The 71,397-nt window shown below is 42.1% G+C and overlaps 3 protein-coding genes and 1 long non-coding RNA gene across 11 annotated transcripts; 1 reads left to right on the top strand and 3 right to left on the bottom strand.

Annotated features, from left to right (window-relative positions):
* Nucleotides 1–4,495: 4,495 nt before the first annotated feature.
* On the bottom strand, nucleotides 4,496–5,364 carry LOC140550191 (uncharacterized). The gene is made up of 3 exons (XR_011979061.1): nucleotides 5,281–5,364; nucleotides 5,107–5,181; nucleotides 4,496–4,721 (listed from the first exon to the last, which is right to left on the bottom strand). It is a non-coding gene; the product is annotated as an uncharacterized lncRNA (long non-coding RNA).
* A 13,511-nt stretch (nucleotides 5,365–18,875) lies between these two features.
* LOC140550189 (uncharacterized) lies at nucleotides 18,876–23,951 on the bottom strand. Of its 4 annotated transcripts, none has more exons than XM_072674033.1 (7): nucleotides 23,669–23,951; nucleotides 22,932–23,201; nucleotides 22,193–22,240; nucleotides 20,665–20,790; nucleotides 20,506–20,577; nucleotides 19,462–19,521; nucleotides 18,876–18,896 (listed from the first exon to the last, which is right to left on the bottom strand). In XM_072674033.1, the coding sequence occupies exons 1-6, from the start codon at nucleotides 23,730–23,732 to the stop codon at nucleotides 19,496–19,498; spliced, it is 606 nt and encodes a 201-aa protein (XP_072530134.1). In that variant the 5' UTR covers nucleotides 23,733–23,951; the 3' UTR covers nucleotides 18,876–18,896; nucleotides 19,462–19,495. The 4 variants fall into 4 exon arrangements, 3 of the variants coding, with proteins under 3 accessions (XP_072530134.1, XP_072530133.1, XP_072530132.1); XM_072674032.1 differs by lacking the exon at nucleotides 18,876–18,896 and adding an exon at nucleotides 18,917–19,350; XM_072674031.1 differs by lacking the exon at nucleotides 18,876–18,896 and having other exon boundaries at nucleotides 18,917–19,521.
* Nucleotides 23,952–26,311: 2,360 nt separating this feature from the next.
* Nucleotides 26,312–34,392, bottom strand: LOC140549553 (uncharacterized). 4 transcript variants are annotated; one of them, XM_072673286.1, is made up of 9 exons: nucleotides 34,265–34,392; nucleotides 32,345–32,614; nucleotides 31,488–31,535; nucleotides 29,212–29,253; nucleotides 28,474–28,557; nucleotides 28,315–28,386; nucleotides 28,124–28,195; nucleotides 27,963–28,025; nucleotides 26,312–26,469 (listed from the first exon to the last, which is right to left on the bottom strand). In XM_072673286.1, exons 1-9 carry the CDS (start codon nucleotides 34,326–34,328, stop codon nucleotides 26,372–26,374), a joined length of 813 nt encoding a protein of 270 aa, XP_072529387.1. In that variant the 5' UTR covers nucleotides 34,329–34,392; the 3' UTR covers nucleotides 26,312–26,371. The 4 variants fall into 4 exon arrangements, with proteins under 4 accessions (XP_072529387.1, XP_072529389.1, XP_072529390.1 ...); XM_072673288.1 differs by having other exon boundaries at nucleotides 28,315–28,383; XM_072673289.1 differs by lacking the exon at nucleotides 31,488–31,535.
* A 5,876-nt stretch (nucleotides 34,393–40,268) lies between these two features.
* On the top strand, nucleotides 40,269–63,003 carry atf6b (activating transcription factor 6 beta). 2 transcript variants are annotated; one of them, XM_072673285.1, is made up of 17 exons: nucleotides 40,269–40,637; nucleotides 45,824–45,903; nucleotides 46,734–46,815; nucleotides 48,462–48,521; nucleotides 48,629–48,711; nucleotides 49,555–49,696; nucleotides 49,937–50,116; nucleotides 50,357–50,523; nucleotides 51,855–52,034; nucleotides 52,909–52,991; nucleotides 53,226–53,441; nucleotides 54,346–54,453; nucleotides 55,358–55,463; nucleotides 56,350–56,417; nucleotides 56,508–56,607; nucleotides 57,088–57,172; nucleotides 58,861–63,003. In XM_072673285.1, exons 1-17 carry the CDS (start codon nucleotides 40,565–40,567, stop codon nucleotides 59,127–59,129), a joined length of 2,082 nt encoding a protein of 693 aa, XP_072529386.1. In that variant the 5' UTR covers nucleotides 40,269–40,564; the 3' UTR covers nucleotides 59,130–63,003. The 2 variants fall into 2 exon arrangements, with proteins under 2 accessions (XP_072529386.1, XP_072529385.1); XM_072673284.1 differs by having other exon boundaries at nucleotides 56,347–56,417.
* Nucleotides 63,004–71,397: the final 8,394 nt, after the last annotated feature.

Below are 71,397 nucleotides of genomic sequence, written 5' to 3'. Positions count from 1 at the left end.
ATAAGCTAAAGTGTGCCTGGCAACCACTTTGCAACACCATAACAACCATCAGTAGCCACTCTTTAGCACTAAAGGAAGGCAATGATAATACAGGTATGAATTTGTTGGTAATGGTAATGTGTTTATTGTCAAAACTGCAGTAATGTTCTCCACTACTCTGTACAAATCAATGTGTTCCAACAGACTGTGGTGACCCTTAACTGGAGCCAGGATTCACTCACACTTAAACTAAATGCCACTCAGATATCTTTTGCTCACTGTGAGTCTGCACTGCATCATCAAAACCACATCCTGTTTCATCACAAAAAGATAAAGTAAATAGATCTTTGGTCCAAGATTCAGATTCAGAAATATGTTGTTACTGAGTAATCCACCCTTGCATGTAAATAAGGGTTAAAGATTTACAGAGACTGAAATACAGACACTAATGAACTGTAAAATCAGAAAACTTTGTGTGGTTACAAGCAAAAGAACAGTGTGTTCTTTCAAATACTCTGAATTCAATAACGGTTCGTTCCAATTGTCTGTTTGAGCTGAATAAACCCAGTTCAACTGCTCGTTACCACTTGAAGTCGTGGACGGATGGACAGACAAACCACTTGTGGATTATTCCACAGTGTGGAATAACATGGACAACATTGCACTGCACTTATTACAAAATACTTCTTACATCTTTAGGCTTTAAAATGTTATAAACTCTGAATGTATTTAAATTATTGTTATTTTAAATTCAGGTTCTAGTTTTGGGGGCCAGGTTTTCTACATTGTCATCATTTATCCAACAAGCAATTGAACGTTTTATTGCAGATGTCTCTTACCAGAGAAAAGCCCCACTAGTTTTTACAGACGTTCCTGTGTTTACTGAGTAATGCACTTTCAAGCCTTAATGAGTGTTAAGTGGTTAACTGAGGTAAATACTTTGAATATCTGAGCTGAATAAACCCAGTTTAAATGCCTGTTACCTCATGTAGTCTTTTTTTTTTAACAGGTGAAGTATTTATTACGGCGCAGGATAAGCACATTAACTAAACCTGATAAATAATGTCTGCATGACCTCTTGTTTTAGTATTTTCTTGTGTTCTGACCTCTTGTCTGACCTCTCAGACTCTTGTTTTTGTGCTTTGCCCCTTTAACTATGCTCGAGTCTGAAGTGAGATACACACTAAAGGTGGAGAGATACGGTGGAGTGTGCGGTGGTCCTGTATATCTGTATCAGTGAGAGTGTAAAGTACTCACCACTGCTGACCAGAAGAAAACATGCCCACAGCAGGAGACGGAGAACCCCGGCACACTCCATCACACTCTCGCAGTGTGTGTGTGTGACAGAGAGGAGACAGTGGAGGTTTAAATATAACGGAAGACTGAAACAGAAGCTGACCACAGAGTGAGAAAAACACATTTCCTCCTGTTTCAGCATGTACATGTGTAGAGCTTCCCACACCTCTTCTCTGAAAGAGGACGCAATACCCATTAATCAGCACCAAAAACAACTGCTGTTGGGAAGCGCCTATGTTTGCCTTTTTGACACCGTCTACAGCTGGTCAACGAACGCGTCTCCAGTATCGGGATCAGGTCACATTCCACCTCCCAGTACAACCAAAACCCTTCCCAGTTTAACAGAAACGCTTCCCAGTTTAACCTAATCACATCCCATTATAACCAAAATCCATCCCAGTTTAACCAAAACCCTTCCCAGTTTAACCAAAACATCTCCCAGTTTAACCAAAACCCTTCCCAGTTTAACCAAAACATCTCCCAGTATAACCAAAACCCTTCCCAGTTAAACCAAATCACCTTCCAGTTTAACAAAACCCTTTCCCAGTTTAACCTAATCACCTCCCAGTACAACCAAAACCCTTACCAGTTTAACAGAAACGTTTCCCAGTTTGACCTAATCACATCCCATTATAACCAAAACCCTTCCCAGTTTAACCAAAACATCTCCCAGTATAACCAAAACCCTTCCCAGTTAAACCAAATCACCTCCCAGTTTAACCAAAACCCTTCCCAGTTAAACCAAATCACCTCCCAGTTTAACAAAACCCTTTCCCAGTTTAACCTAATCACATCCCATTATAATCAAAACCCTTCCCAGTTTTACCTAATCACATCCCAGTACAACCAAAACCCTCCCTAGTTTAACCAAAACACCTCCCAGCACAACCAAAACCCTTCCCAGTTTAACCAAAACCCTTCCCAGGTTAACAAAAACGTTTCCCAGTTTGACCTAATCACATCCCAACTTCCAAAACAATCATTCAGCCTTTTATTTAGATGGGTTTTTGACAGTGTGCCATAATAACATTAGGACTAGGCTATCTTCTTCTAGCCTTCCTAGCACACAGCTACCTATGTGAAAACACTGAGAGTCAACCCTGATCACGCACCAATCAGAACCTTCAATAGATTGATAAAAGGGCCCGAGACCGTGGACCCAGAGAGACCTGAAGGAAGAGGTCAAGGATACCAGAGGAGGTGGAAGAGGAGGAAGAGTAGAAGGTGGTGGAGGAGGAGTAGGTGGAGGATGAGGACGAGAATAAGGAGGGAGAGGCGGACAAGGTGAAGGAAGAGGAACAGAAGATTGTGGAGAAGGAGAAAGAGGTGGAAGAGGAGGAGGTGGAGGAAAAAGAGGTGGAGGAGGGGGTAGGCAAATTTGTGACACTCTAGTTGACCATGTCATACACAAATCCATAACCTTTGATCTCTTAGATCTTTAAAGAACCCAAGGAGAGGCAAAGTGTTATAGGGTCAATGTTTGTATTTGGTTTTCTCTAGGCTCTTTTTGGGGGAATTATGGATTTAGAGCTTCAGGAAATGGATGCATCACTTCATAAAAAGTCTTCAAGCAATCAAGAGTACAGTAGAGGTCAGAGAGCTCTGCAGCTGCTTACAGGAGCCTACATAGCTGCAGGGTTGAGGAGGTGGAATGTCCTCACGATGACTGTGATAATTAAGCTAATTAAGGTCTGAGCTCTATGTAAAAGTCATCTGAGAGCTCAATTCTTGGGGGACTTAAACTTGTTCATGGTGCCCCTTTTTGCCTTTAGGAGATCAGTTCCAGTTTAGTACCCACATGGTGCTATTCACATGGACAAAAGCTCTGAGCAGGGGTACCCAACCTTTTGCAGGTACATGTTGTTCAGCTGTTCTCTTTAGTTTTCTAAAACTTCTCTGAACGGTGATGACATCACCATTCAGTGAACAGATGTTTTAGCTGCAGTGAGGCATCATGGGATGGGTTATTCTGAGCGGACTGGAGCAGAAGTGTGTGAGAGCAGTCATGAATTAGGAAGTGTGTTTGTTTGTGTGTGAGTAAGAGACAGAGAAAGAGGAAGAGTGGGGGATCACTTTATTTAGTTTGTTATTTCAGTACAGAGGTCCACACCACTAAAATAAGGTCATCTGAAATCCTGAAATAATATTAATATTTATTTATATCATAATATTTCTCAATCTGGGAGAATTATACACCATCATATTTAAACATTTCTACTTGTATTTCTACTTTTGTACCTAGAAAAAGTACAAAACCCCATTTCTGGAAAAGTTGGGACATTTTGTAAAATGCGAAAAATAAAACAAGAAAAAAGAAACAGTTATCACTTTTAATTCTCTTTAGAAAAATGAGTTAACTGACTCACATTTAGCAAAAATATTTGTATTAATTTAACTAAACAACTTAATCATATTTCATAAACATAAACAATTTAAAAATATGAAGCTGCAGCTTCATAAAAAATGGGAGGCATGTTTACCTCACCTATACATCACCCATATACTGCACCACCACTCCAGAGTGCACTAAACCTTCCTGGAGGTCTTTTGCAGCTAAACAGGTGTTTATGGTTTGCCATTCTAGCAATCCTATGATCAGCTGCATTGAGGGTGTGCTCCCTTCAGGAACCCGTCTGTGACATGTGTTGATAAAGCTTTACAGGTGTGTGGCTGGACATCACATCACACATCATATTGATGAACTGACCATAGAGACCAGCACTTATTGCCCTACTTATAGGGGAGAAGGATCCCTTAGTAAGAAGTGAGTTATTTTGTTTTTACAGATGTGAGTAGAACTGTAGCACCAGTCCAGTTTTCCCCACCCTCTTTCCTGACGGGCTGTCTCAAGTAAAGTTACATGTAATGATCCAGCTAAAGCAGTAGGGCCCACATAGTCCTTAGAATAATCATCAAAAAAAGTAAAAAATTATTGCTGTGAAGTAAGTAAGTTCACTCAAATTACAATTTTAGTATAATCTTTAAATAAGTAATGTTGACTACACATGTTGACTACATCTAACATTTATAAATTGGTTTCATTAATATTGCAGTGGAGTGTTTGAAGTAGTACATCATCCACTTTAATGAAGACATAATACAATATAATATAATATAAATTAATTGTATTTAATTTAATATTAATTAATATTATGTGTCATATCATATCATATAACATAATTAAATCATATAAAAATATTAAAATGTGCAGGACCAGCGAACCTGTGGTGTATGGCAGTGCATCCTACTATAGCCTTTTCCAACTAATCAGATAATAAACAGGGGTAAGAGCAGAGAAGACACTAGGCTGTGCACTTCAGAGGTACTCCAGGAACTATTCTAGGCCTTTGGTGAAGCTGCAGCTCCACTGTTGACCGTATTGCTTGAGGTGAAGGAATCTCCAGTCTTCCATGTCTTCCATGAGTCTGTTTCTTCAGGATATTTCACTGTTGGCACCATAAAAGTACACAAGATAAAATGTGTTGGCACAATACTGAAGTGCCATTCAATGCAATGCCACCCTATCAACATCAGACACAACAACCTACACATAAACACCTAAAATAACAGCAGACTACACTGATCAGAACATCCACACCCAGTATCTCAGCCCAACACATTTAGCCAGAACTCTATTTAGACTTGGATGCCTATGGACCTCACCCAAGTAAAGGTAACACTAAAACGTTAGAACTAAAAGGTTCTTCTATGCATTTCAGTGAGTAGGGTTAAGTAAAAGAAAGCCACAGAGAGAAAGTGTGTATCTGCTTAGTGCTACACTTTATCTCCTCACAGTGAAGATCTTTTCCAGTGTTGTGAAAATCTCAGTACCTGTTCATGCTTTATTAAAGGAGACATATTCAATGGAAGTGTAGACGTCTTCAGACAATAGCTCATCCTCTTCTGCTACATCAGACAGAAAGAAGGCAGAGTTAGTGCACATCACTCATTCAGTCAACAGGGGGAGCTAAATTGCTGTGAAGGTACAGAACAGGAGATTCTCACCGCCCTTCTTTAAAAAACACTGTCTTGTGAGAAGAGAAGCCAGTGCTAGCAGCAGAAGACCACCACCACTCCCCACGACTATGAGGACTGTCCAGATGCCTGCAATAGAACATATGCATTTGCACTGCAAGGAACGACATTCCAGTTCAGCAGTTTTAGACTATTTTGGACCATTAATTAATAAAGTTCCAACACACACTGTTAAAATCACTACATTTAGTTGTGTTCAGAGGTTTGAATGCTCTCCTCAGGGACTGAGTGGCAGGGTTAGCGTTCAGTGTGAATGCTGCTAACATAAAAACATCAAAAATGTTGTGCGATTGACTGTTCAAAAAGATTCAGCAAAAATGTGGAGCTCTCCTTTTTCAAAAAGGACACTTCCCCCCTTATTTGTACACGGTAAAGTGGTAAAAAGCCAAGCTTAAGGTAGAGTAGGCAAACCTGGATGATCCAGTCTACCAAATGAGCCTCAAATGAAAGTTATGACCTGGGCAGTACACCAGGTTAACACCTGGCTACGGGAGCAGTGTGGCTCAAAATTGTGCAGTGCACCTAAACATTGGTCAGATCAAGGTCAGCTCATGTTCTCAACACGAACCGCTCCAGAGTACGGTTGGGACCAGGTCCACATAGAAAAGGCCTGCATTTACAGCACTCACTGGATTGACCAACACACAGTACAGGGTGGACCATTTATATGGATACACCTAAATAAAATGGCAATGGTTGGTGATATTAACTTCCTGTTTGTGGCACATTGGGAGGGGGAAAACTTTTCAAGATGGGTGGTGACCATGGTGGCCATTTTGGATCCAACTTTAGTTTTTTCAATGGGAAGAGGGTCATGTGACACATCAAACTTATTGAGAATTTCACAAGAAAAACAATGGTTCAAGAACAAGAAAAACTGGAAGCACAGGCTTCCAGTATCCGTAGTTTCAGGTGCTGCACATCTCGTATCTTTTCTTGTGAAATTCTTAATAAGTTTGATGTGTCACATGACCCTCTTCCCAAAAAAGTTGGATTCAAAATGGCTGACTTCAAAATGGCCGCCTCAATACCTCAGTGAGTCATAATTACATGTACAGTTTCATCAAATCCTCAAACCCAATTAGACAGAAGGCTTTAGTGCTTAAATATGTGATAGAAACAGAGGAGCAGTTCATAGCTATACTAGACAAGCCTTCAGTTGAAGTGCTGGTTGAAGCTTCTGTTGGTTTAGTAGATGTTGGATCAGATGTTGGATCAGATGTGGATGTGGTTAAATGTTGTAAACCTAGAACACAGAGAAAAACATATATTTATTTAGCTCAAAATTGTATAATGTTTGTTTTTACTTATTAAAAGCAAAATTATAAAATAAAAGAGATGAAAATTCCACTTTATAGATATATAGAGTTGGATCAGTGATGTCAGTGTGAGGTTACTAAATAGATAATGAAATAAAACCATAATGAAAAATGATAGATGCTTTTTCATTCATGAGGTTCAGCAGACACTCTTATCTACACTATCAACACTCTTATCTACAGCAAGCTAGACAGCGTTAATATAGTAGATTCAAGACTTCTGCTGCAAGACTTCAAAAACACACTGTGAGAGAGCAGATTGTTACCTTCTAGAAAAATTTAACATGATCCAACTCATCCTGTAAATAATGGTTCATCCTGGCTGTCAAAACAAACTATAATTAAAGATTTAGGCGTGTGATACATCGGCAGCATCTAATTTAAATAGTGTATTGTTGTATTGTCTCCCCATCTTCTAAAAATCTACTCCTGTTAGAATCTACTCCCATTTTCCCTGCAGGATCAAGTGATATATTTCTAAAAGCATTTTAAATTATGCGAGAATTGACATTTCTCTCTCCTGGGCTCCCCCTACAGATGGAAAGTGGAGTAAGTGCTTTGAGCCACCCCTGAAAGACACGCTATACACATTTCTGGACAAGCTGAGAGATGCAGAAGCAGCATCTGAAGGTAGAGAAACATGTGGACTGAGTGCAGGAGAGAGGTCTCATGAAGCTCCACCAACGATCCATATTGCAGTAGCAGTGTAAAATTACAGAGACGCCGTTCACCCTGCAGCTGATTTAAGGTAAGAATGCTACATACTGCTGCTTTAAAGCTTTTCCTAACGAAGAATGTCAATCATTCTGGAAGCATCTATAGGTTTCAGTTCCTGAGAGATGGAGCTTATTTGTACTGAGAGATTTTCACACTTACAGGTTCCTGTTATGGTCAGCTCCACTGTAGTTCCATTACAGTAGTATCTTCCAGCGTCTGACTGTAAGGCTTTGAAGATAATCAGCACTATATCAGCTCCTGAACTGTAACGTCTCTCTGAATCAGTGATGTGTTTGGTCAGCTCTCCATTGTGAGTGGTCAGAATGTCCACTCTCTCTCCATTAATGTCTCTGCTCCAGGTCACTTTCCCTTTAGTTAGTTTTCCACAGGGAAGAGTTGCATAACTGTTCTCCTTCACCCTCACACACAGAGATTCTGTTATGAAGAAATAAATACAGTGAGGTATTGTGTATTATAGTGTGAGGAATTGTGTGGTATTGTGTATTATAGTGAGAGGTATTGTGTATTATAGTGTGAGGTATTGTGAGGTATTGTGTATTATAGTGTGAGGTATTGTGTGGTATTGTGTATTATAGTGTGAGGTATTGTGTATTATAGTGTGAGGTATTGTGTGGTATTGTGTATTATAGTGTGAGGTATTGTGTATTATAGTGTGAGGTATTGTGTGGTATTGTGTATTATACTGTGAGGTATTGTGTATTATACTGAGAGATATTGTGTATTATAGTGTGAGGTATTGTGTATTATAGCGTGAGGTATTGTGTGGTATTGTGTATTATAGTGTGAGGTATTGTGTATTATAGTGTGAGGTATTGTGTATTATAGTGTGAGGTATTGTGAGGTATTGTGTATTATAGTGTGAGGTATTGTGTATTATAGTGTGAGGTATTGTGAGGTATTGTGTATTATAGTGTGAGGTATTGTGTATTATAGTGTGAGGTATTGTGAGGTATTGTGTATTATAGTGTGAGGTATTGTGTATTATAGTGTGAGGTATTGTGTGGTATTGTGTATTATAGTGTAAGGTATTGTGTATTATAGTGTGAGGTATTGTGTATTATAGTGTGAGGTATTGTGTGGTATTGTGTATTATAGTGTGAGGTATTGTGTATTATAGTGTGAGGTATTGTGTGGTATTGTGTATTATAGTGTGAGGTATTGTGTATTATAGTGTGAGGTATTGTGTATTATAGCGTGAGGTATTGTGTGGTATTGTGTATTATAGTGTGAGGTGTTGTGTATTATAGTGTGAGGTATTGTGTGGTATTGTGTATTATAGTGTGAGGTATTGTGTATTATAGTGTGAGGTATTGTGTATTTACTGATCTGAGGTAAAGCCCATTCACAATTCTGTATTCACAAGATTATATTTTTATTTATATATTTTTAGATTCCTAATGCCAAGCTCAAACCATATGATGTTTTTGTCTTTCATAGATATCCCACCTCTCCTGCAACTAGGTGGCATTTCCCAAATATTGAAATACAATATTACACACAATATCCCAGAAATGAAGCATCTGTTTTTGCTCAGTAGACTTTTCAGTGTTTTCTGTGGGCGGGGTTTACAGTTGACCGCTCTTATTGCATCAGTTCAGTTCTGTGTCCTGCAGCTCCATGGCAGAGTGTTCAGAACGGGACATACCACACTACCACTATATATGAACAAAAGTATTGGGACACCTGCTTATTCATTGTTTTTGACATGCTTAGTCATGGTTTTAAAAGAGTTTCTCCTGCTTCTGTGGGAGTAACTGTCTCTACTGTCCAGAGAAGAAGACTTTCTACTAGATTCTGGAGGAGCGACTTTGATCAGCAACAAGAGCATTGGTGAGGTCAGGATGTTGAACGATCACCACACCACCTCATCATTCCCAACTCCTCAGCTCATCCCAAAAGTACTAGTAGATAGATAGTCCTATTCTATTGGCAGTACTTCTTCTCTACAGGGACTAGACAAGCTGTATGTGTGCATTTGCACATCTGTGTCAGCAATGGGTGCAGCTTAAAGTAGCTGAATGCATTCATTAGAAGGGGTGTCCACAAACTTTTTAAATGTTGCTCTGCAGCAGATATCCATCCCCTGATATAAACTCCACCATCATCATGGGTTGCTTGGGGGGCTTCATGCCCCTCTAGCCCATGCCTGGCATTAGGCAGCATGGTGCTAATAAGTTCATGATGTTTATCTGCTCCAGAGAATCCTATTCTATTCTTCTTGTTCATGGGTCATATTCATAGACAGCTCTTATCAACTCCTTTTCTAAATTTACCTTTCACACCACTCCTGTGTGAAGTATTACCAGTTCCTCCGTATCTAACTACTTAGTGGTCTTATGTTGTGGGCTGTTCTGACTTCCTGAACTCTTGATTTTAATATTTGTCTCCTTTAGTTCTGCAGTTCATACTTTTACACTGATCTTCTGCAGTTCACCTCTTTCTTTAATCTGTTAAGATGTTTTAGAATTGCCCAAAGAAGCCTGCAAATGAATCCTGCTTGAGGATCCTCTTAAACGGAACTTCTTCAGTTTGCTTGTCAAGCAGACCTTCTTCTTGAATAAGACTCAGAAATACACAATAAAAGCATAGGGTCATGAGGTGGCAATGCCGTAGAAGAACCAATTTCATAAAGAACCTGATTTTGTAAAAGAGATGTGACCTATAAATTGATTGATTTGTAAAGATTCTTCTCACTCAAACATCTCGAAGACGAACATGGTTCCTTATGGAGCCAAAAGTGGTTCTTCTATGGGAACACTCAAAGAACCCTTTGTAGCACCTGTATTTATAAGAGTGTAGTTCTATTTATATGTATCAGTGTGAGGAGAGTGTAAAGTACTCACCACTGCTGACCAGGAGAACCCGTCCACACAGCAGGAGAAAGAGGAACCCAACACACTCCATCATGCTCACACAGGGTGTGATAGACCAGATGGTGGAAGTATAAATATGGCAGAAAGTAAAGACAGAAACTGACCACAGTGTGAGAAACCCATTTCCTCCAGTTCTCTGACCTCACTCAGCTGTTCTACCAGGGTGTGGATGTGTATGACAAACAGCCTCCCAAAATGATGTAGAGCCTATATATATATATATATATATATATATATATATATATATATATATATATATATATATATATATATATATATATGTGTGTGTGTGTGTGTGTGTGTGTCCAAATGTTTGTGGACACCCCTTGTAATGAATGCATTCAGCTACTTTAAGTTGCACCCATTTCTGACACAGTTGTGCAAATGCACACACAGCTTGTCTCTGTCCCTGTAGAGAAGTACTGCCAATAGAATAGGACTCTCTGGAGCAGATCAACATCATTAACTTATTAGCACCATGCTGCCTAATGCCAGGAGTGGGCTAGAGGGGTATAAAGCCCCTCACTGATGATGATGGTGGAGTTTATATCAGGGGATGGTATGACTATTCTGGATGAGTGTGTCCCCTCACAGATCATCTCAAACTGGAGGAGTAGTAAAAATGGAGACATTTGAAAATGTCTGCTCTGGCACTATCAGACGTATCCGTTCGTATCGGACAGGCAAAATCGGGTGCACCAGGCTTTCCATTCCTGTTTGGGGGATTTTCACTTGTTCTTCCAGCAAAAGGCTTCCAGAGAATCTTCTAGTTGTCTGGCTGCTCTGCTCTTTTGTGGTCTATCCACAGACGTTTGAAGATATTCAGGTCAGGAAACTGTGAGGGCCATGGCTAAACCTTGAGCTTTAGGATCATCAGGATTAGGATCCTGCCAGAGAAGCTCATCCTTTCATCTTCAGGTTTGTTTTTACAGATGTTTGATGTTTGCATCCAGAATTTGTTGATATTTAATTGCATTTATTCTTCCCAGTGAAATGTTCCCTGTGCCACTGGCTGTAACACAAGCCCAAAGCATGATGGACCCACCCTTTCACTTAACAGTTGGAGAGGTGTTCTTTTCTTTAAACTCCTTTTTCTCCAAACATATTTTTGCTCATTTTGACCTAAAACCCATCAAATAATAAATGTTCAGAAGTCTTTATAAAGTTTTTATAAAGCTTGAAATTTGCATTTCAATCCTGACCATTCCTAGCAATGACTGTGGACAAGCTATAGCGCTAACAACTTAATAAAGATCTCAACCCTTGGTGAAAGTTATCTGAGAGGTCAGATCTCTTAGGGTGCCCAAACTTTTGCATGCCTGAAATGCAAAAGTGCCTAAAAGTAAAGACTAATGGGTAACTATAAAAGTTAATAGCTACCCATTAGTGCTTTTTTCAAACAGCAGTGGCAGTGCAGGGCAGTGGTGGCTCAGCGGTTAGAGCGCCGGGATATCGATAACAGGGTTGTGGGTTCGATTCCCGGGCTCGGCAAGCTGCCACTGTTGGGCCCTTGAGCAAGGCCCTTTACCCTCTCTGCTCCCCGGGCGCTGGAGTTGGCTGCCCACCGCTCTGGGTGTGTGTGTGTACTCACTGCCCCTAACACGTGTGTGTGTGTGAGTGTGTTCACTACCAGATGGGTTAAATGCGGAGGACACATTTCGCTGTACAGTCCACACTGTACAGTGACGAATACGTGCACCTTTATCACCTTTATCACCTTTTACCTTTATCAAACATGTAATTCATCACAATTACATCACCTTACTGCCCAGACCAGTAGATCATATACCAGTCAACAAATCACAGAATTTATTACATTTTTATTTATAGTTTAGTTTTTGTTTTCTTTTTTATTTTGCTCTTACTGGGATTTTACTTTGGGAGTTCCTGATTTTTCCATCTGTGGTTCTGTTAAAATGTAACTACACAGTTAAACAAGTCATTCAATAGTTAAAAATGATATAACATTAAAATTTTGTTTAAATTGTGCACTCCAGGCTGTTGTTGGTCTTAATTCTGAAAAGTCATTTTTCTCTTTTTTTGATATAAAAATGAGAAACACATGACAAACAGGTAGACTGAAAGTTTATAATCTGCACTTTCTCACAATCTCAGTGAAACTAGTCACTAGTCAAACGAGTCAAAAATAATTCATATAAAAAATATACAGCATTTTTAGTTCTCACTGGTGATAACTGAGAGATCCACGAGTTTTAAGAAATTATCTTTATATTAACATTCATTAATCAAATTAAAAAATATTAAAGAGTAAGTATAATGTTAACAGATGATTCTGAAATGTGGGTAAAATGTAGTCTCAAAGAAAATTTAATAGAATAGAAAAAAAATTGTATGTGTGATTTATTTCTTGGGTTTCTGGACCTTGGCGTAAAGCTGCTCAATTTTATCCTCCGCTAGAAACAAGAAAAAACAGTTGAGAATTAGATCATTGATCATCAGTGTAATTTTTACAGAGATGGTTCTGATACATCCATACACTGCACTAAATATCTGCAGAAGAAATGTATGAGGTCCCAGAGCTGAGACTGAGAACCACCATTCTACACTGTGTAGAACACATGTACACCTGTCTGGACAGTCCACTCTGGATGATCTTTAAAAGGTGCTGAAGAAAGAAAGTACTGCAAGCTCCAGTGTGGACTGCAGACCCATGTCACCCAATTACATCATACCAAAATCCTCTTAATCATCTTAAACCATCATAACTCAAGTGAATATGTCTAGCAGTGGAACTGTGCCCTCTGGAATGATGGTGGTGGAGCTCCATCCAGGACTTTTGGGATGAGCTGGGGAGTTGGGGATGATGAGTTGTGGTGGTGATTATCCAACATCCTGACCTCACTAATGATCCCAATCAGTACAATCAATCAATACTGCAGTCACGCTCTGGGCCCCCTGATCTTACCAACACACAGTGTTGTGTCAGTTGTGTTTGGGTTGTCAGCAGTGTATTATAGAAACCAAAATGTCTTGAGAACCACTGAGGAACCCTCTGTAGAACTTACACAGCAAAACAGCTTGCCATCAGACCTGCACTTTAAGATATGGAGTAAAAACTGTCCTCACCTTTAATTCTGCAGAAATAGAGACACAGCAAGGACACTGATACTATCGCAACCAGGAAACTTCCCGCTACCATGGCAACCACGAGTTTTAGTATGCCTGAAATTAGGAATGCAAAATCACTACGTACATCTGGTCCTCATGATTTTCATGCTTTAAAGGTTTTCACTTCTAAAATGACCTTTTCTGATTATTCTAAAACACACACTATAGGGACAAAAGTATTGGGACACAAGGCGAGCTGTGTGGGTGTGTGCACTTTCAGAAGGGGTGTCCACAAACATTTGGACATATAGTGTAAGTAACAAAAATGTGTAACAATCCATTTTTTGTTTGTTTTTCAGTTTTTGTCATAATGTGAAAATGTTCTTTATATAGAATTTTGGGATGAATGGACCAATAGAAATGCTCAGAAATTACTTGAAATAAAATCTTTTTCACTGACATTGAAAATTGAGTTTAAGAATTTAAAATAAAAAGAAAATAATTAAAAGATTTTTTCCTTATCTAGTAAAGTTGCTGTTGTGTAGATATAAGGTTTTTGCATGGCAGCAAAATATACAGAGAACTTCATATTATCCAGTAAAATATTGGATAAACAAGGATGTAGGTGTCAATGTGGCTGTAGTTTGATTAAAGCATGCACTACAGATGGCCTCTGCTGTGAGATTTACAGAGATTTAAAGAGTAGACAGAAGATTCAGTAAAACTCATACCCGGTCTGCCAGGGAGATGTTCTGTTCTTGGTTCTTCTGTACTAGGTACCCCTACAAAACACAATCAGCAGCAGTGATGAATCTGATGCTTCAGGAATTCTCTTTGTTTTCCTCTGATGTAAAGATGTCTATCATTTGGTACAGACAGTGAAGCAGTACTGTGCAGGATGAGATGAGAGGGGTTTCAATTCTCAGACCCCTGACCATGGAGGGTTGTAGTGTTGATGGGACTTGAACTTATGATCTCTTGGCTCTTCACTAGCATGCAATTACACAGTTGCTCCACTCTAGAGCTGTGAAGTCGTGTTCATTTCTGTGTCTGAGAAATGAGGAAAGCTACATTTACTCAGAACTCTGTAGTTATGCAATGTAATTTCACAGCTCTAGACCGGCCCTACGGTCTAACTGCTGCTCATCAAGAGTGTGAGGGCCATAATTTCAAATCCCAGCAAGGCCTCAGTGCTCCATTGTCAAAAACATCTCAGTCTGGGTATATGTCATGTGTTAAAGAGATTCTAAGCAGTATTCCTCTGCTTCTGGTTGGTGTCTCTTAGCCGAAAAAAATTAGATTTTCTTGATTTTAATGCCAGTATATGATGTGACCTACCTGTAGGCATTAAGTGAGTTGGAGTGGAAACATCTTTGATTTGTTATTTGACATCAAATGAATTTTTGATAAGCCATGGTAGATGAATATAAATGTTCTGAAGGTATGTGATAGCTAGTAATTGGTCTTTTTTCCCTGCTAAAATCTGGTATTATAATACAAATGCTTGTGTCTTCATTAACCTTTCCGTTAAAAAAAACTTTACACAAACATACCCAATGTAGTCAAGTATATTCACAAATAATTAATTGTAAATGTTATCAGTACTAATAGTAATATGACCTAATAACAACAAAAACGATGACAATAATAATAATAATTATAATAATAATAATAATAATAATAAATATTATACTAATACAGTTATACCATTATTTACCTGTTCATTTTGCACTAAAGCACTACAGCAGATATTCTGCTTCAGGATTAGTTGTGTTCACCTGTTGGTGTGCTCTTGCCCATGTCCTAAACCCTGAACACTCCCCTGCTTTACAGTATATTGTGTGGTGGTTGGTGTGGCGGGTGGGTTTGATTCCCAGTCTGGGTGACTGTGGGTGCTGTGCTACACCAATAAGAGTCCTTGGGCAAGACTCCTAACACTACATTGTAATACGAGTAACCTTGTAAGTTGCTCTGGATAAAAGCGTCAGCTAAATGCCGTAAATGTAAATGTAATAACAATAATAATATTACTACTAATAATAATAAGGATATTGTAGTTGTTGTTGCTGCCTCTCTAGGTAAAGCCTCTCTAGGTATATATATATATATATATATATATATATATATATATATATATATATATATATATATATATATTGTGTGTATATATAGGGACAGAGACGAATAATGAAACAATTAAAAAAGATTACAGTATTCTCATTATAGTGTTCTTGTTACAGTGCTCAGCTACGCTAGACCATGCTATGTTCTGCTATGCAGTAGTGAGTTTTTGCAATGCCATAAACCAGCCAATCAGAGAAGAGCTTGTCATGTTTTTTTACAAGCTCACATTAAAAGGAACATCAGAGTGATTCATTCTGATGTAAAATAACAGGGTGGTAGTAAAACCTTGTTAACCAGAATTTTAATTTTTCAAAGTCACACTATTTTTACATCAGTTTAATAAATGCTTTCTGCAACATCATTAAAGTCCAACTGTGTTCCTCAAAGGTTCAGTACATTCACTCTCCCAGGAAAGAGGGGGGGGGGGGGTTACCTAGAAATGCAATTCACCATAATGACAGATTTACATACTTACCAGTTCCTGTTATGGTCAGCTCCGCTGTAGCTCCATTACAGTAGTATCGTCCAGCGTCTGACTGTGAGACTCTGAATATCGTCAGCTCTAGATTATGTCCTAAACTGTAACGTCTGCCAGGATCAGCGATGAGTTTGGTCATATTTCCATAATTATTGGTCAGAATGTCCACTTTCTCTCCATTGGTGTCTCTGCTCCAGGTCACGTTACCTTTAGTCAGTTGTCCACATTTAAGGGTGGCAATGTTGCCCTTTTTCACGGCTACATGTGGAATCTCTGCTATGAAGAACACAGTGGAGCAAATGCAGTGTAGTCAGTGTCTGTTCATGCACATCCACTCGTAGCTCTTCTTGTCTGGATATTTTTGGGTGGTGGACCCACTCTCAACCTGATAGGTGATACTGATGTGTGTAAAAACCCCCAAAACACCACTGTACCTGGTACACTCATACCAGCACCACCCACACACTACTATGAACACCACCAGGTCAGAGTCACTGCTATACTGAGAGTAAACCACCAACCCTAATATCTAAAAAAAAAAAAGCAAGGGAAGTAGGTAGGTTGATGGGTGGAGGTTGGTTAGGTAAGAAGTTGAGTGTATGTGTGTGTGGGTGGGTTGGTGGGTGGGTACTCGCTTAAAAATAAAGGTGCTACAAGTGTTCTTTGAGGGATGCCATAGAAGAACCACTTTTGTGTTTGTCATAGAGTGTGAGGAACCTTTAAAAGACCCACAGATTTGCTATAGACTCAAATGTCACATCTCTATTACAAAAAAAAGGTTCTTCTTCTCAAAGAACCTTTTGTAGCACCTTTATTTTTTAGAATCCAGGTAGGTAAGAAGGTGAGAGGGTAAGTGAGTACATGGGAGTGCATGGTTGGGTTTGTAGGTGGATGGTTGGGTTGGTAAAATGTGGGTGGGTGGATGAAAGGGTAGGAAGGTAGGTTGGGAGGAATACAGGTAAACAGGCAGGGAAGTGAGGGTGTTCGTAAGACCTTCGTCCCACAACATTTAAATAAAATTACAAATTCATTACAACTTTACATTCAGTAAAAATTGAGGAATCATTGTAAACACACTGTGGAGTGCAGCAGAGAAAGCAGGGGGTGATTTATGGACTTCCCCTCTAACAAATGCTTTCAGCTCCTTTAGTTTACACCTATTGCTAATGCACACACACAGCTTGTCTAATCCCTGTTGAGAAATACTGCCAATAGAATAGGACTCTCTGGAGCAGATAGTAAACATGAAGCTATTGGCTCCATGCTGCCTAATAATGCCAGATGTGGACTAGAGGGGTATAAAGCCCCCCAGCATTGAGGAGCTGTGGAGCAGTGGAAGAGCTGTGTTCTCTGGAATGATGGATGGTGGTGGAGCTCCATCCAGTCCTTTTGGGATGAGTTGGGGAGTTTGACGACAATTTAACACTTTACTAATGCTTTTATCACTGAATGCAATCAAATCCTAACAGCAATGCTGCTTTTCTAAAATCTAGTAGAAAGTCTTCTTCTCTGGACAGTAGAGACAGTTACTCCAACAAAAGCTGGAAAACCCCTTAATTTCAGAAGAAACAATGAACGAGCAGGTGTCCAAATACTATTGTCCATATGGTGTATCTCTATACTTTAACCTGTACACACTAGCTAGGGATATTTTCTGAGGGGACAGTAGAGCACTTTTCTAAGTCACTCTGGGTAAGAGAATCTGCTCAGGGCCAAAACTGTAAAAATAACATTCCTGTACTCACCGCTGCTGACCAGGAGAAAACCTCCACCCAGTAAGATACAGAGGAACCCCACACGCTCCATCACGCTCAGCTCAGAGAGTGGCAATGACCCGACGGTGACGCTTTCAAATACAGCACAGCAGCCCACACTCGGTGGGGAGTAAACAGGCTGGTTCCTGTAACAGTACCTCTATAGGAGGTAGTCAGTAGTGAATCCTACAGACACAACAAGACGACTCCCACACAGACAGCGGACATCTGTATGACTGGACAGGACGCTGTGGTAAACACCTCAGAGGAAACATCTCACCCAGCTGTCTGACCTTGTTTGGAGTGGAGTGGAAAGGAGAAGTGCTGTAGAATCGATTTTCATCAGAGTTGCATCATATTCTAGTAATAGTGGACGGTGCTGTGGTCTTGGTGGAGTAGCAGGAGGCTACAGTGAGCAGACCTTTAGACCCCTACAGCAGCAGTGAGGCTTAAGGGAGCAGGTTGATCAAAGTGGACTGAAGAGGTGGGTCGTATACTATGTGTCTAAATATTTATGGACACCCCTTCTTAGGAATACATTCAGCTACTTGAATTGAGCTTGTCTAGTCCCTGTAGAGAAGAAGTACTGCCAATAGAATAGGACTCTCTGGAGCAGATCAACATCATAAACCTATTGGCTCCATGCTGCCTAATGTCAGGCGTGGACTAGAGGGGTATAAAGCCCCCCAGCATTGAGGAGCTGTGGAGCAGTGGAAGAGCTGTGTTCTCTGGAATGATGAAAAATCCTGAATCTGATTAATGGACTGTAATGGATTTATGTGAATCTGGCAGTTGTTCTTTATATTATATCATAATGAATGGCCAATGAACCACTAGAATCCTTGAAATACAAGGTTTTTATGAGACTACAACAAAATGTTTGATCCATACATTATGCATATGTATATATTTATATTAAAGGCCATATATTAGAGTTTAGTGTGGTCAGTGATTGGCCAGTGTGCAGCATAGTTGTGACGCACTTTAAAATGATGAGTTAAAGCTACTGAAGTCAAGTAAAAACTTGTACTGTAAAGTACTGAAACCAGGCTGTACTCATCATTTACCAGTTTCACATGACAGAAATCAACCTGCAGAGTAATCCATGACACTGTAAGCGATATTTGGGTAGTCTAAATCTTCACTCTTTATTAAATAGCATTTTCATATTTGCAATCTGAGACAGAAGTCAAGAGTTTCAATAGTGTTCCCGATGAAGAGATCCAGGCCACTAGGTGGAGACATAGTTGCATTTTTTTATTGTAAAACAGTCTACTTGAGTTCATGTTTTCACAAACAACAATATATTACATATATAAAACATGACACAGCAAATTGTATTATTAACAATTACTGTCTCTTTAAGGAGATTTATGGATGGATCCAGCAATACACTGTCTTTCAGACTAATGGGTAGTTACAGATGTCTGTGCTTCCTCTGCGGTTGAGCCTGGTCTCTAAACCAGACTGTACAGCCCCTCTCCAACTAGATCCGATTGACAGAACATACTAGCATCAAAAACACAATGGGTCTCAACCCAGAAGCCCTAATCTCAACATAGTTATAGATAGGCCACAGTGTCTGAGAAACCTCTCCTGACAGTTCATAAATTGTGATCTTGTGGCTAGATGTCCAACCTTTACTTCTCCAAACATCTTTATTCCATCGGTTTCAGTGTGGTCAGCTTTGAAGGAGTTTGAAAATGTCAGACTTATTAACTTCTCTTGCTTTTATGGCTCCAGCACTCCGGCTGTTGTAATAACTGTTATTTGCGGTATCACTGAGTAATCCTTACCAGGGGGTTTGCAGTCTGTTGGAATCTGAGTTAATTAATGTGTGGGATCATTCTGAAGACCTAAGAAGACAAGAGGTTTATAGACTCAGTAACCAGCCACTAGAACAACCTTTAGATACTCTGCAACAACCACACTCACCTTCATCTGTTTCCTACCTGTGGGAAATGAGTCTGAACAATTTGCAAGGTAAATCATTTACTTCTCAGAGTAAACGGCCACCCAGCCCGACCTGCTGGAAGACTGCCCACTGAGGTCCCCTCTACCTGCGCCAGACCAGCTGCCACCTACCAGTCCGACCGTCAGACCCCCCACACACCACCACCCATACCAGACCAGCGGCACACCCTCCTACCACTGCTAACTGTTTAATGACCATGTTAAACCCTAAATGGACTCTTAACTATCTGCACTATTAATATCACCACTATTAACTATCTACACCATGATTATTATATTATGATTATGATCAGAGTGGTTCAGCAGTTTAGATGGTTTGGTAACTTTTATCAATAATTTATCAATAGTTCTGATCAGAGGAGGACAGGTCGGGTCCCCCTTGTGAGTCTTGGTTCCTCCCAAGGTTTCTTCCTCCAGTTCTGAGAGGTTCTCCTTGCCACTGTGGCCGTTGGCTGCTCACTGGGGGTCTTTGATTCATCATATCTTACGTTATTTCTTCTTTGTCTCTGTCTTTTATTATTACTAATTATGTAAAGCTGCTTTGTGACGACAACAGTTGTAGAAAGCGCTACACTAATATTTTGTAGCTGTCAAAATATGACCAACTTTACAGGAGAAGGATGTCAATGTAAAAATATTTCTTTTCTATTGGTCCATTCATCATGAAATTCAATATAAAGAACAACCACCAGATTCACATTATGTCAAAAAAGTGAAAAACAGACAAAAATATAGAGACAGGCTTTTTTCCATGGTGGTGCTAATATACTAGTTTCTTTCTCCTTCTCGTTCTGAGCTCTACCTTTGAAGTGTCACTTAAGCATGATGTCTTACTAAGCTTCTTCTGAGAGTGTGTGTGTGTCTACCTGTCTGCGATCCATCAAAGGTGACATATTCAACAGTACTGTAGATGTGGTCTGCCAGTTCATCATCATCTGCTGAAAGTGGACAGAAGCAGTGTTAGCACTCGGCAGTGATCAGTAATATGCTGATTAACATGCAGGTAAAGGACAGAGGAGCCTCACCTTTCTTCTGTGAAATCCACTTCCAGAAAACCAAAGCCAGCGCTAGCAGCACACTCCCCATGATTATAAGAGCTGTCCATCGCTTTGAAACGAACAAAGGTCTTCTGAATTCAGGTTCTGGTGCATCTAATGATATATTTCCTCCAATTAACGTCACATGAAGGCCAACCACATATTTTAATATCATTTTATTTTTGCATGTCGTTACAGTGGTGTCAATATACACAGATATTTTGAGCAAGCCCCACACAGTTCCCCTTTACTAAAACTGTTCATGCTAATTCCTACAAATGTACATTTGAGAGAAAGCCAACTGACAACTTCTCCTGTGCAAAAGTGTCAGCATATCATCACTGTCCAAACTAAACCTCATATCTCCACTTTTTACATAAAACTCATAATTAGAATTGGAAGAAAAAAATAGGTAATACTTTACTATGAGCCTAACCTTTATCTCAACCCAAAACCTAATCCTAACCCTCATCTTTGCCATATCCCTAACCCTAACCTTAACCCAAAACTTAATCCTAACCCTCATCCTGGCCATAACCCTAACTCTTACCTCAACCTAAAAGCCACCCCAACCGTCATCCTGGCCCTACTTCTAAGCCTAACTTCAAACTAAAACCTAATTCGATCTCTAATCTTGGACCTAAATCTAACTTTAACCTCAAAACAAAACCTAATCCTAACCATCATCCTGGCCCTAATCTTAACCCTAACCTCAACCCAAAATATAATCCTAACGCTCATCCTGACCCCTATTCCAACCTGAACCTGAACCAAAAATCTAATTCTAACCTTTATCCTCGCCCCAGCACTAACCTTAAACTCAACCCAAAACCTAATCCTGACCCTCATCTTGGACTTTATTCTAACTTTAACCTCACCCAAAAACCTAACCTTAACCCTGATCCTAGCTCTAATCCTAACCTCAACCTAAAACCTAATCCTGACCCTCAATTTGGCCCCTTCATCTTAAACTAATCCATGTCAGCTCCAGTTCTAGTAGATCTACAGCAGCTGGTTGAGGATGGTAAAGTGGTCTGTATTAGAGTCATCTGATGAGAGATGATCAGTGATTTCTCAGGTGAACGTCTACAGATCTGAACCTGGTCTCTTCAAATAAAGTGAAAAACAGCTGAATTCAGTCAAAAGTCTTCAGTAAACGTCTACTGATGATCTGTTGATGAATGTTCAGTATGAGATGTTGTTGAGATGTTGCTGAGAGTCTGATGAGTATTTATTCCAAACAAAACTCCAAATTCTTTTATACTGACTTAAATTTCTCTCCTGTAAAATTGCCTTCTTGGAGATACAAGGTTTTGTTTCAATAATGATGGTATGAAAATTACTGCCAAGCTAAAGTTTATCTTTGAATTAAATGATTGGAAACACAATTTCCATTTTGACAAACATTGGAAATTACAGTGAATCCATACGTACAGCACCACAGAACGGATAAATAAACATGAACAGAAAATCATAATGAAGAAAGAAAGAAGCCACAGCTTCTCTTTTTACTCACTTCCTGTTTCCAGCTCAGTTTTGCCACATTTATCAGTCACATTCGGACCTGTGATTGATGAAGAACGTGCATCAGACTAAACAAGTGTACTCAGACCCAGACAGGTCTTAAGGCAAGTCAAGAAGCTTTACCCTGGTGCATCATAGAACAACTGCAATAGAACAAAATACTACACAGTGCAAATGTGCCACATAGAGCAAGGAAACAGTCCAGCACCCGCACTGAGGACAAGGTGCAGTGATGTAAAAAGGTATTCATCAGTCAGCTCACTGCAGCTGTGAACACAGCAGTTACTGAAGTATAAAAACACAGGTGAGTCAGCTCAGTCCTGTTCATGTTGAGGAGTCTGATGGCCTGTGGGTAGAAGCTACTGCAAAGACTCAGAGCGATGGCTCGGTTGATCATTATGAGTTGCATTTCTGCTTTTCACAATTACACAGAGTGGCTATCTGAGCTACTGTAGCCTTTCTGTCAGCTCCAACCAGTCTAACCATTCTCTGTTGACCTCTCTTTCCATCTGAACTGGATGTGCTCAGTAACTTTAGAGACTGCTGTGCTGAAACTCTCTGGAGATTAACAGTTCCAGATTCTGACAATGTGAACATTACCTCAAGCTGCTGGATCTACCTGGATCTGTACCTGATTTTAGGTGTACACTGCTGGTATATGATTGGCTGGTTGGATGCAACAAATTTCTAGGAGAAGTGGAAATATTGTTGGCCATGACTGTTTGTCTTACCTGATGTGACAGTGAGACACGCTACTGCAGTGCTGTTACAGTAGTATAACCCAGCATGGTAGAGCGAGATGTGTGAGATGATCAGAGATAGTCCGTTGTTGGTGTAACGTTTTGATGAATTGTTGAAACGTGTAATCAATCCATTCTCAATTCTGACAATATCTTCTCTTCTTCCGTCCCGGTCTCTGCTCCAGGTCACCAAACCCTCGGTTAGCTCACCACACTTAAGGGTGACTGTGCCGTCCTTTTGTACACGTTTGTATTGAATTTCTGTCACAGGAGAAAAGCAATAACCAGTAATATTACATTATAGTATAGTTACACTACAATTACACTACAATTACATTACAATTACACTACAATTACATTACAAACCATCCCGTATGCAGAGAGAAAAGCTAGTAAAGAGAGAAAAGAGAGTAAAGCTAGAGCTTCTGCTTCTTAGAAAATCAGTTTAACAAGGTTCTTCAGTGGTGGGCCTGGTGTCAACCAACTCTTTTCTATGCCTTCATTTCTAAAAGGAGAACTAAACATATACCTGACCCTCCAGGTAGCTCTCGGTTACAGCATTAGTCTTTAGCTATGATAATAAACGCAGCAGCAGCAGCAGCAGCAGCAGTGAGGAACCAGAAGAGCAGATTTAGAAGATCTGCATTAAAGGATAAAAGCTGAGATGTTCTAGTGAGCAGGAACCACACTGAGGAACCGCAGCTGTGGCAGAACCAGGATCTACTTACGGTCACAGGCAGCAGGTCTGTTCCTACAGAGGAGGAGGACGAGGAGAAAGAGAGGGAACTTCATCGTCCTCGTCTTCGCACCACCCGTCCCTACCCTACAGTTCTACGACACACTATTCAAGGCCATCTGCTCTGTCCTTTGCAAAACCACAACACATTAACCTTCGCAGTTCTGTGGTCTCAAGAAGGAACTGTTCACAGGCCAGCCCTTTTTTGTCTTTAGAGAGCGAGACAGAGAGAGAAAGAGAGAGAGCGAGAGAAAGAGAAAGCGAGAGAGAGAGAGAGAGAGAGAGAGAGAGAGAGAGAATAAAGTTAAAAGTTCATGTTCTTTTTTTAAATCATTATTACATATTAAATTATTAATTACAGGAACATATGTATAATATACATGGTAAATCTTGCTATAACAGAGGTGTAAATACTGTAAATTCTGCAGACCCTGTATCTGTATAACAGCCGTGTTGAGCAGAGTGTGTTACTGCATCTCTACCGCAGTGTTTACCCAACACCATACTGCTCTCATAATGACTCGAAAAAGACCCACAGATCAAGCTTCTAAAACAGTGAAGCTCTTTCCTTTAGAGAAGTGTGTGGTGAGGACCGTCTCCTACACCATCAGACGACTCTGTGATCTGGTACAGGAAGAGCTCTGACACCCTCAAACCAACAACAGCATCAGCAGACCAGTGTTTGAGGCTGCGTCCAGAAACCCCAGAAGTTACTGCTTTTTCCAACCAATCCTCCTCCTCCTCTCCCCCGTGACCGTGGCGCTGTCTTGCCGCCTGTCCAAATACGGGGGGGACGAAAGAAGTCGCTTAAAATCTCCCTCAAAGCGACTTCCTGCGGAAGAGACATGAGAGTGTCCTACCCAGGAAGTCCTTTAGAGATTCTGGACTGACATCACTGCTGTACACCCAGAGACCACTGGAAATGGAGAAGTCAACACACATCATAAACATATATATATAGTAGTAATATTATATATATTAGTAATATATATTAGTAATATTAGTTTATATATATATATATATATTTTAACTAAGATTACTTCTAATATTAATAAATATATAATAATATAATTATATCTAATATAATGATCAGTACAGCAATACTATAAATGTGGAACTGAGCTTAAATGTAGTTAAATGTACACAACCGCAAGTACTGTAAATTCTTATTAATGACTGATTTCTAAAAGAAGTTATTTTTATATTTAGATCCGGTAACGCAGGTAAAAGGACAGGACTGTCATAAATGTGCTGCTCAAATACAGCTGTGATTGGCTGGGCAGTAGTGGGGTGTGCTGAAAGCGAGTGTTGTGATTGGCTCAGTTCATCTACATCATATCTAAAAGGGATCAGCTGCCCATTTCCCCAATAACTGCTCCTCCTCTCCATTCCTGCTGAAGAAAAGGAGGAGGAGGAGAAAAGAAGCAGGAGAGGAGGAGGAGAGGAGGAGGAGAAAAGGAGGAGGAGAGGAGCAGGAGGAAAGGAGGAGGAGAAAATAAGGAGGAGAGGAGCAGGAGGAAAGGAGGAGTAGAAAAGGAGGAGGAAGAAAGGAGGAGGAGAAAAGGAGGAGGAAAGGAGGATGAGAGGAGGAGGAGGAGAAGAGGAGGATGAGAGGAGGAGGAGGAGGAAAGAGGGAAGAGCTTAACCTTTGATGAAAAGTTGATGGACAAAGCTTTTTCAGACGAAATCAGCAGTCTGTTTTAAGATGCTTAAAACCATAACCTTTCATTAGCTGTGTCTTTATTTTAAATGTACTTTACTGTAATTGCTGTTTTACTGGAAAATGGCTACACTGGTGAGACTGGTGTCCTTTTGTCTTATTCCTTAGTGGTTTTGCACAATTAGCATTCAGGGTCTTTTAACAGGATCAGCAATCTCTTCTGAAAATCCAAAATATGGACAGTAGTCATCCAGTACACAGCCTGTTCATCATACAGCCATCTGACAGGAGGTACCGCAGCAACCACGCCACAACAAACTGGCTAATGAACAGTTCGTACTCATGGGCTCTCAGACTACTGAACAAGCTGTGAAGCTGTGAGTCCTCTCCCAATACCATTTCTCTTACACTTTTAATAATATTAATAATAATAATAATAATAATAATAATAATAATAATATAGAAGACAGTACAGTCACAAAACACACATCTAATAATCATATTTGCATAGGTAAGGGAAACCCTCCTGTTTCTGTATATGTTGTGTTTATTTAGTGTATTTAGTTATATAATATATAATATTGGTGCTATTACTTGTGCCTTATAAATGCCCTGACATGCTCTGCAAATTACAAATAAACCTTCAATTAAATCATATGAATATTGAATATTATATGAATTTGAATAGTATAAGCATTATTATCTTTAAAAGCAATTATTCAGATTATTTAAGGTTACAAGCGACTATTAGCTTGCTAGTTAGGAGGCTAAAAGCTACACAGCTAAGACCAACAAAAATAAAGACAATATGTTGCGGTTGTAGCCAAACCTGCAGCCATGTTTGCAATCTTTGAGACGTAAATCAAGAGTGTCAACTAGTCCACCAGGCCACCAGGTGGAGACACCATTACTTATTTTATTAGAAAATGTCCTACATGTTCCTGCATGTTTTCTCAAACAACAATAAAAACCCGATACTGCAAATTTTATTCTCAATAATAAAGTTCTGTAGGATAACAATCTGCTGCACACAGGTCAGGCTCTCCAGTAATGGGCAGTTACAGATGTCTGTGCTTCTTCTGATGTTAGGTGGGGTCTCTGAGCCAGACTGTACAGCCCCTCCTCGACTGGATCTGATGGAGAGAACACACTGATGTCAGGAACAAACGTGTCGACCGATATATCAGGCCGATATTTTTTAATATATTGGCTTCAGTCGATATCTGTATGTAGTAGCGCTGATTTAAAGTCAGGCATGTCTCTGGGCTGCTTATCGTTAAAATTAAAGCACATTCTTTTTTATATTGTTCTGTAATGTTTACATAATTTCCTTTACTCAAGAATGAGGGGTTTGCTGCTGTTATTTACACTTGTCAGGCCCTCGTTATCGTGCCCTCCCCCGGGGCGATCCCGAGCCACCGCCCACAGGCCCAAAAAAGGAATTCCTCCTCCTCCCTTGTTTGTGTTCATGCGTGTTCGGTTCTGTTCACTTGTGTTGATTCGTGTTCATTTGTAATCGTTCATTGTTCATTTTTCCTTGGTTTTGTTTATGTGTTGCACCTGGGACTGGGGGTACTTAAGGAGCTTCAACCCCTTTGTTCTCTGCCGTGAATTGACTCATCTGGAATCTGTAGGACCCCCTGAGGTTCCTCACGTGTTACTGGTGTGTTCAGGTCAGCTCTAGTTCTTGACTCACGTTCAGGAGTAGTTCTCCAGTCAACTCTCGTTGTTTTATATATAAATGCAGAAAGTTGTTTGCAGCACTACTATTATTTTTCAGATATTTTAGTTTTTATTCTTTATATTTTTCAGTTTAAATGGTTTTGATTTATAAAGATGATTTAAGTCGGTGTTCAGTAAATGATGATGTAAAGTTCAGAAATGTTGTGCATCCTCTTGTCAGTATTATTAGTGTGAGATTTTAGCATGCAAATAAAGCGGTACACTTCTAGATATCGGCCAAAACAATCGGCAGGACATATCGGTGATGTAGAACTCACTGACCGTACACTCTGAAAAATAAAGGTGCTATAAGGAGCAACTACCTATAGTCAATCATGACCACTGGCAGGAGGTTAAGCGGTCTTGGTCTTGGCAAGTTAAAAATCATGTTGAAACTTTTAGCGCCAATGAATTAATAGTATAAATGGGTGTGTGTCTAATTTTGACCTATTGTTGATTTCAGGAAACCCTAAAAATGAAAACTGACCAAATTATTTCTATTTAAAATAATAAATTCATAAAAATACATGTTTTAAGAAATTACTAAAAGCACAATATTGTCATAAGTGTACATGAACTTCTGACCACAACTGTATGATGGTTGACAGTAAGACTACACCTGACAGAACCAGCAATGGGCCCAAGAGAAAAAGAAAGTTGCTGAAATCTGCCACTAGATGGTGCTGCATTCATGTCAAAAATAGCCATAGCCATAGCACTGGCACTTACCCTTACCCTAAGTTTAAGTATCCCTAAAAGTTTTTAATGGCTATATAACACACACAGATGGTTACTCATGTTAGCTGAGGGTGGATTTTTTGTTGGATCTCCTTCATATTGAATCCAGAATCATTGAGACAGTGGAGCTAAAAGATGCTAAAAGCTTTGTGTTGTTCATCCTTACCAGTGTTTTGCTGTCTTGCGGCTGGTTTCTGCACCAGTGAATATAATGGTTCATTTTGAAGACCTAAGAAGACAAGAGAATAGGTTTATGTTACTGCTCCAGTAACCATGTAGTAGATCCACCATCAGACACTCTTACAGACTCCCACTTTCTTTCCCTACCTGTGGGTGCTGGGCCTGGATGAGTTGCAAGGTCATATACACTTTCTTTCTCCTTCGGTTTCTGAGCTCTACCTTTATAAGGGAAAGTGTCCCGTGTTTAATGTTGTAACCTGCTTATAAATGAACTGTGTGTGTGTGTGTGTGTGTGTGTGTGTGTGTGTGTGTGTGAGTGCGTGTGTATGTGTGTCTACCTGTCTGTGCTTTATCAAATGTGACAAAATCAACAGTACTGTAGATGTGGTCTGCCAGTTCATCATCATCTGCTGAAAGTGGACAGAAGCAGCGTTAGCACTCGGCAGTGATCAGTAATATGCTGATTAACATGCAGGTAAAGGACAGAGGAGCCTCACCTTTCTTCTGTGAAATCCACTTCCAGAAAACCAAAGCCAGCGCTAGCAGCACACTCCCTGTGATTATAAGGGCTGTCCATCGCTCTGAAACGAACAAAGGTCTTCTGAATTCAGGTTCTGATGTAGCTAATGATATATATCCTGTTCTAGATATGGAACATGGCCTTAACGTAATTGTGCAAACTAATTTCCACAAATGTGCAGCTGAGAGAACCAACTGACAACAATATCTATTATATGGACAAAAGTTTTGGGACACCTACACAATACAGGAGCTTTTATATGACCTCCCATCCTAAACCCAAAGGCTTTATTAATATGGAGGCGGTCCCCCTTTGCTCTAAGCTCTACCAGCAGCAGCAGGTCTGGAGCTCTGCAGTTATTGGAGACTTTTCTGCACTATGCCCTGAGGTCAGAACTCGGCCCTGACCACGCTCTGTACTTTCACGTGGTCGGACACTCTGACACTCTGATGTCATGATGAATTGACCAGTAGAAATGCTCCAAAAGCACTATGATATGCTATGGAACTTCCTGTCAAGCTAAAGTTTATCTATAAATAAAGTCATTTCAACTCCAGATGAAAAACTACTTACAGAGCTGCCTGTCTTTTACTGATGAGTAAACTGAATTCAGCCCCTACTGAGTAACACATTACAGTGAAGCAGCATCTATAATTAGCTATTCTTATGATCTTTCAGCAGAAAGGAAAAAGCCACTGCTTCTCCATTTACTCACTTCTTGTTTCAGGTTTCTCACATTTATCCGTCTTATTCAGACCTGTGATACATGAAGAAATCAGTCAACACAATCAGACAGTACAGTTAGAGACAGGTACCTTCCAATTTCCTAACTTACTAAATTACATAACATTATGAATAATCCACTGTTACACATCAACTCCATTCCTCCGAAATCTAACACGAGCAAAAAATCTTACAGTTATTCTTTTCACTCAGGTTTCCTGTTCTGTATGTTCTAGACATGGAACATGGCCTAAACGTAATGCTACATGGTTATTCCTACAAATGTACACCATGTACTGGTGTTGTAGTACCATAAACACATCTCCATAATAATCTAATAATCTGCCAATTTGGATAATGTATTTCCCACTCCTCCATGCAGAGATCTTTCGGCTTTAGTTTGTAGACAGATGGATTCTATATTGGAGACCTCTATATTAGTCTTCACAAAATATATCATGAAATATAACAGTATTTATTAGAATATATAATGTTTAATGAATGATTATGAATGTTCAACAAATTTACACTCTAATAATCTGCCAGTCTTCTCTGACATCAACTGGGAGAAAGTATTTCCCACTCCTCCATGCAGAGATCTTTCAGCTTTATTTTGTAGACAGATGGATTCTATACTGGAGAGATCTTCAGACACTACTGCAGAAAAGCAGCCCCAAACATGACGCTTCCACCTCCGAGATTCACAGCTGATATGGGTTCTTGGGCTCAAATGATGTGTCTGGTGTACGCCCAACAAGTCCTTTGTTACTGTGTTTAAATAAATTAGCTTTGTATTTATTTGTCCACAGCACACTGTTCCAGATGTCCTGGTCTTGGTGTTTCAAATGTTATTATTACTTTATTATAGTTTTCAAATTTAATAATTATATTCAGGTTACTTTATGTGCTGACTTCTGATTAAGTATTAACGAAGAAGGGACACAGGATTATGACCATTATTGCTTCCAGAAGTAACACAGTGTTTGACTAAAGCACATTTTCAGAAGGGATTAGTTTACTATGGGGAAGTGGAGTAATTATTACCCCAGATTATATTAATCCTATTTAAATTATTCCATATCCCATGAAAAAGAAAACTTTTTCATATATTTTCTCCAGTATGGAGACTCTTGAAGATGCACAGACACCTCCGGTTGTTCAAGTCTGTGGAAAACCTCAGAAGACAAGTGAATGGACTCCTCAGAGGTACAGCGCTACTGGCAGCTTTAGGCAAGTCATTGTGTAGTGTAGCCCACATATGTGTTATGAACATGTAGCCGCTAATTTTGAACTAAAATGCCATTATTATTATTATTATTATTATTATAAGAGGGTTTTAAGATGGGTTATTGTGTTTTTTGGAGATGACGGAAGTGCGTCAATCAAGTAGCCACTCACATCTCAGTCATTTATGCTGAGATTTGTTATCCTGTGCGAATCGCTCATGAATTTTACATCCTGTAGTAAAATTACATCACTCCACATTCCCAGGTACAACTAATCCTGTTCAAACTTAGGGGCTTAAAAACAAGGCTTATGGCTATAATAATAATTAATATAATTTTCAGTCTCTATATTAGTTTTCACAAAATGTATCATGAAATATAACAGCATTTATTAGAATATATAATGTTTAATGAATGATTATAATGTTCAACAAATTTAATTTAAACTAATTTAAAACTTAAAATTTACTTTTATTCATTTTCTTATTTTTATTTTAAAAGTCTTAAAAGTCACTCAGACTTGGCTCTAGCAGTCTTGACTACAACACTTTACACAGCTAAGAGAGACAACTGATAATTGAGAGTTACCAAGACAAGCTTTATGTGATCCAGAGTACCGTGCATTACAGTTCTCCAATGGATCTTTAAATCTACAGTCATTTCAGTCTATTTATCACAGTTGAGACTGAGAAGATCTACGACACACCCAGTTTGTTTTTTTCACATTAAACACATCAGAATGTCGTGATGAATGGACCAATGGGAACGCTCCAAAATGACTTCCATTGGTAGTTAAGAAGGTTTTTCCTCCTTTTCCTTCTTTCTGCTATTTTGGAGATTCAGGATGTTACAGAACTTCCCGTCAAGCTAAAGTTGATCTATGATTAAAGTCCAGATCAAAAAGTACTGACAGAGCTGAAACTGTATTCAGGCCCTACTGAGCAACAGCTTACCATCTACAATCAGCTATTCTTACGATTGTGTTCAGCAGAATTGATCAGAAAGAAGACAGAACAAAGCCACTGCTTCTGTTTTTACTCACGTCCTGTTTCCAGATGGGTTTGGACACATTTATCCGTCACATTCGGGCCTGTAATTGATGAAGGCGTAAGTGCACTGAGACGGGACCACTTTTTATCAGCGAACACAATCTCACACTTCAAACGCAGACAGATACCTTCCAAACAACATTACTCAGATGAGCCAAAACATTATGACCATTATGGTTCACTAAATCAGCTCTGTGAATGTGGTATCTGTGGTATCTGGCACTACGATGTTCCAGCAGATCTTTTCATTCCTGTCAGTTGTGCTTTCAGGTGGAGCCAATGTGGACCAGACTTGCTGTTCCACACCGCCAACAGGTCAACACTGCTCACTGCACACTGCACTGCTTGCATGTCCATTGTAGGAGACGGTGGACAGGAGTCAGCATGGGCACTCTGACTGATCTGCAGCTATGCATGCCCATACACTGTAGGGGCCACTGCACTGTTGTGACACGTTCCTCCTCCCGTAACCATCTTTCAACATCTTTGATATTGTGCTGCGGCAGAACTTCTGCCAGTCCCAACCAGACAGGATAGCATATTATTAGCTTGGGTTGATGGTCTGTCCCTCCTTGGACCACCATCCATATGTATGCACCATCCACTGCTGACCAGGAGCCCTCCCACAAGCCTTGAAGCTGTTTGGATAACTGTCTGCCCACTCATCTGACCCTCATCAAAGTGTCTCAAGGCTTCACAATGCCCATTTCTTCACGTCCAACACATCGATATAAGAACCAACTACTTACCGTCTAACAGAGAATGGTTATAATTTTTTGGCTAATTAGAACACGTAGCAAAGGTCAATGAACATCTGAGGAGAACAGGTAGGGCTGGGTTCAGGTTTTACCTGATGTGACAGTAAGACACGCTACTGCAGTGCTGTTACAGTAGTATAACCCAGCATTGTAGAGCGAGATGTGTGAGATGATCAAAGATAGTCCGTTGTTGGTGTAACGTTTTGATGGATCGTTTAAACGTGTGATCAATCCATTCTCAATTCTGACAATATCTTCTCTTCTTCCGTTCCGGTCTCTGCTCCAGGTCACCAAGCCCTCGGTTAGCTCACCACACTTAAGGGTGACTGTGCCATCCTTTTGTACATGTTTGTATTGAATTTCTGTCACAGGAGAAAAGCAATATACCAGTAACATTACATTACAATTACATCACAATTACATCACAATTACATTACAATTACATTACAACAACAGTACGCTGAGAAAGAGTAAAGGTTTTAGAAGGTTCTTTACATTCACATTTACAAGAATGGTGGGCATGTCCAGTTTAGCACATGACTCTGCTTTGCTTTGTCTCCACCCTAGCCCCGCCCAAGCCCCGCCCAGTCGTTAGTGTTACCACCAGTGTCTCCTTTGTAGCCCTGCCCACTCATTATCCTCCCCAGGTGTTCCAGGTGGGCTCTTTAGCACTAAGCTGCGTTCACTTCCTCAGCAGTGCAATGCGACAAAGTAGTAAAGACTCATAATTCATTTGCGATGAGAGCCGCCAGTTTACTGTGACAGCAGGTAAGCACAAACACGGGCAATGCAAATGAGTGGAGTTAACGATTAGACCTGAGTTGAGCAGAGTTTAAGATTATGCAAATTAGGAGTTAAGTGATGTGGTGATAACGAATGAGAGATGAGCAGACTGCTGCAGGCTGAGGGCAACCACTGTGCCCCTTATTTGGTTCCTAGATATTTATTTGCACCTACTAAAGATAGAGGAGAAATAAAAAGGTGGTGCACAAAAATAGGCGTCAGCAATCGCCAATAACAAACACTTCAGAACCTTCGAAACTTAGTTGGTTTGTTTACTGGTTTTTGTTCCTTTAGTATTTCTTCTTATATGATCTTAACTAATCCCATTAGGTCTATGAACACTCGACTGGACTCACTCAAGAGCAAAAATAGAGAATATGCATCTGCACCCTCACTTTCTCGCCTCAATCATCACAGCATGTCAATGAACTCTTGTCTGTGCCTTTATTTTTAGGAGCGAACATCTCGCCAGTTTTCTTTTTTCATGTTCTTCAGCCTCAATAGGTGCGTCACTCAGAGGACAGAGGAGGCTGCGTTTCTCAATGGTCAGTCAAACTGACCAGTATGTGGAACTGGAGCTTTCTGTGAGATATTGTGTCCCTGACACTGTGCACAGCACATTTACCAGTGTTAGTGTTCAAATGTAACACTAGTAGTGTGAATGTAACACTAGCAAATTTGCTGTGTAGAAAAGAAGCTCCTGCTGCCTTTATTGTTGGGTGCACTGCAACAGTCTCGGAGGGGGTCTTGGAGAGTGTTTCGTCAGAGGAACAATAAAGAAATGGCAGAAAATGGTCATTTGAGGAATATTTGTGAGTGTTCAGATTGGTAGATCTTATGCTGCACTCAGGAGATGTCAGAAACTTGGAAACAGAGATTTTCTCAGTTGAAAACTGCATTCAAACAGCCAACAAAGTCATAATTACTAGTACAAAAAGTCATATAATATATACTGGCTGTATATATAACTGTAAAAAATAGCACTAAGGGCTGCTTCTTTTGCTATCTTTTAACTTTTTCATTTTTACTGTTATACCTCGCCCTCCAGGGAGCTCTCGGTTACAGCATTAGTCTTTAGCTATGATAATAAACGCAGCAGCAGCAGCAGCAGTGAGGAACCAGAAAAACAGATTTAGAAGATCTGCATTAAAGGTGAAAAGCTGAGACGTTCTAGTGAGCAGGAACCACACTGAGGAACCGCAGCTGTGGCAGAACCAGGATCTACTTACGGTCACCAGCAGCAGGTCTGTTCCTACAGAGGAGGAGGACGAGGAGAAAGAGGGGGATCTTCATCACCCTCGTCTTCACACCACCCGTCCACTGTCGGGCGAGTCTATGTAGAGCTGCTGCCCCTCTATCTTCCTCCAAAGCATAAACACAAAAGCCTTTCTCCTCTGTGGTTTCAAGAAGAAGGAACTGCTCTCAGCAGAGCGAGAGAGAGCGAGAGAGAGAGAGAGAGAGAAGAGTCTTACAACTATATATATATATATAATGTATATGTTAATATATGTTAATGTTATATGTCATATATACCATACAGCAGCACTGTGTGGTATATATGACATCTGTTCCTCTGCAGACTCTGTTCTCAGCCTCCTCCTTTCACCCTGCTTATTTAATGCTCAGGACCACCACAAGACTGACCACCACAGAGCAGGTAGGTAGTATTGGGGTGGAGGGTCATTCTCAGCACTGCAGAGACATTGCCTAATGTGGTGGCGAGTGTGTTAGTGTGTGTTGCACTGGTATCCAATTTTATGGTAGCTGGTATCTGGTAGATCAGACACAGCAGTGATTTGGGACTGAGAACCGTCCACCAACCACAAATATCCTGTCGGCAGCGTCCTGTGAGCACTGCTGAAGGACTAGAGGATGACCAACACCAACGAACTGAGCAGCAGCAGATCAGAGAGCTTCTCTCTCTGACTTTACCTTCATCTACAAGCTGGACCAGCTAGGTAGGAGTGTTGAATAATAGAGAGTGGACAGTGAGTGGACAGACAGACCCAGTGTTTAAGCACTCCAGCAGCACTGCTGCGTGCAATCTACTCATACCACCAGCAGCACAACACACACTACTAACACACTCACCACCACCATGTCAGTCATGGTCACTGCAGTGCTGAGAATGACCCTCCACCCAAATACTACCCACCTGGATTTGGGGATTTTCTGGCATTCTTCCTTGCAAACCCTTTTAAGATCTGGTCCGTCAGTGAGCAGATATTTTCAGGTCTCTCCAGAGACGTTTGATTGGTTTCGTGACAGAGCTCTGGCTGGGCCACTCAAGGACCTTCGGCCCAGTCTGAGGTCCCGAGTGCTCTGGATCAGGTTTCTCTGTACTTTGCTCTATTCAGCTTTCCCTCAACCCTGACCAGTCTCCCAGTCCCAGCCGCTGAAAAACACCCCCACAGCATGATGCTCCCACCACCATGCTTCACTGTAAGGGTGGAATTGGGCAGGATGGCCTGGTTTCCTCCAGAAATGACATGTAGAACTGAGGACTGAGCTTAACACTCAGTCTTGGTTTCATCAGACCAGAGAATCTTGATTCCCACAGTCCCTCTTTCCTTACTGAGGAGAGGCTTGTGTCAGGCCTGCAGTGATGGTTGACCTTCTGGACCTTTGGAGCTCAGCCAGCATGACCACTGAGTTCTTGGTCACCTCTCTTACCAAGCCCTTCTACAGCTCAACAGGCAGTACTGTTCTTTCCTCCCATGGCCAGGATTTGGCTCTGATGTCCGTACATTGTCAGCAGGGAGACCTTATACAGACAGGCCGGTGTCTTTCCAGATCAGGTCCAATCAGCTGAATTTACCACAGTCAGACTCCAGTCAAGGTGCAGAGACATCTCAAAGGTGGTCTAGAGAAATGGGAGGCCCCCAGAGGTAAATTTCAAGCGCCATGGGAAAGTGTCTGAATACTTATGTCCATAATTTTATATATAAATATAATATATAATAGAGAGAGGGAGGGAGAGATGGGGTGTTGTTATACTGGTACATGGCATTACTTTTCACACTGACCCACCCACACACACACACACACACAAGCAAAAGCTATTTAGGTGTGGCTATAAAACTTGTTTTTAACGCATGTAGTGTGTGTGTGTGTGTGTGTGTGTGTGTGTGTGTGTTTAATGACCAGTAAAGTGAGCTATTTTTGCCACTCTAGAAAAAAGGAAACAGATAAGCCTCTCATCACTCTTTAACCCATGATGTGTGTGTATGTGTGTGTGTGTCTGTGTGTGTGTGTGTGAGAGAGAGAGAGATTGTGTCATTCGGCTAAAACAGGCAGCATGTTTGTATTAACAGCAGCTTCTGTTTCTGCTTCTACTAAAAAAACGATGCTTCTGCTTTTAGCTCAGCTGCAATGTCCCCCACCGTGACGAAGCGCTCCAAAAGTACAGCCATGACTCACATCCAGGAGACCGTTCTGGACACCATGGACCCTCTGCAGTTTGCGTCCTGTCAGCACCGCCTGAGGACACCAAGCTGCTGACCTGGAGGAGGGAGGACCTGCTCAGACTACTCTACACAGGTAAGGCCAAGGTGGAGAGGGTGAGGACCTTCAAATTCCTCATCATCAAGACGTCCCAGCAGAGTGTCCTCACTAGCGCCGCCACAGTCTAGTACGGAAACTGCACTGAAACAGAGCAGGAAGGCCCAGAACTGCACCGCCCATCTCAGGGGCAGCCTTCCTCTCACTGCAGGACATTTCCCACACCCCCAACACAGCCACTTAAGACTTCCACCATCAGGCAGAAGCTACAGGAGTGTGAAGTCCAGGACACCCAGACTTTATGGCCCATGGCACTGTAGCTAACCGCCCTGGATGTGGACAGAGGAGCAAAACTGACCCATCTGAACGAAACTGGACGCTATGGTTAGAGACCAAGTAGGAACCTACTGTTGACTTGGAGACCTGAGCAAACCACAACCCTTCTATAAGAGCATCCTGTGGGCAAATGAGACCAAAACAGGCTTTAGGTGAAGCACATCATTGTACCATTTACAGAAGACAGGTGTTCCAGATGTTGTGCTGATGTTCTACTGATGTTCTGCCACCGTGAGCATGGCATTATGAAATCTGAAGACTACCAAAGAATTTTTGGACCCAGTGTAGGACCCAATGTCAGAAAGCTGGGGTCAGCAGTGACCCAATGTATACTTAGAAAAGCACTGAGCTGCATTACCCAGTAACTACAGGGCCCTCTGTACAAACTGGTGGAGCTGTTCTCTGCTAATAGACGTTTGGGGGCTGTTTACGGGGTTACGCCCTTCATTAAGATTAAGGCATTTTTAATTAGAGTGCTGGTAATTTAGCATTGGTCCAGATCGGTGTGAGAAACTGACCATAAACACTGTAATAGTGAACTGAACTGTGTTCTGATTGGACAGTCAGCTGCTTCAGTTAGACGCTATGATGTTCCGGACCTCGGCTTGAGGAACTGGACCTTACTGAGTTCTAATGAAATCTGATCCCCTGATCTTCACACTCTAACAGGTGCTGAGCACTGATCGTGAATATGCATGAGCTCATTAACATGCCACTTCTGATTGGCTTTTATTGAGGTTTAGCTAAATTGGCCAAATTCAAAGATATTTTGGGGATGTTCTGCTGATGTTCTGCTGGACGCCTTGACTGTGAGCACGGCATCAAGAAATCTGAAGACCACCAGAGGGTCTTCACCAGAGGTCATGTGTCCTCCAGCAGCAGTGACCCACAGCATACTTCAGAAAGCTCCCAGAAATGGTTAACGACAAAGTGCTGGAGAGCTCTGAGGTGGTCCAGAGGTCCAGAAGAAGACCTGTGGAGATATCCCAAAAATCTTTAAAGAACATCCAAACCCAGCTCAGAACATCAGAGAAGTCAGATATTAGTGAAATATTCGCAGGACAGAAGAGACTAAATCAGAGAAATGAAAATCTCAGAGCTTTAAGATGACGGCTGTGGACGGCTGAGGCATCAACAGGGCTCAGACCAGCCACCTGCTGGTGATGGAGCCCCAGCAGCTGCACCAATCAGGAGCCGGGAAGTTACAGCACTTCTGTATGCCTGTCAGTAGGTGGCATCACTGCCACACAACACATTGTATACAAAACTGACACACACACACACACACACACACACACACACACACTATACACTCATAAATAAGGGTTATTTGGCAGCTCTACTTAAAGGGTTCTTTGGTTGGAAATAAAGACTTTGAGGAAAACCGTCTGTTGACGGGTCAGAACAGGGTCTAACCCTCTTCAGCTCCTGAGTGAGAGATGAGGGACGGACTCTCAAGCTCTAAAAGCAGTTCTAGAGGATATTTGGTTCTAGATAAGCTCCCCCAGTCAGAACACAGTGTTCTACAGTGGAGGTGAAGGGAAGCAGACGTCTGAAGCTCTAATAATAAAAGCTCCTCACAGAAAGTTCTTCACCTAATGGTGATGAAGACGCTGCCTGATGCCTGAGACACGGTTCTACCAGAGTTCTGAGCAGAGTTCGGCTCTAGAACCTGCTTTTATAATCAGATCATTAAAATGGTGGAGGGATACATGCTGCAGGGTGTAGTGCGGCTACAGAAAGTAGTCCCTAAAGAAAACTGGATTAGTTCAGATTCTGTATTCACTATTTTACCTTCATCATCCTCATCATCATTCCATATAAAACTCAGAAGACTCGTGTAGCTGCACTGGTGGGTTTGGGTAAGAAATAAATTATGGGTTGTATCTATGTTGTAGTCATGGCGACCGACAAACACCCCCAACACCCCCAACTCTGACTGAGCTCAGCTCTAACTCTGAATTATGGAGGAATTTAGGAAAATCGATGGACCTTCCCCTTTATGCCCTAAACAGACAAACATCCATCATCACACTGAACTGAGCTACAGTCCACCCCTGCTGAAACCCACCCCTGCTAGAACCCACCCCTGCTGAAACCCACTCCTGCTGAAACCCACCCCTGCTAGAACCCACCCCTGCTGAAACCCACTCCTGCTGAAACCCACCCCTGCTGAAACCCACCCCTGCTGAAACCCACCCCTGCTGAAACCCACCTCTGCTTGAACCCACCCCTGCTGAAACCCACCCCTACTGAAACCCACCCCTACTGAAACCCACCCCTGCTAAAACCCACCTCTGCTAAAACCCACCCCTGCTAAAACCCACCTCTGCTAAAACCCACCCCTGCTAAAACCCACCCCTGCTAGAACCCACCCCTGCTGAAACCCACCCCTGCTGAAACCCACCCCTGCTAAAACCCACCCCTGCTAGAACCCACCCCTGCTGAAACCCACCCAGGCTCGGAGCTCATGTGCTGAAAACGTGAAACCGGCTGGTGCATCATCTCCATCTACCCCCGTCCACATCCTGCACCCCTCTCCATGCAACCGGAGCTTCCAAATACGGTGGAAAACGATTCAACGTTTATTTTATTGATAGTTTAGACTGTTATTATATTAATTAGTTGATACACAATATAAATATAACTTTAATCCAATGTAAAGCATAATTGTTCGAAGAAACTTACAGGTCGTTTAGGTTTAAGAACAAAACAATTTATTATGCGTCGCAATCATATTTTTAAATAATATTTTACAGCCATTTTTCCCGAGAACAACTGCTTTTATATCAGGCGCACGTCACACCTATCAGTGGGTCCTTGGGGTGCAGGATGTGCTGGGGGTTGGGATCCGCACAGCACCGGAAGCGCCGCTGAGAGACGGTTGTTATGTAAAGGCTGCGGTTGCGGTGGATGCTTCTAGAAACTCGTTCACCGCAAACTTCGTGTTTAGAGCTGAAGATCCCCCACAGGGCGACTCCCCGCTCTCTGATCTATCAACACTTCTAACTTTATTGCCTTAAAACAGTCAAAAATAACCAGACTGTGCACCAAAGCAGTCATGGTCGCATTTTAGCATAGCACACATAGCAGCGTTCCTATTGGCCCGCCTTCCTGTCAATCGCAGGGCGGTTCTAAAATGCTCAGCTGTCATTGGTTGTTATCGCTGTAACTCAGAAATATTGCAGTTTATTGGACAGTAGAATCTATAAGCCCCGCCTGTTGGTGTTTTGTTTATGTATTCGTCGGGGATTTGTCAAAAAACGCTCCGCCTCTCGATTTGATTGGTTTGCTTGCCTGTAGATCAGATTTGCTCCGCGGTGATTGGATACTGTCGGCTGGGAGAGGCGGGTCACCCTTTTTCTTTCAGTTTTTTTTTTTACGTTTTAGGGAAATCGATTTCCTTGTGTGTGAGAGTGCTGCGCTGCGGACAGTGCACACCATGAAGCCCTGAAAATAAATATTTAAAAAAAATTCGGACCCTTAATGGATGTATCTGATGTTTAGACGCCGGGCGGTGGTCTCCGAGGGCTGTAGTAGGTAGAGAGAGAGCGCGTGAGTGTGTGTGTGTGTGTGTGTGTGTGTGTGTGTGTGTGTGTGTGTGTTGTGGCTGATGTGTGTTTATTAGAGCTGCTAGTGGACATCCAGCCTCTCTCCTGAAGATAGATCATCTAAAGCCCTGATCTGTGGACATGACCGCGGACCTGCTGTCTGATCTGGACAGCCGCTTCTTCGCTGATAACCTGCTGACCAGCGAAGACTGGGGTGAGTTCCTGCACCCCCCTATACCCCCCTATACCCCCCCCCCCCCACACACACACACACACACACACACACACACACTCCCCACCCCCCCAGCAGGCCTGTATCCTGCTCTCATACAGGGTTTATTAATGATGATGATGATAGTATAAGAGTGTGTGTGTGTGTGTGTGTGTGTGTGTGTCTGCCAGTCCTCAGATCTACACTATTGTTGTAGGAACTGTAGAGGAAGCTCTGATATGATAAATATTATATCTTAATCTGCAGGAAGATTCATTGGGTTCAATCATAGGATTAAAACTGTTGAATAATTGTAGAAGAATGAACCCCATGCTGGATAAAACGTGGATAAAACCCCGGTCTGATTAATGCTGATTAATTGTAGGATAGACTAACCACTGCGCAATAAACGACAATTAGTGATACAGTGATAAAGCATAAGATTTTATTAATCTATTAATCTATTAACTATAGAACATTGAACCCTTTGATGGGTGAAACTACAGGACGAGTTATCAAAAGCAATATATAGTTGAGGAGCTGTAGGATGGAAAAACCCAAGGCGATTAATTGTAGAACGGAAACGAAGCACGTGGTGGAAAAACTACAAGGCGATTAATGCTGATTAATCGTGGGATAGACTAACTGCTGGGTAATTAATGACAATTTCTGGTAGAATCATAAAGCGTAATCTTGTATTCGTCCACAGAACAATTAACTATAAGATGAAAAAACACAGGATAATTAATACAGATTAATCACAGAATGGATTAATTTTCTAATTCTGGATTAATTACAGGATGATTAATAACGATTATAGAATTATAAACCATGGAGTTAATAAACTGCAGGATGATAATCTATAGAGTTAATAAACTGCAGGACGATAATCCCTAAAGTTAATAAGCTACAGGACGATAACCCATATTTAATAAACTGCAGGACGATAATCCATAAAGTTAATAAGCTGCAGGACGATAATCCATATAGTTAATAAGCTGCAGGACGATAATCCATATAGTTAATAAGCTGCAGGACGATAATCTATAGAGTTAATAAGCTGCAGGACGATAATCTATAGAGTTAATAAACTGCAGGACGATAATCCATAGAGTTAATAAACTGCAGGACGATAATCTATAGAGTTAATAAGCTGCAGGACGATAATCCATAGAGTTAATAAGCTGCAGGACGATAATCCATAGAGTTAATAAGCTGCAGGACGATAATCCATAGAGTTAATAAGCTGTAGGACGATAATCCATAGAGTTAATAAGATGCAGGACGATAATCTATAGAGTTAATAAGCTGCAGGACGGTAATCTATAGAGTTAATAAGCTGCAGGACGGTAATCTATAGAGTTAATAAACTGCAGGACGGTAATCTATAGAGTTAATAAGATGCAGGACGATAATCTATAGAGTTAATAAGATGCAGGACGATAATCTATATAGTTAATAAACTGTAGGACGATAATCTATAGAGTTAATAAGCTGCAGGACGGTAATCTATAGAGTTAATAAACTGCAGGACGATAATCTATAGAGTTAATAAGATGCAGGACGATAATCTATATAGTTAATAAACTGCAGGACGATAATCTATAGAGTTAATAAGCTGCAGGACGGTAATCTATAGAGTTAATAAGATGCAGGACGATAATCTATAGAGTTAATAAGCTGCAGGACGGTAATCTATAGAGTTAATAAGCTGCAGGACGATAATTTATAGAGTTAATAAGCTGCAGGACGATAATCTATAGAGTTAATAAGCTGCAGGACGATAATCTATAGAGTTAATAAGCTGCAGGACGGTAATCTATAGAGTTAATAAGATGCAGGACGATAATCTATATAGTTAATAAACTGCAGGACGATAATCTATAGAGTTAATAAGCTGCAGGACGATAATTTATAGAGTTAATAAGCTGCAGGACGATAATCTATAGAGTTAATAAGCTGCAGGACGGTAATCTATAGAGTTAATAAGCTGCAGGACGATAATCTATAGAGTTAATAAACTGCAGGACGATAATCCATAGAGTTAATAAGCTGCAGGACGATAATTTATAGAGTTAATAAGCTGCAGGACGATAATCTATAGAGTTAATAAGCTGCAGGACGATAATCTATAGAGTTAATAAGCTGCAGGACGATAATCTATAGAGTTAATAAGCTGCAGGACGGTAATCTATAGAGTTAATAAGATGCAGGACGATAATCTATATAGTTAATAAACTGCAGGACGATAATCTATAGAGTTAATAAGCTGCAGGACGATAATTTATAGAGTTAATAAGCTGCAGGACGATAATCTATAGAGTTAATAAGCTGCAGGACGGTAATCTATAGAGTTAATAAGCTGCAGGACGGTAATCTATAGAGTTAATAAACTGCAGGATGATAATCCATAGAGTTAATAAGCTGCAGGACGATAATCCATAGAGTTAATAAGCTGCAGGACGATAATCTATAGAGTTAATAAGCTGCAGGACGATAATCTATAGAGTTAATAAGCTGCAGGACGATAATCTATAGAGTTAATAAACTGCAAGACGGTTAATGGCGATTAATCGTGGATTACCCGCTGGAGCAGTAGTGGAGATTACTCGTAGAACAGTAAACTCTAAAGCGCAGGAAGATTAGTGGTTGATAATCGTAGAATGATAAAAATAGACTGATTATTAACAATAATCAACAATTATTAATCGTGGAACTGCAGGATAAGCTGAGATGTTTTCTCTAATGGTAAAGTTAAGCTGATATTTATTGATCCTTCATCTGGTTATGATTGCAGTTCTGTCTCATTCGGCCATCCTGACCATTTAAAGCCCTGGAAACAAACAGATTGTGAATGGTCACAGTGGCTCACATCTGCCTGCATTGTTCCTTTTGACCCAGTTCCCACCCATCTGCCCCCCGGTACACACCCTGACTAGCTTGGGGGCGAATGGTGGGGTGAAGGGTTAAGTGCAGGGTTAGTCTTGCAGCCTAATAAACCAGCAGGAGTAGTAGCTTAACTCCTGCAGTGTTAGTGTGCAACAATGGACCAGACTCCTGATTCACTGACCAGCCAGAAGACCACCAGAGTACTGGTTCCTAATAAGTATGTGGAGCGCCCTGTAGAGCTCTGTAAGTCTGGTGGACAGGTGGTGTGAAGATTAAGTAGAAGAATGATGGCATGAGGACAGTGTAGGGTCTGTATGGACACCAGAGGAGGAACTTGCTGGCTTCTGAAGTCCTCCACGTCTGGACAATGCTTCAAGACCCAGGGGATGGTCATTCACCTTGCAGAGGGCCAGTGACCCCAAACGCACTGCACACTGCATACCTCACACACTAAGAAGTGGAAGGTTCTTGACCAGCTGCTCAACCTGAAACCCACTAAGTAGTGTTTCACCTGCTGAAGACGACTGATGGCTGAAGACGACTGATGGCTGAAGACGACTGAGGGCCGAAGACTCCGGGGGGAGGTCAGGAGCTAACACACAGTGAAACCTTCTGTGTCCAGCGATGAAGATACCCAAATACGATGATGCAAATCCTGAGTATCTAACTGGAAATGGATGATACCAGCATCTGGTGATGAAAAGAGTAAAGAGAGGTACTCAGGGATTGTAGTTAAAGGTACCCCGTGTATGGAGATGAAGGTGCCGGACATGTGTAGATGAAGAAAGGCACTTAGCATGTGTAGATGAAGAGACCTGGCAGGTACCGTCATCCCATTAGAAGGAGGTACCTGCCGTCAGCACATAAAGAGATGGAGGTATCTGCAGTCTGTAGGTGGAGAGACCTGGTGATATCTTAATCCTGTAATCCTGTGAAAGGAGGTAGCATAGATGAAGGTACCCGGATCCTGGTGGAAGGAGGTACCGGAGATGAAGGTACCCGGATCCTGGTAGAAGGAGGTACCGGAGATGAAGGTACCCGGATCCTGGTAGAAGGAGGTACCAGAGATGAAGGTACTTAGAGTACTTTGATCCTAGTGGAAGGAGGTATCTGCCGTCAGCACATGAAGAGATGGAGGTACCTGCAGTCTGTAGGTGGAGAGACCTGATGATATCTTAATCATGTTAGAAGGAGGTACCGTAGATGGAGGTACCATAGGTGAATGTACCCTGGTCCTGGTAAAAGAAGGTACTGTAGATGAAGGTACAAGGATCCTGGTGGGAGGAGGTACCGACTGTCTAGAGATACGGATACCTGGCCGGTGTCCTCATCTTGGTAGAAGGTGGTACCCAGTGTCCCCACTGGATCCTGGTAGAATGAGGTATCTGGTGTTTGTAGTGAAAGGTACCCAGACCCTGTAGATGAAGATACCCACCTGGTGTCCATACATGAAGGTACCCGGGGGTGGGATATTAGGGTATCTGGCAAAAGTACATGAAGACATGCGTCTGTAGATGAACTTATCTGGTGGGTATCTTTATCCTGGAGAGCATCAATAGCCGAAGGTACCTAGATCCCGGTGGAATGAGGTGTCTGGTGACTGTAAATAAAGGCACCCTTAAAAAAAAGGCATCCTGAAAGAGACGCAGCGTCCGTTAGGGGTAAGAGGCCCAGACTTTGACCAGACTTTCTCACGTTACCAGAAGACCTGAAACCTCTTTTTCTGCTTCAGTAGCTTCTCCTGTTGGCCTCAGGTTTCACTGAGGGGAAGGCCAAGATCACGGCCCTGAGCTTAGCTTCACCTCGTTCAGCCTAGCTTCAGTCTTCCGAGGCAACGAGTAAATATTACAGGACGGGGATTAGACTGTAGAGCAGCGGGTAGGAGGGTAGGGGTTGGAGCGAGATACCTGAGCTCCGTTTGGATGTTTTTTTTTTTTTTCCATTAAAAACTGGAGCTTTAATATAAAACTACAGACTTTAGAGGTAAAAAGATTGAAACATTTATCTTTATTTGGATTTTTACCATTAATTAATTTTTATTTATTGTCCTAAAGAAAATGTAATTGTTATATTAATTGTGACATTGCAGGTTGCACTGGTGTGTGTCTGTGTGTGTGTGTGTGTTTTTGTCTTTGATGGGAAACTGTCACCAGTCACAGCCCAAAGTCCAAGTCCACACAACCCCTGTCCCAGAGTCATTTGAGGGTATGTGGTGGGGCAACTTTCAGCCTATAACACACAATGACTCTGACTCTCTCTCTCTCTCTCTCTCTCTCTCGCGCTCTCGCTCTCGCTCTCAGATGCCTGCCTTTATCAGTGTGAGAGTATGGAGGATGGTGAAGAGGTGGACTTCAACAGAGGGCTGAAATATGACACATCGGTGGGCACACACAGACACACACACACACATACACACACACACACACACACACATACGGGGGCCTCAGGCTGTGAATACAGCGAGCAGGTCTGAAAGCCTGTACATCACAGGACCGGTCGAGTTACGAGGTTTCATTATGTACTCTCTGAGCTGAATCAGGGTTGGGTGGAGAAATTACACAATACCACACTGCAGAGCTGAACCCAGTCACTACCAGAGTGTGTGTGTGTGTGTGTGTGTGTGTGTGTGTGTGTGTGTGTGTGTGTGTGTGTGTGTGTGTGTATAAGTATTAAGACACACCTCCTAATCACTGGATTCAGGCCCATTGCATCACAGCTGTATAAACTCCAGCCTCTAGTCCTGCAGTCTGCCTTTCCTCCACACGTCAATGAAAGAACGGGAGGTTCTGAAGAGCTCACTGAACTCCAGCGTGGTTCTGTATGTAATAGGAGACACCGCTGCACCAACAACTACAAGTCAGCTGGTGACATTTAGCCCTTCCTCCTAGATCTTCCTCCATCAGCTGTGAGTGGTGTTATTATTGAACAGTGGAAGAGTTTAGGAGGAACAGCTCACAGAGAGCAGCTCAGCCACCGAGTGTCTGTCAGACCACGTAAAGTTACAGAGCGGGGTCAGGGCCGAGTGCTGAGCTCAGAGCAGAGTGCAGAAAAGCCTCCAACTGACTCAGTAACTGCAGCAGAGCTCCAGACCTGCTGCTGCTGCGGGTAGAGCTTAGAGCAAAGAGGGACCAGCTCCTTATTAATGTGGATCATCCACACACTGACCTAATTTATCTCTCTCTCTCTCTCTCTCTCTCTCTCTCCACCTAGCTTGACAATGACCTCGTGTTGACCCTTGACCCTGACAACCCCACGTCGCCATGGAAACACCTGGAAGACAACCTCCTCTCAGGTAAATGAGCCTGAACATCAGCTGACCAACAGGGCACCAGATTAAAAGCAGCATCATGTAAGAAAATGAGATTCTCACACTTTACACATGCATTTCTGGACAAGCTGAGAGATCCAGAAGCTTGATCTGTGGGCTGAGGCGGTAGAGTCATACTACAGGAGGTTAGGCAGGGTTGCTCAGTTCTGTTAGCATAGTGCTTCATCAGTGGGCTCTTATTAGCTCCTTCAGCTTCAAGCTTGGTTTGAGCCAAAGCTAGATCATCTCCACCGGTAGAGAGAGTGCTTGAAGTGATGCTAGCTTGACCATTTAAGAATCATCTTAGTGCTGATGAGGCGCTTTCAGGGAACCCAGTCTTGCTGAGTTTGGCTTTTATGTGCTTATGGTGTTGACCTGCTGGTAGACCCCGGTGGAGCAGCTGACGTTTATGATTTGCAGGTGTGTGTTTCACTCACTGAGCTAATAATGAAGCCGATAAGCACTTCCTGTTGCTGGGTGTTCCACGCTGATATTTACGGTCTACCTACCCAACCCAGATGTTGTCAATCTGCAAAGCGATGTTTGGTGCCTGGAGTTGCTTCTTGAGTTGATGCTGGAGTTTATGTACAATACATATGTATATATATATATATATATATGGTGGTGAATTTAAGCAGCTGTTTGTCAATAGTGATACACTATATGGACAAAAGTATTGGGACACCTGCTCAGTTGATCCTGCTTCTGTTGGAGTAACTGTCTCTACTCTCCAGAGAAGAAGACTTTCTACTAGATTTAGGAGGAAGAGCACTGCTGTGAGGATTTGATCCCAAAAGTACTGGATGAAGCTCCACCACCATAATTCCAGAGAACGTAGTTCCTCCACAGCTCAATGCTGGGGGGCTTTATACCCCTCTATAGCCCACGCCTGGCATTAGGCAGCATGGAGCCAACAGGTTCATTATGTTTATCTGCTTCAGAGAGTCCTATTCTATTGGCAGTATTTCTCTACAAGCTGTGTGTGTGTCATCAATAGGTGCAGCTATTATAAGGTAGAAGGGGTGTCCACAAACATTTGGACATAGAGTGCATGTCTTGGCTGATGGACTACTTCATGGACTCCAGTACATGCTAAAAAGTAAAGGAGCCTTGAAGGGTTCTAAGAACCTTTCAGTTAATAACAGATCTTTACGTCAGGGTTCTTTATTGATCAGGGAACCCTTAGCACCTTTATCTTTAATAATATTTTTTTTGTTTATTTATTTTTTCTTATTAATTTTAATTAAACAATCACAATATATATCCTTCTCTTAGTATTGCAGTATTTTACAATGTATTGAATCGTAACTCCTGTATCGCATCACCAGGTTCTTGTCAATACGCAGCACTAATAAGGACTCTGGGCTAGCTAGTATTTTTTTCATTTTATTTATTTATTTGTTTGTTTGTTTGTTTATTTGTTTGTTTTGATCTGTTGTTTTAAATGGACATGTAGATTTAGGTCAGACTGCCTCAGAGTGATAACGCTGCAGCTGTTCCCCTCCTGCTCTGGATCAGAGGTGGAGCACTGGACTGGTTTACAGTGTAATAAAATAACCGACTTTCTCTCTCTCTGTGTGTGTGTGTGTGTGTGTGTGTGTGTGTGTGTGTGTGTGTGTGTGTGTCCACAGGTGACATGTCGGTGATAAAAGATGAAATGGCGATAACACAGCCGCTTCCAGTGGACATGCGTGAGTGTACTTTCCCCTTTAAGTGTGTGTGTGTGTGTGTGTGTGTGTTGTGTGGTTCTGTATTTAATGTGTGACTGTTTTAACTGTTAAGTGTGTGTGACCTTCAGTGTTCCAGGTGAAGGCAGAGCCTCCATCTCCTTCCTCCTCTCCGGCCTCAGAAAGCCCCATACCGTCCTTACCTGAACCTCAGGTAACACACACACACACACACACACACACACACACACACACACACAGTACACTCCTGACCCACCATCACATCTACAGCACGCACCTGACTGACCCACCATCACATCTACAGCACGCTCCTTACCAACCAATCTGGGGTGCAGATCTGGTCTGACAGAGCTGCTGTCCACCAATGTTGTTCCCCTGCAAACACACATATTGATAACTAAGTTAATAATATAATACTTTATATATCAGTAATAATGTGGATTTATTTAATTGATGTTATATAGAGTTAATTACAGGTAGGCACTCTCACTGACCACTGACTTTATGTTTATTTGGGTTTATTCTAATGTTATATAGAGTTAATTACAGGTAGGCACTCTCACTGACCACTGACTTTATGTTTGTTTGGGTTTATTGTAATGTTATATAGAGTTAATTACAGGTAGACGCTCTCACTGACCACTGACTTTATGTTTATTTGGGTTTATTCTAATGTTATATAGAGTTAATTACAGGTAGGCACTCTCACTGACCACTGACTTTATGTTTATTTGGGTTTATTCTAATGTTATATAGAGTTAATTACAGGTAGGAACTCTCACTGACCACTGACTTTATGTTTATTTGGGTTTATTCTAATGTTATATAGAGTTAATTACAGGTAGGAACTCTCACTGACCACTGACTTTATGTTTATTTGGGTTTATTCTAATGTTATATAGAGTTAATTACAGGTAGACACTCTCACTGACCACTGACTTTATGTTTATTTGGGTTTATTCTAATGTTATATAGAGTTAATTACAGGTAGGCACTCTCACTGACCGCTGCCTTCATCTCTGTTTATTTCTCTCAGGTTTTGGTGAAAGAAGAGAATCCTCCCACTCCTCCTTATATGTATGGGGATGTTCTCTCTCCCCCTCTGGCCACCATGGAGATTACCGTAGCAACCACTGCCCCACATCAGTCACAGACAGCAGCACTTCCTGCACCCACAGGTACACACACACACACACACACACACACACACACACACACACACACACACACACACACACACAAACACACCACAAGTGAGTGAACAGGTCAGACTGCTGTTCTCAGTAAATAAGGAAATAGCTCTGTGTGTCTTACTGTCACTTCATCTCTCTCTCTCTCTCTCTCTCTCTCTCTCTCTCTCTCTCTCTCTCTCTCTCTCTCTCTCCCTCTCTCTCTCTCTCGCCGCACTCTCTCTACAGTGATCTCCTCAGCTGCTACGCTAAAGGCTAGCTCTATCCTGAGCAGTAAACCCCTCCTGCAGCCGCGGCCAGTGTGTGTGGCCACTGTTCCAGTCCCTCAGTCATCCAGTCCGGCTAAAGCTCTTATCCTGCAGAGCCTCCCAGTGTCCGTCCCCACTATTGACCAGAGCCGGACCCCTGGTGAGCAGTTTAGCCCCGCCCATTCAACCTACAGCAGTTTAACCCCACCTACTCCGCTTACCACACTTTAGCTCCACCCATTCAGTTTACAGGACTTTAGTCCCACGCTTTCATCTTACAGCATTTTAGCCCCACCCCTTCAGGAACTGACCCCAGATGAGGGTCTGGAGGATGGGATAATGATGATGATGATTAGTTGATTAATTATTGATTGTCTGATCATCCCTGTGTTTCCTGCAGTGGTTCTGTCTCAGTCAGTGTGTTTGGGTTCTACTCCTGCCATCGTTAAGATGGAACCAGTGTCTCCCAGCATGTCTCACTGCAGCAGCCCCACGGCCCCGCCCACCGCCACCAAGCCCATCATCCCAGCCTCCTCTCTGCCCGGCAGCAACTGCAACGACATTGATGTGAGTGACTTTTTAAATTATTATTAATTACATATATCTTCCTCCTCACCTTCTGTTAAAATCAGACCTCTGATGGTAGATGCTGCACTCTGACTTCAGCTGTGACGACACTGTAGGACTGTTGGATGATTCTTCCTCATCTTGAGGTTCTGCTCTTGGGCTGATCTTGTTGGGACGGTCTGATCTGGTCATGCTGGTTCGCTGTTCCTCTTGTAGATGATTTAGTGGACGGTGGAACAGCGGCTGATCTCTAACTGTTCTGAGATCTGTTTAAACCCCCTTCCCAGACTCCTCTGCATCTCCACCCTTCTTTCTAAAGGCCTCAGAGAGCTCTCTGGATCTGACCATGATGGAGATCTTCTTCACCCCTCACTTCAGCCATCAATCAAGAGCAGACCAGACTAAACGTCTGAGGTTTAAATAAGACTCCAGACTCCTCCAGAATAATCCTCTCCAACCATGTTCTGATCATCTGCAGCTGATGTTCTCCACCTACACATTTGAATAAATATAGAGTAATAAATGTAGGGCGATTCTTCAGGTGTGTGAGTTTAGTAAGATTAGATCAGTTAGATCAGTGCTGATCACGTGAAGATCAGACCTCCAGATGATTAAATTTGTTCAAAAAGACCAAGGTTTTTCATGGGTTGTCCTGATATTTTCACATAACAGTATATTATTATGTTTTTTGAGCCATTTCTGATTAGTGAGACCAGTCTGTCTGCAGATTAATTGCAGAATAGACTGATTTTAATATGTTTGTGGAGTCCAACATCACACAGGCTTCAGATGTTTAGTAGAAAATGTCTTGTTTATGATGAAAGAAGAAGTGAAGCAGGCTGTTTGCTTCTGTAATTTAAGTGTAAGTGTACACCACTGTGCTGTGGTATGCACAGTCTAGTGAATGTATTGCAACACCCCTAAAAACAGTTAAAGAGGACCTTCCTGTTCACAGCAGAGTCACGCTGCTCTTCCTGTACGATAACCTTGAGTGGAGTTGATGCTTCGTCAGCGTTTACTGCAGGGCAGAGCGTGCTACTGCAGAAGAACCTTTTAAAGGGCCCAGATCAAGAAACCTGACATGTCCTCTCTATCCCGAAGAGTTGGAAGTAAACACACCACAGAGATTCATGAAGTTCTACTGTCGTACGTCCTGACAAAGCCTTAGACAAGCTCCTCTGACGTCTGACCATCTCTACCTTTTCTGACGTCTGACCATCTGCAGATCAGAGCTGTCCAGCACAGACTCTGCTTAAGAGCTAGAGGTGAAATCAGGCTAAAAGTCGCACACTGTAACTCATAACACCCCTCTCCTTCCTCCTCTTCCTCAGATGAAGGTTCTGAAGCGCCAGCAGCGGATGATCAAGAACCGAGAGTCGGCGTGTCAGAGCCGGAAGAAGAAGAAGGAGTATCTGCAGAACCTGGAGGCTCAGCTCCGAGAAGCCCAGCTGGAGAACGAGCGACTGCGCAGAGAGAACCAGCAGCTGCGACTCAGACTGGCCGGGAAAGAGGTGAGAGAGCGAGACAAAGAGAAAGGTGATGGGAAGGACAGACCGACAGGGAGGAAGAGAGAGAGAGAGAGAGGGGGGGGGGCAACCACCCTGCAGCATGATGCTGCCTCCACCATGCTTTGCTGTTCGGTGTTTAGTGAAAGTCCTGTGAAAGTCCTGTGGTCAGAGGGGTCAAACCTAGCACTGCCCATTCCACACCAAACACACTCTGTGTTTTCGATGTGTGAATGTTTCTTGATGATGGGTCCGCCTCAGCGTTCACTCCTGAACTGCCTGTTTTACTCTTCATTTACATGTACAGCTCATCACTGCTCAACATGTTTACTCTGGGCCTTTAGTCTGGACCTTAATCACCCAGCCTTCATCCACACACTAGCACAGATTTGTTTATTTTTGTGTTTGTGTTTTATTGTCTTGTGTTTTGTCTCATGACCTAGCATTATTTTATATATATAAAAATATATAATATTAGATTTAGCCTAACCAAAATTGGTTTGACTGTGCAACCCTGTATTACAAAAATGACAGTAAAATTAAAATGGACCAATAATAATAATTGAAAACCAAGTTGAATAAAGTCGAGTTGTATTAAAAGAGCAGTAAACTTTAGAGCTTGTCCTCCTTTAGGGGTGCTGATGTACAGCTCCGGAAAAAAAATAAGAGAGGTCACAGGACTTCAGTGGACTTAAATTTGAAATAAAACAATGGAAGATAGTCCATAGTCCAGATAGTTTAAGTGTTCTAAAACTTTTGACCTGTAGGGTGTAGTATATGTATTATATTATAAATTATAGGACTGCAAAGGAATATATTTGTTTATAAGAGAGTGTGTGTGTGTGTGTGTGTGTGTGTGTACTCTCCCTCTGTGTTCCAGGGTGGTGAATCTGGTAACAATAAGAGAGCAGTGTGTGTGATGGTGGTCCTGCTGTTCATCACCTTCAGCTTTGCTCCAGTCAGGTACACACAGCCTTATCGATGCTTAAGATCTTATCATTTCATTAATACTAATGAGTCAATTTTATTATCTTATCCTAAGAATCCTGAAGTCGGACTTATCTGTACTTCAGTCCACGTTAATAGAGGTCAGACACACGTAGTCCAGTCTAGGTTGTGAGGTTGGAAGACTGTGACTGCAGGATCTACAGTAGCTCTGTAGAGTAGAGTCTGACTGTCCACTTCTTCACCCTCCAGCATCACCGACAGGAAGCTGGACTCTGTGCTGGAGGAAGGGTCGGCGCCTCACACAGGAAGGCAACTGCTGATGTACGAGAACTCTCCGGAGCTGGGCAGGGCTGCGTCGAGCGACAGCGTGGCGGAGGAGAGGATAGAGAGTGAGGAGGATGGAGGAGAGGAGAGGTGGAGGAGAGGAGAGATGGAGAGAGAGAGTTCAGACACCTTTCACTTCAGGTGAGTTCACTCGCAGTACCAGGTTTAGGATGGGCTGAGGATGAAGACTGGATCATTTCCTTACTTCTTTAAATAGGAGGAAGAAAGTGTTTCAGAATATACCATTCACTCCCCAGACTATACAGTCTCCTCGGTCTATACAGACCATACAGTCTCCCCATACCATACAGTCTCTACAGTCCACACGGTCTCTTTGGTCCATACAGTCGCTCCAGACCATACAGTCTCTCCAGACCATACAGTCTCTCCGGACCATACAGTCTCTTTGGTCCATACAGTCTCTCCAGACCATACAGTCTCTTTTGTCCATACAATCTCCCCAGACCATACAGTCCAGACAGTCTCCACAGACCATACAGTCTCCCCAGACCATAAAGTCTCTACAGTCATACAGTCTCTTCAGTCTCCACAGACCATACAGTCTTTACAGTTTCTTTAGTCCATACAGTCTCTTTGGTCCATACAGATCATACAGTCTCCACAGTCCATACAGTCTCTTTGGTGCATACGGTCTGCAGACCATACAGTCTCTTCAATCCATACAGTCTCCCCAGACCATGCAGCCTCTTCGGTCCATACAGACCTGTCTCTATAGTCCATACTGTTTCTATAGTCTCCATGCAGTCTGTATAGTCCATACAGTCTGTGCGGCCTCTACAGTCTCTACAGACCATACAGTCTCTTCCATCTCTACGTTCCATGCAGTCTCCACAGTCCAAGCCGATTCCATGGTCCATGAGGTCTCTACAGGTCTCTACACATTAAACAAGCATAAGGAATCAAGCTGGATGTTGTCAATAGAACTTCATTCTGAATATAATTTTACTGTATGAATATGAATATAGACGCATAAATATGTACACATAGTATGAGTGTGTGGATTAACCCTGGCGTCTCTCTGCAGGAATGTGAGCAGTGTGTTCAGCGAGGTGAAGGACTTGGTCCTGCAGGACATCGACCGTCTCTTCTCCTCCTCCGACTGCCGTCAGTTCAACCGCTCAGAGTCGCTCAGGTGGGCATGTAGCCTGGGGTCCTAGTCCAGGTCTCTCTGTGACTCTCTGCAGACCTTACAGACCACATAGTCTCTTTGGTCAATACAGACCATACAGCATTGAGCTGTGGAGGAACTACGTTCTCTCCATCCAGTACTTCTGGAATGAGTTGGGAGTCGGGGGTGGTGATCATCATCCAACATCCTGACCTCACCAACGCTTTTGTCGCTCAATGCAATCAAATCCTCACAGCAGTGCTCCTCCAAAATCTAGTAGACAGTCTTTCTCTGGGCAGTAGAGACAGTTACTCCTCCAACCAGGCAGACTTGTGTGGTTCATATAGAGCAGTTAGGGGGCTTGTTTCCATAGCTGGTCAGCTGAGGGACAGCCCTGACCGATACAGGTGTCAAGGTTTTATGTTCCCCGAAAATTTGATGGTATCGATAAAGTACAGGTCAATGTGCCCTGTTTTAGCCGTTGGCCTTTGGTACAGGTTTGTTGTGTCAAAGCCAAGGAAGGCTGCATTGCTGAGCTCTCACGTCACTGAAGGCTGTTCTCTATGGAGGGATCCTTTAAATACAGGAGAGAAACACAGACTGGTTCTGAGAAACTGATGGCTGTGGCTGGCGAAACCTTCGAGGTCGTCTATGAGAGAGACTGGGGGGCTTTATACCCCTCTATAGCCCACGCCTGGCATTAGGCAGCATGGAGCCAATAGGGTCATGATGTTGATCTGCTACAGAGAGTCCTATTCTATTGGCAGTACTTCTTCTCCACAGGGACTAGACTAGCTGTGTGTGTGCATCTGTCAGCAATGGGTGCAACTTAAAGAAACTGAATCTGTAAATTTAAACAAGACCTGTTTGATTAAATCTCTCTCTCTCTCTCTCTCTTTCTCTCTCTCTCTCTCTCTCTCTCTCTCAGGCTGGCTGATGAGCTGCGTGGTTGGGTGCATCGGCATCAGATCGACAGGAAGAAGTCTGGTGGTGGTGGGAAAGCAAAAATCGCTCAGAAGGCAAAAATAGCTCAGGTGCGAAACCGCAGAGCATTAGTCAGTCACCCCGCTCCTACAGCTCTCAGTACTGAGAACCTCGCTCACTTCATCATCACTGAAAATCACATCTCTAACAACCTGGTGTTTGTATTTAGGGAGTTTAGCAGACGCTCAGAAAAGAGTGCTCACAGAAAGTGCTCAGAAATGATGCCCAGCCAGTCCAGAGATGTGTCTGAGCTGTGATGGAGATAGACACAGCTTATGACCAGAGACTGAGACTCGGTAGAAACACCAGCTGAGCAGTGAGAGAGAAACTGGAGAGTCTCAGAGAGTGGAGATTATTATTAGTGCATGATTCTGTTTCACTGAAGCTCTTCGTGTCAATTGGCATCACTGGTGATCTAGTCGGTACATGTAATTTACACCGATCAGCCATAACATTAGCACCACTGACCGGTGAAGTGAAAAACACTGATTATCTGTCAAGGGTGGGATCTACATATCAGGCAGCAGGTGACTAGAGATCAGTTCTTGGACAAGCGTAATAATCTGAGACACTCTGACAAGAAGAACCAAACGGTGATGTTCTACACACTGACTGGGTCATCAGAACATCTCTAAAACATCTGGAGCAGGGCCTGTGGGGTGTTCCTTCTTGGTATGCAGTGGTCAGTACCTACCAAAAGTGCTCCAAGGACGAAGTCATGGGCATCTAGAGTTCATTGATGCTCATGGAGGCCCCGCCCACCTCACAACTTGCAGGACTTAGGGGATCTGCTGCTGATGTTAGTTAGTCTTGATGCCAGATCCCACAGCAGGACGTCTCAGAGTCAACACTTCCTTTAATGACCAAACAGCAGAGCAGATTCCCTTATGAACATATGTGGTGAATAAACATGGTTCTGACTCTCTCCTCCAGCAGAAAGCCCAACACAGGAAGACAAACTTCTCCAGGTATCTCCCCATTGAGGCTCATCGCTCCATCGAAAGGTAGGAAATCTACATTTCCCAGCAGCCACTGCATTCATGTAGGTTAGTAAGACGTGCATGCGCTGATCTCTTCTGTTTTCTGGTGCTCAGTCAGCTGCAGCTGTTGCCTGGACCAGAGGTGAGCTACAGCGACTTCCTTGATGCAATTGACCGGAGAGAGGACACGTTTTACGTGGTGTCCTTCAGACGGGTAAGAGATGCTGTCTCTATAACTCTCTACAATGTTCATATGATCCACACGCTCATTCTGACAGACTGTAATACACTACAGGAAGAGTAGGGGGCGCTCTATAATGCTCTATAATGCTCATATGATCCACACGCTCATTCTGACAGACAGTAATACACTACAGGAAGCGTAGGGGGCGCTCTATAATGCTCTATAATGTTCATATGATCCACACGCTCATTCTGACAGACTGTAATACACTACAGGAAGCGTAGGGGGCGCTCTATAATGCTCTATAATGTTCATATGATCCACACGCTCATTCTAACAGACAGTAATACACTACAGGAAGCGTAGGGGGCTGTATAAATTATGTAGCATCACATAAAAAGTAAAAAAGGTATATATGAACAGAATAGATGAAGTCCTGATGATCTTTTTAGTTCATACAATAAGAAATGGGATGTTTTTGTGATTAATTAATGATGTCCTCTGTTTCAGGATCACCTGCTCCTTCCTGCTATAAGCCACAATAAAACCACACGGCCCAAGATGTCCCTCGTTATGCCAGCGATAGCCATCAACGGTGAGATCCTCAACCTTAGAACTTTTTGTAGCTCCTTTTGATGAGCGAGTTCAGCTACTGTGAGATTCACCAGTTACTGGCACAGGCATTTAGGCTGTGTTCAGACTGCAGGCCAATCGGATTTCTCAGATCTGCAAGTGATCAGATCAGATTTGTGTGTCCAGCCCCTCAGATCTATCTGCATGGGTTTGCTGTGGTAAGAACGAAGGCACTTACTAGCTGCTTTCATGTGCAGAAGCAGGAGAGATGGAGGTCCACCTGGGTTGGATCCGATTTGCAAAAATTGGATTTTGTGTGTTTTGTACCCGTGCAGACCTGTTTCATCAAGAATCAGGCCGGGAAGAGTCTAGATAATCACCCCCCCCCCCAACCCCCCCAAAAAAAGCTTTGCCAGAACAAAAGGACCACAGCCACCATGCCCAATGCCATGGGCATGCCATCTACCTGCCCCCACTAATGCTCTCATGACCAAGTGCCATCAAATCCTCACAGCAATGTTCCAGAATAGAATGAAATGTACTACCCTGACTGGCTTTTCTGTGTTTTAGTAGAGGAGGAGGGTGAGCGGGAAGCATTGTGCTGTGGTTTACTTTAGCTGGTCGGTTGATGGAACAGCCGGCTGTTCCGGTCGGGCTTGTATCTGACGGTTAGCTGTAAACCTGATCTGCAGCTGTTCTGCTTTCCTGTAAAAGGTCAAATATGAACAGTCAAAAATCTCAATAATTCTTACCTAAACATACAAACATCTGTAGAAAACATCAGCATGCTGGATTCGGCTGTATGCAGCTCCTCTGTTGGCCATCAAGCAAGTTCTAGTTCAGCCAGGTCACATAAGTCCAGAGTCCTGCCTGTCCAGTAGGAAAAGAGGTGAGGGGCATTTCTGTTGGACACTGAGAACCCCTGATTTGTGCAATACCCCCTGCACAGCTGTCTGAGGTAAACATCACTGTTAATGAATGATGTCCTTATCCATTTATTTTGCCCCCTCCCCCGATCAAATCCAAGTCTCTTCATGCTGAGTATCAGCCGATCCCGATCTGATCAGATCAGAAGAGCTGCTGATTAATCCTTTCTGTAAAATGTATTTTTAATATCAGATTCTAAAATTAGACGTTCTGACTGATTTAGTTTAGTCAAGACTTTTTTTTTGTTTTATAGTGTTTAATATGTGTTTAATAAGCATGAACCTATCGGCACCATGCTGCCTAATAATGCCAGGCGTGGGCTAGAGGGGTATATATAAAGCCCCCCAGCATTGAGGAGCTGTGATTGCTATGTGCAATCAAGTCCTCACAGCAGTGCTCCTCCAATGCTCCTCCTCAAGCCAAAGAATCAATAAATGAGCAGGTGTCCCATTACTTTTGTCCATATAGTGTATGTCCTGGATTTTGGCTGGATTATTTAAGGCTCTTCAGATGTGTTTAGTAAACTGATCTAGCTCTCTCTCTGTCTCTCTCTCTCTGTCTCTCCCTCTCTCTCTGTCTCTCTCTCTCTCTCTCTCTCTTTCTCTCTCTCTCTCTGTCTCTCTCTCTCTGTCTCTCCCTCTCTCTCTGTCTCTCTCTCTCTCTCTCTCTTTCTCTCTCTGTCTCTGTCTCTCTCTCTCTGTCTCTCTCTCTCTCTCTCTCTCTCTCTCTCTCTCTCTCTCTCTCTCTCTCTCCCTCTCTCTCTCTCTCTCTCTCTCTCTGTAGAGTCGGTGTATAACTCCTCTCAGGGAGGCTATGAGCTGATGATGCAGGTGGACTGTGAAGTAATGGACACCAGAATCATCCCCATAAAATCGTCTGCGGTCCCGCCCTCCCTCAGAGACCCACCCCCAGCTCCGCCCTCGCACCACCACCATCACCACGGCAACCAGACTCGGCAACACCACGCTGGCGGGGCTGCGTCAACACGGCAGCCGCTTCCTGTCCGGAGAAGGGGGGCGGAGTTTCTGATCAGCCAGTCGGGATCAGACTGAGACGGAAGAAGAGGACGGAAACAGAGGAACGCGGTGAGGGAGGGGACGGTGGGACGGCGGGATGGTGGGACTAAGAGTGGAGACTCAGCTCAGCGTCAGAGCGACAGGAAAAACACCCCCCCGAGCTCTTACTACTGTGGTGTGTCAAACAGCAGTGCTGGACACACACACACCCAAGAGCACACAGCCGTTTGGAGAGTGTGTGTTCTGTATATTTGTATTAATTTCTATATTTTTGTTTGTTGTTTTTGTTTTTTGTTTGTTTTTGGTGGTGCAGCTTTGATGCTAGTCATCAGCCTGGTGGTTCTTTTTGTTTGTTTTTTTAATTATTCGTTTGTTTTTGTTTTTAAATCCTACTGCGGTTATTTAACAGGAAGTTGTCATACTTCAAATAGATGTAAATATCAGAGTTTCTGTGTGAAGACTTCAGTTGTTCCAACGTTAAAAAGTTATATATATATAATTATATTATTAGTATGTACACATACATACACATACACACACACACGTACAGTGTGGAAACCCCATATTTAAATAATCACGATTGGCCATTTTATTGGAAACACTTGCCATCATTGCAGCATATGATCTGTTAATGAGTGTCCTCTCATTTTAATATCTAATATTTCTCAGGGTGGGACAGTAATAAGACCATCATCTGTTTATTGACGCATTTTTATGTACTGTATATCATCGCTGTCCTGTGAAAATCACATATCTCCAACACTGGTGACTTTACAGGTTGAAGGAATGGAAGTCAATGTAAAACAAGAGTAATTTAGAGCATTTCTATTGGTCCATTCATCCAGGGTTATTCACACAGTGTACAGAAGCAGCTACAGGGTTCAAACCATGGCGAATACAAAACACACAGAAATGGAGATACATGGATTTCATTGGACAGCAGCGATGTATACTGGTAGTGTCTGATTCCACTGGCAGATTTCTGAAAACCCCACAGATCATCTGCACCACTGCTTCAAATAAGAAAAGTGATCTTCTCTAATGAGACACTTTTGGTAACTTCATTAATATTACAGTATTCTAACATTAGTCCCATAATAACTGATATTAGCAATATCCACTAAATTTAATGCAGTAGTGTTTCTATTAAAATGGCCGGTCAGTGTAAACTTTTCATGTAGTGTTTTATTATTTTATTATTTTTATTATTATTATTATTATTATTATTATTACTCATGTGACTCATCACGCTGCTGGTGTTCTGAGCTACGGGAGGTGTTTCACAAAGCAGGGTTCTTTTCAGTTAGCCAGTAAACCTGAGCTCAGTGCTCAGAACTGTCCCAGTAGGAACCTAGACTGTCCCTCAGATGTTCTCCTACTGGACAGGCTTAACCTTAGGTTTACAGCCTTAAACATCGTCCTGCTTCCGATGCTTCTTTTGAGTGATGCTGTGGCAGAGACCGCTTCCATAAAGGTCCATGCTGGAGTGTGAAGAGCCATTACCTACTCACCTGTCCTTACCTGCTCACCTGTCCTCACCTACTCACCTGTTCTAACCTATTCACCTGTCCTCACCTGTCCTCTCCTGTCCTTACCTACTCACCTTGTCTCACCTGTCCTTACCTGCTCACCTGTCCTCTCCTGTCCTTACCTGCTCACCTGTCCTCTCCTGTCCTTACCTGCTCACCTGTCCTCTCCTGTCCTTACCTACTCACCTGTCCTCACCTGTCCTCACCTACTCACCTGTTCTAACCTATTCACCTGTCCTCTCCTGTCCTTACCTACTCACCTGTCCTCTCCTGTCCTTACCTACTCACCTGTCCTTTACAATGATGGTTCTTATTGGAAGCAAAAGTGGTTCTTCTATGGCATCACCTGAGGAACCCTTTGTAGCTCCGTTATGTTTAAGAGTATATTATCTTATAAAGCTCCTGCTGTGTGAAATCTTCTCCTGCTTGGGCTTTTAGAACAAGAACCAGAGCGAGTAGACAAATTAAGCCCCAACAGCGCCATCTAGTGAATATATTCTGTTGCATTTTGCTACTATAGATCTATTATTATTATTATTATTATTATTATTATTATTGCTACCACTAAAAACTCTCCATTTTGTCAATACCGATCATGGACCAGCTTCTGCTGCTGCATTTCCAGTATGTCTGGATTCAAAGGAGGAGAGTGTGTGAGAGTGTGTGAGAGTGTGTGAGAGTGTGTGCTGTGATGATGTCTCTTGTATATAATAGTGCTTTGTCATGATGCCTGTTTTCAGTCACTGTATTTGTAATAATGGTGAATTTTTCAGTAAAAAAAAACGACCAGAACCGATCTGTCCATCAGACGTGAAGGTACTGCACCTCCCTCCCTGCACAGTAGTCCTACAGTCCAGAGTTAGATTTAGAGGTTTTGTTTACTATTCTAGTTAATATATTGGGAAAATGTATCTCTATCAGAAGGATGGAGCTTCTGTCTAATACTGCGGTCGCTGTAAAACAGAAATTATGAATGAAAAATCTGTTTGTTTTGTTTTTTTTATACAGTTTTTTTTATTATTATTTGTTTTTATTACTAGGTCTGATCTGGGATCTATATTTAAGGCCTTGCCCATGTTCCTGTTCAGTGCAGCCCTGTGAATGGGAGCCTTTAGGTGACCCCAGATTACTGTTGGTTAAACTTATAGAAGTGTAATTAAGTCCTATTCTCTACAGAGACACACTCACTGTTTATTTACTGACTGTAGCAGATTAGAAAACAGCAAAACATGAGCGGCACTTTTATAAGTTAAGTTTCTAATCTGTTAAATTTAGGAAATAAACGTGTGAAATGTGCAGAAGCGTCTTATTGACGTGTCCTCTAGACGGATTCAGCCTGTACTTTGAATAGAGGTGCACACACACGTCTGCTCATGTCCTTTTATGTGTGGCTGACAGAGTTTATTTCCTGCTTAATTCAGAGTTTAAGACGAACACTTTCAGACTTTGATCTCTCTACAGAGGTGGTGAATGGAAGCAGGCGTCGGTCGCCATGACAACAACACAGATACAGCCCATAATTTATTTCCTATCCAAAACCACCAGTGCAGCTACAACCCGAGTCTTCTGAGTTTTATATGGGATGATGATGATGATGATGATGAAGGTAAAATAGTGGAGAATCTCAGCTAATCCAGTTTTCTTTAGGGACTACTTTCTGTAGCCGCACTACACCCTGCAGCATGTATCCCTCCACCATTTTAATGATCTGATTATAAAAGCAGGTTCTAGAGCCGAACTCTTCTCAGAACTCTGGTAGAACCGTGTCTCAGGCATCAGGCAGCGTCTTCATCACCATTAGGTGAAGAACTTTCTGTGAGGAGCTTTTAGTAGAGCTTCAGACGTCTGCTCCCCTTCACCTCCACTGTAGAACTCCAGCTCTGACTGGGGGAAGTTATCTAGAACCGAGTGTTTCACACCAAACCCCCCAAACCTCCACTCTGACTCTGATCACGTCTTAACCTTTTAATGATGCTGAGAAGTTCAGAAATCCCCTTTTTAATGCATTTGCAGGTCTGATCTGAGTCTGATAAACAAACAGCTCAGTTTACTGTAGATTAGTTTGTAGAGCTGTTTAACTAATCATTCCTTTTGCCGTTGTTTCACACACACACACACACACATTTCTGTTGTGTAATGATGCTGAAAGCATGTGTTTTCTTTGCCGGTGCTTTTGGGGGATTGTTGCTGTAAATATGTTGAAAATGTTCTTTTTGCTTTTTTTTTTTTTAAACTTTTTTATATTTAACTGAATTTTCCCTGAAGAGCCCGATCTTCTCCCCGTCTCCTCGTTCAGCTGTGAGAGGATTCTGAACCACTGTTTTTGATTTGTAGAGGAGAAATGAGAATTTGCTAAATAAAGAGGTCATCTGGGGACGTGGGTGCACGGTGTGGAAGTTCATAGTGGTTTCTGAATAATCTGGTAGATGATCAATAATTAAGATTAGATACTCATTCATAAATAGTAGATATTCAATCATTCATAGTGGATTCTGATTACTTTATAAATACTAAATACTTCATAGTAGTTACTGAATTACTTTATTAGATACTGGTTAATTCATAGTGGAGACTGGATAGCTACTGAATAATTCATAGTAATTACTGAATAAGTAATGGTAGATATTGAATAATTCAGTAGTGGATACTGAATAATTCAAACATAATTCAGAGAAGATTCTGATTCATTAATAGTAGATATTGAATAAGAATATACAGAATAAAGATACCAAAAACTTAATAGTAGATACAAAATAATTAATAGTAGCTACTCAATATTTCATTGATATTGAATAAGTCATAGTTACAGTAGATACTAAATAATTCATAGTGAATACTGATTCATTAATAGTAGATATTGAATAATTCATAGTGGATACTGAATAACTTAACAGATACTGAATAATTAGTAGTAGATATTAAAAACATTAATAGACACTGAATAAGTTATAGTTACAGACTAATTTATGGTATATACTAAATAATTCATACTGGATACTGATTTATTAATAGTAGATATTTAAAAATTCATAGAGGATACTGGATACTTCATAAATACTAAATACCTTATAGTAGTTACTGAAACACTTAATGGTGGACGCTAAATAATATAGTAATATAGTGGATACAGAATAAAGATACCAAAAACTTAATAGTAGATACAAAATAATTAATAGTAGCTACTCAATATTTCATAGATATTAAATAAGTCATAGTTACAGTAGATACTAAATAATTCATAGTGAATACTGATTCATTAATAGTAGATATTAAATAATTCATAGTGGATACTGAATAACTTAACAGATACTAAATAATTAATAGTAGATTTAAAAAATAATCATAGATACTGAATAAGTTATAGTTACAGAATAATTGATAGTAGATGCTAAATAATTCATAGTGGATACTGATTTGTTAATAGTAGATATTGAATAATTCACAGAGGATACTGGATACTTCATAAATACTAAATATTTTATAGTAGTTCCTGAAATAATTACTTAAATAATTCATAATGGATACAGAATAATCCAAATATACTAAAAAATAATAGTAGATGCTCAATATTTCAACACTGAAAAACGTTTCAGAATTATTGATAGTAGATACTAAATAATTCATAGTGGATAGTAAATATTTCAGAGACACTGAATAATTCATAGTAGATACTGAATAACTAGCTGGTTTAGCTAACTCGGCTAGTAGGCAATTGCTAGCCAATGAAATTTGAAATTTGACAGATATCATGATTACTTAAAAACTTTCAACTCAAAATGAGCAAAATTATCATAAAAGGCTGATGTTTTGGTGATCAGCGGTGGATTCAGGCCTCAGTCAACTGTGGATGTGTGGGTTTTTCACTGGCAGCAGCTAGAGGGTGCTAGAGTCCACTCCATCAGAGTTAGAACCAGCTGACCAGCTTTACTGACCAGTCGTAACCGATTTTAGAGGTGTTTGCTGACATTACGCCCAGACTGGTACACTGTGTCCTAAAGTATGTGGACATTTGCTCTAATTCTTTATTCTGAAATCAAGAATATGAATATGATGTTTCCACCTTTACTGCGGTGATAGCCTCTAACTCTTCTGGGAAGACTGTAACAGCAATGGGTCCATCTTAAAGAAGCTGAAGACTGTCTGAATACTTTTGGACACTTACTGTACATCACACACATAGGTATGCTATTGCTGGCTAACCTTTGAGGAAGGTCTAGAAAATGGTACGGAGAAGGTTCGGCATATGGAGCTCTGTGGAGGTGATCGGCCCCTGCTGTGCTGTGACTGCAGCTGATTGGTTGGAACAGATCAAAGTGAACTGAGACGGGAGTGACCTGGTCAAACCCCTGCCCTGAAGACATACGAGTGTGTCCTGCCTCAGGCTGTTTACAGTCTCAGACTGTTTATGTGTCTCCTGCCGTCTCTTGTGGGAGGTTCTCCTCCCACGGCAGAGCAGCTTCCTCAGAGCTGGTGTTGCTGGTCTTTACCGTCTGTTAGAAAGGACAGAGGGTCCGGACGGAGGGTTCTGACTACCTAGCTTTCAAATCTTGCTTCCTACCTTTAGAATTTCAGACATTTTAGGAGCAATAATAATAATAATAATGCAGACTGTACTGTAGATCTGCAGATTGAACTGTAAAGCTGCAGACTAAACTGTAGAGCTGCAGACTAAACTGTAGATCTGCAGACTAAACTGTAGAGCTGCAGACTGAACTGTAAAGCTGCAGACTAAACTGTAGATCTGCAGACTAAACTGTAGAGCTGCAGACTAAACTGTAGAGCTGCAGACTGAACTGTAGATCTGCAGACTGAACTGTAGAGCTGCAGGCTGAATTGTAGAGCTGCAGACTAAACTGTAGAGCTGCAGACTGAACTGTAGAGCTGCAGACTAAACTGTAGAGCTGCAGACTGAACTGTAGAGCTGCAGGCTAAACTGTAGAGCTGCAGACTGAACTGTAGAGCTGCAGACTAAACTGTAGAGCTGCAGACTGAACTGTAGAGCTGCAGACTAAACTGTAGAGCTGCAGACTGAACTGTAGAGCTGCAGACTGAACTGTAAAGCTGCAGACTAAACTGTAGATCTGCAGACTAAACTGTAGAGCTGCAGACTGAACTGTAGATCTGCAGACTGAACTGTAGAGCTGCAGGCTAAACTGTAAAGCTGCAGACTGAACTGTAGATCTGCAGACTGAACTGTAAAGCTGCAGACTAAACTGTAGATCTGCAGACTAAACTGTAGAGCTGCAGACTGAACTGTAAAGCTGCAGACTAAACTGTAGAGCTGCAGACTGAACTGTAGATCTGCAGACTGTACTGTAGAGCTGCAGACTGAACTGTAGAGCTGCAGACTGAACTGTAGAGCTGCAGACTAAACTGTAGAGCTGCAGACTGAACTGTAAAGCTGCAGACTGTACTGTAGATCTGCAGACTGTACTGTAGAGCTGCAGACTGAACTGTAAAGCTGCAGACTAAACTGTAGAGCTGCAATCTGAACTGTAGAGCTGCAGACTGTACTGTAGATCTGCAGACTGAACTGTAGAGCTGCAGACTGTACTGTAGATCTGCAGACTGAACTGTAGAGCTGCAGACTGAATTGTAGAGCTGCAGACTGAACTGTAGAGCTGCAGACTAACCTGTAGATCTGCAGACTGAACTGTAGAGCTGCAGACTAAACTGTAGAGCTGCAGACTGTACTGTAGAGCTGCAGACTGTACTGTAGAGCTGCAGAGTGAACTGTAGAGCTGCAGACTGAACTGTGGAGCTGCAGAGTGAGAGTCGTGAGAGTGAGCCGCCTGTAGAGAGTGCTGCAGAACTGATGGTCATAATGAGCTTTAACTGCACTCAGAAATGGAAACCCGTTAAGATCTCACTTTAACGAGCCTCAAAAAACGTGAGTTTTTTTCCTGTGAGAGGTGATGTCACTGGTCTTGTCTGTGAGTGTGTGTGTGTGTGTGTATGTGTGTGTGTGCAGGACTGACGCACTGTGTCTCTGACTGGCTTCGAGGCAAAAAGAGGAGCTTTTAAATCAAACACTGATGACAGCAGTGTGTGTGTGTGTGTGTGTGTGTGTGTGTGTAAAATGTGTATATGATTGTTAGAATGTGTATCTCTCTCTTTCTCTTCCCTCGTCTTTCTTCTTCTTCGTCTCCTCTCTTACCTTTCTCCAATATATGTCTAAAAGAAGGCTTAACACTAGACGTTAGAACATTGCTGTGAGGAGGCTTTGATTGCATTCAGCTTTAAGGCCACAGCAGTGAGGCCAGAGAACCCCACAGCTCAGTGCTGGGGGGCTTTATACCCTGCTAGTTCACGCTCAGCATTGGCTGCTCTGGACCTTATTGACCTTGGTTGGTTGTGGACACTGCTTCTAATGAATGCATCCAGCTACTTTAAGTTGCACCCATTGCTGACACACAGCTTGTCTAGTCCCTGTAGAGAAGTACTGCCAATAGATTAGGACTGATCAATATGACCCTATTGGCTCCATGCTGCCTAATGACAGGCATGGGCTAGAGGGGTATAAAGCCCCCCAGCATTGAGGAGCTGTGGAGCAGTGGGAGAACTGTGTTCTCTGGAATGATGGTGGTGAAGCTCCATCCAGTACTTTTGGGATGAGTTGGGGAGTTGAGGATGATGAGGTGGGGTGGTGATCATCATCCAAACATCCTGACCTCACTAACGCTCTTGTCTGAACGCAATCAAATCCTCACAGCAATGCTCCTCCTCCAAAATCTAGTAGAAAGTCTTCTTCTCTGGACAGTAGAGACAGTTACTCCAACAAAACCAGGAACAACTTTTTCAATACCCTTGATTTTAGAAGAAACAATGAACAAACAGGTGTCCCAATACTTTTGTCCACATGTGCGTAACATATATGCAGTGAAAAGTGAAATGTTCGCATGTTAGAAAGCTCAGTTTTCCATGGTATTGGTCCTTGGTATTAGTCATGACTTAGAAGGTGTCTGAATACATTTGGACATATAGCATCATGATGTGTGTGAGTGTTTATGCGTGCAGGTGTGAATATAGGGCTGAAATGTGTGGCCTTTCTCACAAATACCTTTATTATCAGCATTCTGCTAAAGTGCAGTCACCCACAACAGCACCACCTTGTTAACACTCTACCACCAGGTGTGTGTGTGTGTGTGTGTGTGTGTGTGTGTGTGTGTACCATTGTGTAATGACTGGGCTCTTGGCTCGGATGGTGATGTGTTTGGTTGTATTGAAGCAGAAAGTGCCGGATTCTGTTTCCATGTAGGAAAATAAAGAGGTTGGCACCTGCGGAGCTGAGCGGTTTCAGTCCTGTTAGACTGATTCAGCACCGGGCAGAACCTGCGGCACGTAGAGACCATATAAACGTCAGTGAATTCACAGTTTTAACAGCTCTGCTCATTTAAACCCTTCATCCTTCACACATGTCTACAGTCCTGAGGCCTTACGGAGAGTCAGTGCAGTCACACACTGTATATTCTAAGCTGTACTGGATGGAAAACTGGGGTCTTATTTAGAAGGGCCCAGCCCAGCCCATCCACAGACACCCACCACCTCACCAGGCCTTCACAGGGGTCACCGGATAGGCACCTCCTTTGTCAGTGTTTTGCTGTATTAGGCCCATGACACCTCCACAAGCCTCGACAGTAAGGTCTGCTGTCCCAGACTCACTCCTCTCCAACCATCACTTATGAACTTCATAGCTATTCGAACCACACTGGCCTCCCTGGTGCCACACCTGCATGCCTAGACCATGGTGCCTGGGTTTTACAGGTTTGCATTACAGATAAATCTACATATAAAGGTTCATCTACCAAATAGCAGCTACATGCATGTGTGTACCTAATAAACTGTCAAACCAGTGTATGAAATGGGAATTCAGTAGTGTCCTCAAGTGTACTGGTCATTTCCTCATGTTGGCTTTAGCTTTTATTTGTATTATTAGCTGATTCTGGATCAGGAGAAGGCAGCATGGTGCTCCAGGGGCCTAGGGTTGGGGGTTCGATCAGGTCATTGTCCTGAGTCTCCTCCAGCTACTCCAGTTTCCTCACACCTCCCAAAAGGTGAGCTGGCTATGCTGCATTGCCCCTAGGTGTGAGTGAATGGGTGTGTGTGGTTTTCCTGTGTTGAGCCCAATGATTGAGCCCAGGTAGGCTCTGGACCCACTGTGACTCTGACCAGGAGTGGATAAGGAGGTGGATGGATCGGTCAGAGATCCCCCAGGGTCATAGGGTTCACTGCTGTGCCTATGTTTCAGTGCCCCTCTGACTTGGGCATGGCAGGGAGTGTGTGATGGATGACTTCTGCAGTTCTAAAGAACCGAACCCCATCCTGGATCATAAACAGACAGATTTGGACCAATCCTAGACAGCCTGTAAACGACAACAGTCAGTGTACTGTTCAGGAACTGTGGAGAAAAGCACAGCTGACTGGATTTCACCACACTGTCTCATAATCATGATTATTTACATTTTCTTTTGCTTATTGTTAGAATTTTCTGTTCTGTTTTATCATAAGTAGTTTATTATTTAATTTTTTATCAGAGGAGAACATAAATACACAACATTCACATGCAAAAATCTGAATATATGAATATTTAAATCTTATCATCTTAAAAACACAAATTATGACACTACACTAAATACGTCCTACTCCCTAATCTGACATAAGCACATAGTATATTGGATATAAAGGAACTTCATATATTCTACATATGAATTATATATCCTTTATATACATTATACATACATATACTTTTATTAAATGTGCTTAAATCACTACGTGTCCGGCAGATGTTCAGAGTCAGCTGAATCTGCAGACTATGAAGGGCATGAAGTCCCAACAGCAGTGTGAAAGACTAGTGGAGAGCCGGCCGAGACATGAGAGCTGTGATTGGCCGTCGAGGTTATTTCACCATAGTGATTTCTGAATGCTCTCAGAGTTCAGATATTAGTACTGTGATTAAATCTGAATAATAACTTCTTTACATTATAATTATTATAATCAATTATTCACATTATCTGAGCAGTTGTCATTTCTGCAGATAAATAAATAAATTCTCTAAATAGTAATATTTTTATTTGTAATTTAGAGGAAATGTTGTCCATGGTTTATGTTATTTCTCTAAACACACTGCCTAGAAATAATAAAACCAGAGAAACTGATCATGTAGGGTGGTCTCTGTATATATTGCCCTATTTCAGTTTCCACATGGGAGCATAATAACTCTTTAGACTGCACCTCCTACATTCAAACTCTAAATAAGGTTGAAAACCAGTGGCTTTAAATGAGCAGGTACTGTACTGCTACACTGGGACTGTTTGGCTCAGCCTCACTCAGACTCTGACTGTATGGCTGTAGGTATAGGATGGGCTGCTGGGTTGGGCTGCCTCTGGAGTTCGAGGCCTTGCTTTACCATATAACGCTCCATCTGCTCTGACTCCAGGAACAGAATTTATAGTGTTAAACGCTGCCTGTCTCTCTGTACCTTTGCCTCTGTAAAACCCACCATAGCCCCTCGTGCCACAGTCGCCTGGCCCTCAGCAGCACTGTGGGCTCAGTCCAGCTTGAGTGTTTCGTCTGGCTGCAGTGGAAATTCTCCATTATAAAAGCTAGCTCTGATTTACGACAGCAGACAGAGCAAGACCTGTATGAGCAGACAGACCTGTGTGTGTGTGAGGAGAGAGGGTTCGAGAGTGAGACTGTGCAGACGTCCATTAAAAAGTATATCAAGTGTAATGAGAGATGAACGTGAGTGAATTTGGCCCGTTCCAGAAGTGCTGCTACTTTTAAAGGTTGAAAAGATTTGACTGTTAGTGTTAAACTGCTCAGGCTGAGGTCATCCCGGTTTGATCCGGTGGGTCAGGATTAGGCTTGATCCGGATATATTGTAATATAGATCAGGAATCAGCTGTTTTAAGCCTGATCCAGTTCTGATCCTTTGTTTTTACTGCTGTGCTCTAGCAGAGCTCCCTCTGGAGTCCTCTAGGTGCTATAACAACTGCTGGGATCCCCAGTCTGCAGCAGTGAGGAGCATTCTCAGAAGATACCAGAGCAGCCTAGGGTCTGCTGTGGAACCTCAGCAAGGTGTAGAGTGGTCAGGGAATCAAAATAAGGGCAGCAGTATGGGCCCACCCGCTCAGCCCACCCTGGATTCAGAATGAGGCTCAGAACAGAGCTCATTTACATACCAGGCCTTCGGTCGTAAAGGAACAGCAACAACAGCAGACTAATCAGCTGTAATGGATGAAGGGAGGGTGGAAAATGGTCTTGTAAAAATAAACGTTGGTTCATTAAACTCGTATAAACGAAATAAGCGGAGGTCAGTGGAAAAAAAAATAATGCAGAATTTGAGACCTTTAATGCACGTGCATGTGTGTGTGAGTGTGTGTATGTGTGAGTGTGTGTGTGTGTGTATAAACTCTTCCCTTGTCCACAATTATTTCAGCTCATTTCCCGCTCATAAACACATTGTACCGGAATGCATAAACTCCCATCATCCCCTGCTGCTTATATATGCAGCATCAGCAGCATCACATGCCAGAGAGAAACAGTGCATTACTATTGTTTCTTCAAGTGTGTGTGTGTGTGTGTGTGTGTTTGTGTGTGTGTGTGTGTGTGTGTGTGGCAGGTATGTAGACAGTGAAAAACGTTAGTTATTAAGGTCTTTACGAGTGTAATTATCAACCACTAACACCAATTACAGTTTAACAGCAGCTCTGCCAGAGGGTTATTAGTGTGTGTGTGTGTGTGTGTGTGTGTGTGTGTGTGTGTGGAACAAACAA

Source organism: Salminus brasiliensis, chromosome 2 (assembly GCF_030463535.1).
Source record: "Salminus brasiliensis chromosome 2, fSalBra1.hap2, whole genome shotgun sequence".
In the NCBI taxonomy this organism is placed as follows: domain Eukaryota; kingdom Metazoa; phylum Chordata; class Actinopteri; order Characiformes; family Bryconidae; genus Salminus; species Salminus brasiliensis.
This window is presented reverse-complemented; position numbering and strand designations above follow the sequence as displayed.

Bases quoted from the DNA above. Each gene is read 5' to 3' on its own strand.
- LOC140549553 (XM_072673286.1), bottom strand. From the start codon at position 34,328: ATGAAGATCCCCCTCTTTCTCCTCGTCCTCCTCCTCTGTAGGAACAGA. The intron at 29,254-31,487 runs GTGAGTAAAAAC...CATGTATCACAG, and splicing joins AACCCATCTGGAAACAGGAC to GTCTGAATAAGACGGATAAA. The intron at 28,196-28,314 runs GTAGACACACAT...TCCCTTATAAAG, and splicing joins ATTTGATAAAGCACAGACAG to GTAGAGCTCAGAAACCGAAG.
- atf6b (XM_072673284.1), top strand. From the start codon at position 40,565: ATGACCGCGGACCTGCTGTCTGATCTGGACAGCCGCTTCTTCGCTGAT. The intron at 48,522-48,628 runs GTGAGTGTACTT...TGTGACCTTCAG, and splicing joins GCCGCTTCCAGTGGACATGC to TGTTCCAGGTGAAGGCAGAG. The intron at 54,454-55,357 runs GTGGGCATGTAG...TCTCTCTCTCAG, and splicing joins AACCGCTCAGAGTCGCTCAG to GCTGGCTGATGAGCTGCGTG.
- LOC140550189 (XM_072674033.1), bottom strand. From the start codon at position 23,732: ATGAAGTTCCCTCTCTTTCTCCTCGTCCTCCTCCTCTGTAGGAACAGA. The intron at 23,202-23,668 runs GTAAGTAGATCC...CTCCTGTGACAG, and splicing joins CAGACCTGCTGCCTGTGACC to AAATTCAATACAAACGTGTA. The intron at 20,791-22,192 runs GTGAGTAAAAAG...ATATATCATTAG, and splicing joins AACTGAGCTGGAAACAGGAA to ATGCACCAGAACCTGAATTC.